Source organism: Bombina bombina, chromosome 6 (assembly GCF_027579735.1).
Source record: "Bombina bombina isolate aBomBom1 chromosome 6, aBomBom1.pri, whole genome shotgun sequence".
NCBI lineage: Eukaryota > Metazoa > Chordata > Amphibia > Anura > Bombinatoridae > Bombina > Bombina bombina.
The window spans coordinates 698,121,049-698,193,137 of record NC_069504.1 but is presented as its reverse complement, the minus strand read 5'-3'; positions in this window follow the sequence as shown (position 1 = coordinate 698,193,137).

Below are 72,089 nucleotides of genomic sequence, written 5' to 3'. Positions count from 1 at the left end.
GATAGACACACACAATGCATATTTTGTGCTGGACCACACCTCTGCATTTGCATGGATCTATCTTAAATCCCCAGCATTTACTGCTTTGAAGTTTGTGCAGTTTGTCATAGCTAAATGTCACTAAATAGTTTCTCTCTGGATTATTTCTATGAGATTTAAGACTTCCTAGGAAGGGAGTCAAAGCTATAAATAGCAGACCATACAAGAGATAAAAAAATCCCTTAAATTGTACACAAGTGATTGATTACTGCATTTTGGCAATCAATCCTTTCCAGCCTTTACATCATATGCAAACTTCATAGTTATTTCAGTCTCTAAAAATAAAGGTAACCATAGAAACAAGTAGCGTTGTTTGTTTGGTTTATAGCTTTTCTATCTAGCTCCTCATTTTAGTGTTGTTTGCACCATCACTTACTGCTGTGATACCATAAGGCTCACTCATGGGATTCTATATCTGCCGACACAACTAACCCTAGTAGGCTCTGCATCACTTTCATTCATATTTATCATTATCTTTGCTTATATTTGTTACCAAATACTGTATATATTTCAGTTATAAAAAAATGAAGTTGAACACCTATAGATCTGTGCTTCTTTGTGTGGTTTACTCCATAACTCTAACAAAATGTTACATGGAATTCCACCCACAGCCAACAATGGGGAAGGAGATTGTAAGCATTGATTAAATGGACACTAAAGTCAAAATGAAACTTTAATAATTCTGGTAGATTTTGCAATTTTAAACAACTTTCCAATATACTTCCATTATCAATCTGTTCTCAGTCTTTTATATTTAAACTTTCTGAGACACCAGCTCCTATTGAGCATGTGCAAGAGTTCACTGTGTATATGAGTCTGCAATAGGCTGATAGCTGTCACATGATACAGTGGGCAGGGACATGAAGCAGTCTGAAACTTGTCTGAAAAAAATCTACTGGTAATTTAAAAATTCAGAGTAAGTTCTATTGCATTGTCTTTTTATTTTGCATTTGTGTCAGTGGTGGTTGTATGGGGTTGCTGAGGGATGCTATGCACCTCCAAAAGCAAATGTAGCACCACCATTGAGCTGCAAAGGGTTCCATATATTATGTGTGCTGTCTGTGTCTTTCAACCTTTTCACCACCTTTGTTAGCTTCCTCAATTAGCCGCCACAAATATTAAAGGGACATAAATCCCAGAATTTTCCTTCATGACTCAGAGCATACCATTTTAAAATGATCTCATTCTTTTATCTAATCTGCTTAGTTCTTTTTGTATTCTTTATTGAATAGCCTACCTAGTTAGGCTCAGGAACTGGGGGCTAGCTGCTGATTGGTGGCTGAACATACATGTGTCATGTCATTGGCTTACCAACATTTTAAGCTACCTCCAAGTAGTGCATTGTTCCTCCTTCAACCAAGGATACCAAGAGAATTAAGCAAGATTGATAAGAGAAGTACAATAGAAAAATGCATGCTCTAACTGAATCATGAAAGAAAAATGTTGGGTTTCCTATTCCTTATGGTTGTGCAATGACATAGGGTCAGATTACAAGTGGCTGCGATCAAAGTAAAATTTTAACGTGGCCGGGTTCGTGAGCGCATTACAAATTAAAAGCAAAAATTTAGCGCGAGTGAACAATCAGGTACACTAACTTCAAGACTTTGGATATTGTGACTGCACTAGCTTCTCCTCCCCATGGACTTCTATGGGGCACGCTACAAAACCCCCCCAAAAAAACCAAACAGTTATCGCTCAATGTCTTTTGATAAAAAAAAATTGAGCTCTTTACGCTAGGTCTCCACTTGCTATAATTATTCTAGTGTAGTTTCCGTTTGCACTCAAGCTCAACCTTTTAATTTAGACTTGTAATGCGTGGTGTCAATATTGCTTGTTGCGCTCCGCACTAACATTAGCACAGTCACTACTAGTAATCTAGTCTATAGTCAGAGATCTGAGACTTAAAGGGACATTCCGGTCAAAATTGAAATGCACATAGATGAATTACATCTTTAAATAGAAACATATTTGCAATATACATGTATCTGTAAAAATGTTTCTAGTAAAAGTTATTACTGTTTAGTGTTAAAGGGACAGTCTGCACTAAATTTGTTATTGTTTAAAGATAGTTAATGCCTTGACTACCCATTCCCCAGCATTGCACAACCGACATTAATATATTAATATATTTTATAAAATTTAAACCTCTAAATTTCTGTCTGTTTCTAAGCCACTGCAGGCAGCATCTTATCACATGCTTTTATTTGCTCTTCACAACAGGAGACTGCTAGTTCATGTGGGCCATATAGATAACATTGTGCTCAAGCCCGAGGAGTTATTTAAGAGTTGGCACAACACAGTACTAAATGCAAGGCAATAGATAATAAATAAAAAGTCATGTGATCAGGGGGCTGTCAGCAGATGCTTAGATACAAGGTAATCACAGAGGTTAAAAACTATATTAATATAACCATGTTAGTTATACAAAACTGAAGAATGTGTAATAAAGGGATTATCTACCTTTTAAAACAATAACAATTCTATTGTAGACTGTCCCTTCAACATTTTTTTCTCTGCACATGCATGTGATGCATATCTAGATAGCTAGTGCACCAACACTGCAGCTGCTCATTACCAAATGGTACAAGCACATTAGACTCTCTTAGCAAGTGTTGTGTTTAAAATGCTGGTGTACAGTGCATATTTAAATACACTTTTGAAACAGCTATTTCTTTTATTAGAAGCATTTTAGCTTATACGTGTATATTACAAATATGCTAGTATTCAAAACTAAAATGCATCCATGTTGATTCTAATTTTGGCTGGAAAGTCCCTTTAAGTCCCTTCACATATACAGTGTAAAATATATGAGTCTTGAAATCTTGTTCTTGAGTAAGATTTTGTTGTTAATATGCAGACTGAACTTATTTCAGTTCTTATGACAGATTTGCATTTTAGACAATCCGTGGTGACTCCTAGGTAACCCCACATGCATGAGCACAATGTAATCTCTATGGCACATGTGAACTATCGCCATCTAGCTGTGAATTTTTTTTTCAAATTGCATTCAGATAAGAGGTGGCCTACCTAGGTTTAGCTTTGAACTAAGAATACCAAGAGAACAAAGCAAATTTGATGATAAAAGTAAATTGGAAAGTAGTTTAAAATGATATACCCTATCTGAATCATGAAACTTTAATTCTGACTACACTGTCCCTTTAATTCACCAGGTAGAACATCCATTGGATTGACGGGACTGGACAGCATTTGCACTGAGCTTTTGTGGACTGAATAGGGATCCTACAGGATTATTTATAGCGATTGCTTGACCAATAAAGGAGCTAGTTTATGTTTGCCCCTGCTTGGACACAACAGAGGAGATAAGATAAGGCATGCTAAATAAGCTATGTCCCTGGTCTGCAAACAACTGAACATTATGATGCAAAATTTTAAATGCATCTTATAAAATTATTTTGGTGCAGATATTTTGCAAGACAGTGAAAATTGTTTTAAATTGTATGTTCTATATCTGAATCATGAAATAAAAATGTTGAGTTTCATGTCCCTTTAAATGGACATATCAACAATTAATTATAATTACAAGACTTTTATGAGTAAGTGCAATAAATCAACATTTAAGCTGGGAAAACAATTTCTGAATACATTAACTCCTTGTTTGCTGCAATTGTTTTTCAATGGGCAACCTCTACTCCTTATTTGGATCATACTCGTTATTGGAGTAGACAACACTATAGCAAAACATGCTTTGCAGAATAATTATTGTATTCCTTTTCCACAGGACTATATAAGCTACATTGCAATTTCACTTTTGTTTGTAAGTCAAAGAATACCATAAAATATTATTTGTTAAATAATACACTAATAATGAGAAGCATTATGAATTATTAATGATAAACATAGGACAAGGGATGGGCGAATGTGTCCAAAGTACAATTCATTTTGTAGAAGGAATAGTCTTGTGGATTCGTTAAACAAATGTTTTTTCTGAGTTTTGAATGATACTTTTGTTTTCAAATGTTCATTATTAGATTGAATATCCTCATTTGAAATTTCAAATGTAACATTCGATTTAACAAATACTATTTAGAAGTTCAAAATTTCTTGTGGTAGGGAATGTAGTAAAATGATACATAATAGATACAAATATATCTATTCCAAGTATTATATTTTGAACATAATGCATAATTTGAATATTACATTTAAAGAAAGCATTACAAATACTGTTACATTAAATGTAATTTGAGAATGTTGTACAAACATTTGAAATTTTAAATGAACGAATGTGTTAAAGTTAATTTTTTAAATGTTACAAAACATTCGCCCCTCCCTACATAGGACTAGTTGAACTTTTATATTTTATAACAAGTCAGAAGTACAAAAACTGACTTTCTATTTTATTATCTACAAATATTATCACTTTCTATCAAGTAAAAGGTACTTAGCAGTGCAGTGTATGAGAGAGAATGTGTAACTCAGAAAGGTTTATTTAAGCCAAAAATAGCACTGTGTGATTGGAAAACAAGTTGTGCGGGAATAGGCTGCTTTGTGTAGGTTTCGTAAAAGAAAACACATAATGAAAATCATGCACAACCCCCCGAGGGAGACTAAAGGAACTGAAATGAAAGCGATACAAATTAGTTCCGTGTCTACAGCTGTGATATGTGTTTTGTACCAGTATCTTATGTTCTCTAGAGATTTAAGAAAAAATAAATTATTGATCATGGTACTAACCAGCTATAGGAACAGATAGTTAATACAGCCACAGATTGGCATCAAGTACATAGACTGATGGATATCTTTGTACTGTCATATTGTTCTTGGAAAATAGAACCAATAACCATAAATCAGGTGACACCCAAGAAACAACCAGCATAAGTCAATACTCTCAAATCTGTCACCCAATCAATGAGCTGCTGTTCACTCCCAGAACCCAATGCACTCACTGGACAGCAGACACCTTTGACAAAACATGGCTTTTAAGTTTCCATTGAGAGACACAAATCTCACCAAAATATTGGCTGTTCTATTCTTATTGCATAAGAGGCAGCTCTGTTTATGGAAATGCAATTTTAAATGTAACTTTCTGGCCTAAGATAAGGTACAAGGGGATATAGGAAAAGTGAAGGTTTGTTATGATAAACTTCCCAGTACTTGGAATGTTATATCATAGTATTTTTCTAAGCTTCAATGAGACATTCTAAATAGCTGTAGGTGCATCATATACATATACACAGTGTGTTACAGAGTGCTTTATATAGTGGGTTTTGGTAATAGGAAGGTTTGGAGATGCAGCTATTTATAGTTAGAAATTAACAAGCTAATCTATTCCGAAAGTGCAAAACAAAGGGAACATTTTCTTAAACGTAGACCCCATGCAGACATCAAATCACAGTTATAAAGCAGTGAAGCCATTTTTCTCTTGTAACCAAAGATAGTTAGTACCTGGAAATACCTATAAATAACCAGTTCTTAATGTCCTTAAAATAATAATAAATAAATTAAGCTTGTTTTGGGGAAACCAACTCCAATTGTTTTTACCTTTTCTAAAGTTTGTTTGGTATGAAAATAAATGAATACGTTTTGCCATTTTAAGTCATGATCAATTTGTATTGTCAGTGACTGTAAATTATATAAGCACATTCTGGCTTTTGTTATAATTTGTAACATGTCACCTTAAAGGGACATTACACACTGGGAGGTTCCTACTTAGGTCGTTCATCTGTAAATGTCCCTAACTGGCCTCAGCAGAGGTGATACGAGAAATCTAGGGAAACACGTTATAAGAATGCTCCCTATAATTTTTTCGAACAGTGGCTAAGGGCTCCATGTACTAAGCCGTCAATTCATCCGTCATTGTAGACGCGGATAAACTCGCCGTTACTCGCCGCGGGCGAAATGGTGTCCGCTGTCGCTATGTACTAATATTCCCCCAATAAATAGACAAGTCTAGCCCGCCGCGAGCAGTTGCGGATTGTTGATAAATTTGACGCCTCGCTCGCCGCGACTAAGCTGATGGTACTTAACTTTCAGTTGAATTGTCTGGCCAATTATTAACACGTGACATGCAAGGTGTCACGAACATCATAGTAGTCGCGGGAATAGAATTTTGCTCCTATAAAAGTTCAACTTATCTAAACAACTTTATTATTGTTCAAAATTTTTTGAAGAGTGATAACAGAGCGTTATTTTTGTAATATTTATTTACAATTTGGATATGGCTTCATCTGGATCTGATAATATATAAATATTAATATAAAAATAATTATAAAGATTGACAACTAACAATACAAATTTAAATAGATTACTCTTTAATTACCGTCGACAAATTGGGCGCAATTTATGTACATGGAAATGAGAGACAAATTAGACGCCAGTTATGCTGTAAGTACAATGCTGATATTACTGCCTTTTATATATGTCTAGACTGGCGTCTAGATTGACTTTCCTATTGTTTTGTACCTTGCCCGCCACCTAAAAGGTGGCGAGGCAAAAATAGCGAGGTGGGAGCGGAAATTGTAGCGAGCGGACAAATAGATTTTTTAGTACATTCGTTTTTTGGCGAGTTGGTGGTCAAATGTGTCTAATTACAGTGAAAAATGGAGCGGTAGCGAGGTTTGGCGGATAAGTACGCTCGCAATTTTAAAGATGCGAGTTTTAACATAATTGACGGCTTTGTACATATCAGTTTGCGAGTTTTGACGCGAGATTTGTTGCGGGTAGCTCGCTGACTGCTTAGTACATGGAGCCCTAAATGTGTGCACACAGGTGTGTAGTCAAACTTGAAAATGTTGTAAAGGTAATAACACACTTAAACAAACTTACACAACACAAAGACATTCCCCCACACTCTCTCACATACTTACATATGCACAGAGGGGCAGAGAGAGGGAGAGAGAACATAGGGGCCCGATGATTGAAAGTGCTGTGAGGCGGCAATATATTTAAAAGGATGTTGAGAATGTCGGCAAAATATTCATAAATGCCAACATTATTCTTTAAAGGCAGCATCACCGAGAGGCGTTTTACTCTACATTGCAATGGGTAGCAATGCTGGCGAAATATTCCAAGCAGCATGGGCACTGACATTGGCGATGTAAAGTAAGGATCCCCTTTAAATATATAGCATTGAGCCTAATAAAATATACCTATGTACTCCTAAACTGACATAAACCACCACAGCAAACTAACCCTACACTAAATTCTAAACCACCTATAGCCCACAGCAATAAACTTCCTGTCACGGATACCAGGCTGCCAAGGCTACCTCCACCCCCCTCCTACCTGAATTATTGTGCTTTGCCCTGTTTTCTGGCCCATTGTGGATTACTGTGTGCTTCATCTTGAAAAGAGCTGATCTCTTGCCGCTTGACTCTTTCCCGGCTGCCAGACTTATGAAAATACTAGCCATCCATGCTACCCAGGAATCCCGCTGAACTTTACCCTAGGTCACTCCAGAGGCCCTTTGTCCCAGAGCTCTGCTCTTTTGGGGATTTGTTGTGCCTTTGGTGGACAAAGGTTGGGATGATTGCCAAGGGGGAGCTCACCCGGAAACCAAGAGTTTTGAACACAACACCTCAATAACTTTGCCTGGCAGTCGCTTTTAAGACTGTGTCATCTGGGGACCGAGGGATTTCCAACGACACCCTGGAAAGGATGCCACTCCCCCTGGATCGGCCCAAAACCACAACCTAGATACTGTGGGGGTCTCTATGTGACTATGGCTCCTAAGGTGGCACCAGCCTGTCTGAAGGGGCGGGAATAGTGGGATCAGATACGGCTCTTATCAAGATGAGAATGTGTGTATAAGCTGTGTGGTTTTCCCAATAAAATCTGTTTGTGTTTCACCTTAAAGGGATAGTACACTGTAAAATTGTTTTTCCATAAATGTATGTTAAATGACTTGTTATACCAACTGCAAAGTATAAAATATTTGAGAAATTGCATTTTCGGGTTTATTTGTGTATCTGAAGTAGCTGGTTTTGTGCGTTGAAACCACAGCCTATTACAATGGGTTGAGCTTCAGGTAATATCAGATCTCATTATGTTATCACTTTTATGTACACAGACTTGCTTCCTTATCTTATATTTGTCTGGAACACCAAAGCTCAATACATAGAGAGAACAATGGAAATCATCATTTTATTACTTAACTATCATGCCCCCCACTGAGGGTGTAATCTCTTCTGCTGGCTGTGTTTACTTAGGCTTGTCAATAGCGTATACGCCAGTATCAAAACTTTCAGTATAGGTTAGGAAACCACAAGCTAAATCAGCTATTTCAAATGCTGAAATATGAGTAAACGAGCTACTTGCAACCAATTTAATAAACTCTAGCAGGTAAAAAGGATCATTGGGAATAATTTAAAGGGGAGAAAGTTTTTGAGTGAACTGTCCCTTTAATACTGGTCTTGTCTGGTTGAAAGGGTGGGGTCTTGCTAAAATCACTTTCTCCACTCTACAGCTACAGGTTCCAGGTACAGGAAGGACCCCTTTGGTGGAGCTACCCAGTTGGGGTAGCCGGAGTCCGTCACAACTGGATGGCAGGGGGTGGGATGCTCCCTTCTACCTGGAACATTCAAACCACCACCAGGCCCACTTTGAATGGAGCAGCAGTACTCTGGGCTTAAAAAAAAAAAAAGTACTCTTAAAGATTTGCTGGAAGTTCATGGACAAGTGGGCAGCAACAAATCCAAGCCATCGATCATCGCCAAGCTAATTGAAGGCAATCGTTCCAGCAATCAGGCTAGTGAGCCAGGCAGCAGACGGGGCGGTGACCAGGCTAGCGAGTCCTCAATGGGGGGGACAGAGATGTCCGAGGTCCAGTGAGAGATCCGGTGGCTACTGGCAATCTATGAGACCACCCCACCACAGAATATTATCACCCAGATAACTGCTGATGCAACCCGCATCAAGATGTTAAAGGTACAGAAAGCTATGGGGGGAGCCGCACCGGCTGAGCAGAGGCCCATTACCCCTCCCTAAGAAGTTACTTCACAAGGCTTTTCGTGCTTTTAAGGATGGAGACGAGGAGATCGTCCGATACTTACAAGTGCATCGCCAGTGCTGACAGAGTTACCCTGCTGATTAGGAAGCTGTCAGGGAGAGCCTTGGATGCCCTCAAAGTTATCCCATTGGAGGACAAAAGGAATTATGACCGGGTGAAAGAATGCATCCTAGCCCGATACGCCATCACACCAGAGGCTCACCAACTGAAGTTCAGAGGGTTGAGAAGGAACGAGGGACAGCCTTTCACTGAGTGGGTGCACCAGTTCACCCGCTCCTTGGACTACTGGTTCACAGGCTGCCAAGTGACCTCCCTGGCCCAAGCCTCCCAGCTCATTCTCCTGGAGCATTTTTATGATCACTCCCCACCGGAGGTACGAGAATGAGTTAGGGACCGGAAACCCGAGACAGTAGATCAAGCTGCCATATCCTGGTGGATCAGTTTTTGGATGCGCAGTTCGACCTGAACCTCGCCCAGCAGGCAGCTCCACTGCAGCTCCGGCTCACCCACCGGTGGCCCACCGGTACCCCCCAGTTCCACCGGCGCAACCCCACTCCTCCGGGCCCAGTCCACCCTGGAAGACGGAAATCAGATGGTACGGGTGCGATCAGATCGGTCATGTCCGATCCAACTGTCCAAGGAACCCACCCCCTGCTCAATGAACAAGAGCACCCGCTGGGAGCTCCAGGGTCGCCGCCCACTGCTTGGAGTCAGAGAGCCCCGCTGACCCCGCCTCTTGGACAGAAGAGGAAATTGGAGTCCTGCATGAGGTGGACCCAGTACAAGCATCAACTTTGCGACAACCACCTACATCAACGCCAGGTCGTATTGATTAACGGACGGCAGGCACAAGGACTAGGGGACCGCGGAGCCACCATTACCCTTGTCCAGCCACACCTGGTCACCAATTCAGACCAGATGAGGAAGCCCATTACAGTTTGTGTGGATGGGGGTAAGGTGCTCCGGATCCCTACAGCACAAGTTCACCTGGATTGGGGTGCCAGCTCTCGTGCTGTAGAAGTAGGGGTCATGACTCACTTGCCATCAGATGCCTTACTAGGAAACGATTTGGGGCACCTCGCCTCCTCCTTCGTATTGGATGACTCAATCAATGCTTGCCCTGTCACCGCATGCCAGCAAGCCAGACTCCAGGCCACCGTACTTGACCTGGGGACCCAGGTAAGCCACTATTCCCTGCCTTCTACCCCACCATTTACCCTGTCCCCTGGACTTCCCCCACCAACTTCGCTCAGGAGATGTTAAGTGACCCGACATTTGCCACCTACCGTGCCCATGCAGGGATGGACCCAGGGGGGCTAGGAGGGGACCATTTTGAGTGGGATAGCGGGCTCCTATACAGGGTTACAGAGGGGGCAGGAGCAGACAGATGCCCAAGTGCCAGTTGGTGGTACCTAGGGTTGCCACCTTTTGCCCCGAAAATTCATTGACACTGTTTAAGTGGGCGTGGAGAGGGTATGGCTTGGGGCATGGCTTCTCGCGGCCTCAAATTCTTTATGAAATCGATTTATGTATATATATATATTATATATATATATATTATATTATATATATATTTTATCATATTATATATATATATATATTATATCATATTATATATATATATATATATATATATATATATTATATCATATTATATATATATATATATATATTATATATATTACATATATATATATAATATATATATTATATATATATATATAATATATATTATATATATACATATATATATATACTATATATATATATATATATATATATATATATATATATATATATATATATATATATATATATATATATATATATATATATATATATAATTTACACATAATTGCCATAGCAAAGTTACCATTTTAGGACATGTCAAATTTCATGTGCTCACTGTACACAGACCCTTCCTCTAAATAATTGTGCATTGTTGTCCTAAACAAGCTCAACACCCAGACTGCCTAAATGATTCCCCCATTACCCTGCTGTTTGGGCTTACAAACTCTGCCTCCTATGGTCCTACCTGGCACCTGACCGCACCAACACCTGCTCTGCCACTATCAGCTGCAGCCTGCAGGATGTGACGACTCAGCTCCTCGACCGGCCTCTGTCTTCCGCCCTCCCACTGTCCCACACTCTATCTCTCCTCTCCTCCAGACTCCACCTACCTGTTTTTTTTGTAACCCTGGGCTAAGTGCTCCTCTGGCCAGCTAGTTTTTTGGAAAGTCTGTGCTCACTGCTGCTTGCTGTGCCAGGGGAGCGCTTAACCGGGGCATTTGAGGCTAGTTCCGGGACATGTAACACAGAGCCTCAGACCGGGACTTTCCAGGTGATACCGGGGCGGGTGGCAACCCTAGTGGCACCACAAAAGTATCGGTGTGACCTGCTGCACATAGGGCATGTCATTCCCCTGACAGGACATCTAGGAATCAGTAGAACCCACCACCAGTACTGTCGGACCTGTGACATTTGCCAGAGAGTAGGCAAAATAGAGGACCACTCCAAAGTCTCCCTGCACCCCCTCCCTATCATCGAGGAACCGTTCAGCAGAGTAGCAGTTGACATTGTTGGCACCTTGCCCCATCCCAATCCCGCAGGGAAAAAGTATATCCTTACAGTAGTAGAATACACCACCTGATACCCAGAGGCAATCCCCCTGGCCAATATGCAGGCAGAAACAGTAGCCGATGTGCTGCACCTGATATTTGCCAGAGAGGGTTTCCCCCAGGAAATTATCTCAGACCAAGGAACCCAGTTTACTGCTGAACTCACCCAGCAGCTATGGAGTCTTTGCGGGATAAAACCCCTGCCAAGCTATCCATACCACCCCCAGACTAACAGGCAGTGTGAGAGGTTTAACGGGACCCTGAAGCAGCTGCTTAGGACATTCTTGGCCTCTCACAAAGATTGGGAAAGATACCTGCCACTCCTCCTGTTCGCTTACAGAGAGGTGCCCCAGGAATCCACTGGGTTCTCCCCCTTTGAGTTAGTATATGGCCGGAGGGTGAGGGGGTCCCTTGACCTACTTAGATCCCACTGGGAAGGGTCAGTTGGGGAGAAAGGATCCTCCATTGTAGGGTATGTCCTAGAGTTTAGGGACCGACTGAAGGACATCGCCGCTCGCGTGCAAGAGAACCTTCAGATCGCCCAAGGTAGGCAGAAGTGGTGGTACGACTGGAATGCTCGTAGCTGCACCTTAGACGTAAGGGAAAAGCAGGTCCTGGCCCTGAAACATACAAAGACTGACAAGCTGCAGGCCAATTAGCAGGGGCCATACCGAGTGATAGAGCAGCTGTGTGACACTACCTACCTGGTAGCCAAATGTTCAGATAACCGGGCCTGCCAGACCTTTCATGTAAACATGTTGAAGGAGTACCAGGAGAGGCCCAAAGAGGTAGCCACCATATGCCCTCCTGCCATGGAGTGCTCAGAGAGTCTCCACATGCCGGAGCTACCTGGGTGGCATAGGGTGCCCGCAGGTGTATGGGACATAAAGTTAGATGAGAGGCTAGGGACTGTGCAGCAGGAGCAATTCAGACAGGTATTATAGAGCCAACAAGACATGTTCTCCACTGATCCTGGGTACACCACAGTAGCGGTGTACCAAGAGGGGACCCCGGGACAGGTGCCCCTGTGGCAGCCAGCGTACCTAGTCCCCGAATCAGTTAGGGAAAGCATGCACAGTGAGCTCAGAGAGATGCTGGACACAGGCGTTATTGAGCTGCCCAACAGTCCCTGGGCATCCCCGGTGGTGATGGTACCCAAATGGGACAACACCACCTGATTTTGCATAGACAACAGTAGGCTTAATGACTTCTACCCCGACCATTAACCCTGTCCCCTGGAATTCCCGCACTGACTTTGCCCAGGAGACGTTGAGTGACCCAACATTGGCCCAATACCGTGCCCGAGCAGGGACGGACCCAGGGGGGCTAGAAGGGGACCATTTTGAGTGGGACAGAGGGATCCTATACAGGGTTACAGAGGGGGCAGGAGCAGGCAGATGCCCAAGCGCCAGTTGTTGGTACCACAAAAGTATTGGTATGATCTGCTGCGCATAGGGCATGTCATTCCCCTGGCAGGACATCTAGGAATCATTAGAACCGGCCACCTACTGACTCAGACCTTTTTCTGGCCAGGGATTATAGGGGAAGTTAGGCAGTACTGTCAGACCTGTGACATTTGCCAGAGAGTAGGCAAAACAGAGGACAACTCCAAAGCATCCCTGCACCCCCTCCGTATCATTGAGGAACCGTTCAGCAGAGTAGCAGTTGACATTGTTGGCACCTTGCCCTGTCCCAATCCCTCAGGGAAATGTATATCCCGACAGTAGTAGACTACGCCACCTGATACCCGGAGACAATCCTCATGGCCAATATCCAGACAGAGACAGTAGCCAATGCGCTGCTCCAGATATTTGCCAGAGAAGATTTCCCCCGGGAAATTATCTCAGACCAAGAAACCCAGTTTACTGCTGAGCTCACCCAGCAGATATGGAGGCTTTGCAGGATAAAACCCCATGCTGAGCTTTCCATACCACCCCCAGACTAACGGGCTGTGCAAGAGGTTTAACGGGACCCTGAAGCAGCTGCTTAGGAAGTTTTTGGCCTCTCACGAAGATTGGGAAAGATACCTGCTGCTCTTCTGCTGCTCTTCCTGTTCGCTTACAGAGAGGTGCCCCAGGAATCCACTGAGTTCTCCCCCTTTGAGTTTGTATATGGTGGGAGGGTGAGGGTGACCTACTTAGATCCCACTGGGAAGGGTAAGTTGGGGAGGAAGAATCCTCCATTGTAGGGTTACATCCTAGAGTTTAGGGACCTACTGAAGGACATCGCTGCTCGCGTGCGAGAGAACCTTCAGATCGCCCAAGGTAGGCAGAAGCGGAGGTACGACTGGAATGCTTGTAGCCGCACCTTAGACTTAAGGGAAAAGAAGGTCCTGGCCCTGAAACCTACCAAGACCTACTAGCTGCAGGCCTCTTAGCAGGGGCCCTACTGAGTGATAGAGCAGCTGTTTGAAACTACCTACCTGGTAGCCAAATGTTCAGATAACACAGGCGTTATTGAGCCACCCAACATTCCCTGGGCATCCCTGGTGGTGCTGGTACCTAAGCGGGACAACACCACCTGATTTTGCGTAGACTACAGTAGCTTTAATTACAGAACCATGACCGATGCTTATTCTATGCCCCTGGTGGATGACCTCCTGGACCGCATTGCCCGGAGTAAATTTCTGATGACCTTAGACCTCTGCAAGGGGTACTGGCAGATTCCCTTGGATCCGGAATCTATTCCGAAGTCAGCATTCCTCCCCCCAGTTGGTCTGTACCAGTTTAAAGTCATGCTGTTCAGGATGAAGAATGCTCAGGTGTCCTTCCAGAGGTTGGTAGATCGTCTCGCCGATGGCCTTCAGAATTATGCTTGTGCATACCTGGATGACATTGCGATCTGCAGCGATACCTGGGAGGACCACTTGGTCCACCAAGGCACTGTTTTGGACCGTATCAAGGCTGCACTGAAGCCAGATAAATGTACTGTAGGGCGATCGGAGGTCCAGAACCTTGGCCACAGAGTAGGCTGCAGGAAGCATCGGCTGAAGCCAGCCAAGATTAAAGCAGTCACAAACTGGCCAACCCCCAAGACCAAAACCCAGGTCTTAGCCTTCCTAGGGACAGCAGGGTACTACCGCAAGTTTGTCCCTAACTATAGTGCCCTGGTGAGTTACCCCGAGCAGTTCTGTGGTCTCCCGAGTGTGAGGCAACCTTCCAAAACCTAAAAACAGCTCTAATTTCTGCCCCTATCCTGGCCACTCCTAACCCATCCAAATATTTTTGCGTCCATACAGATGCCTCTATGTTCGGGTTGGGAGCAGTGCTAAGCCATGTGGATGAGGAGGGCCATGAACACCCCATAGCCTATATTAGCAGGAAGCTACTACCTAAGGAAGTAGGCTACACGGCAATTGACATCTGCTGCAGTGGAGCCTAGCCTTGCAGCCCTTCAATTTTACTATTCAGTACCGGCCGGGACGGAACAATGGGACTGCAGATGGACTCTCTGGGCAAACTGAATTACTGAATTGGAGTAGTCCACCAGACAGCCCCAGGCCAACCCATGTGGATCTAGCCAGGTCTGCCGGACTTTACGCGGGGAGCACTGTCACAGATACCAGGCTGTCAAGGCTACCTCCACTCCCTCCTACCTGAATTACTTTGCTTTGCCCTGTTTCCTGGCCCATTGTGGATTACTGTGTGCCCTAAACTCCCTCCCTCTTGTGTTCTCACTGCTTATACTTCATCTTGAAAAGAGCTGATCTCTTGCCGCTTGTCTCCTTCCCTGCTGGTCGGATTTATGGAACTACTAGCTGGCCGGGCTACCCAGGAATCCCTCTGAACTTTACCCTAGGTCGCTCCAGAGGCCCTTTGTACCAGAGCTCAGCTCTTTTTGGGATTTGTTGTGCCTTTGATGGACATGGGTTGGGGTGATTGCCGAGGGGGAACCAGAGATTTTGGACACCCTCACCTCAATAACTTTGCAAGGCTGCCTCTCCGGTCCCCAGTAACGATGTAATCATGTCGTTTTTTGGACTGTGGCATCTAGGGACTGAGGGCTTTCCAATGACACCCTTGAAGGGCAGGTGCTCTCCCGGGATCACCCCGAAGCCTATACTGCCAGTAGCCCACCAAAATAAACTTCCTAACCTATTATCCTCTATACTGCCAATAGCCTACCGCAACAAATTTCCTAACCTATTAACCCCTAAACCCCAAACACAAACTACCCCTATACTACTTCTACCTAATACTTAACCTCCCACCTCTATGCTAACACTCCTTTTCAAAAAATAACAAAGCCTAAGATGACAGAAAAAAACCCCACTACCAACCCCCCCAAAAACACAGTTATGCCTATACTAAATCTAAGGCCCTCTTTAAAAAATGACTTTTTGTATGGCATTGCCCTAAAGTGACTTAGCTCTTTTTCACATAAAATAAATACAACCCCATTCTACAATAAACATAACCTCCACCATTCCAAAAAAGCCTAATCTGAAAAAATAACCCTATCCTAGAAAAGGATTGACCTGAAAATAGCATTTGGTTGGGTATTGGCCTTAGAAGGGAATTTGGTAGGGCAGTGCTCTAAAGAAATTACAGCTCTTTTGCTGCCCAAACAAAAAGAAAAAAACAATTATTAAAGGGACACTGAACCCACATTTTTTATTTTGTGATTCGGATAGAGCATGCAATTTTAAGCAACTTTCTAATTTACTCCTATTATCAAATTTTCTTCCTTCTCTATGTATCTTTATTTGAAAAGCAAGAATGTAAGTTTAGATGCCAGCCCATTTTTAGTGAACAACCAGGGTTGTTCTTGCTGATTGGTGGATACATTCACAAACCAATAAACAAGGGCTTTCCAGGGTCTAAACAAAAAATTGTCTGGCTCCTTAGCTTAGATGCCTTCTTTTTCAAATAAAGATAGCAAGAGAAAGAAGAAAAATTTATAATAGGAGTAAATTAGAAAGTTGCTTAAAATTGCATGCTCTATCTGAATCACAAAAGAAAAAAATTGGGTTTAGTGTCCCTTTTAAAAAAAAAAAAAAAAAAGACTAATCTAAAATAAAGGTTGCCCTAAATAAAGGGCATTTGGCAGGGCATTGCACTAAAGTGATTTAAGATCTTTAAAAAAAAAAAAAAATCAATAACCCTTACATGACCTTAATATATATTAATTCCCTTACTCATGAACCAACGTCCTCGCCCTTCTTTTTGTATATATACTTTAATAAATCACAACTACTGTAATATTTCATGTTATAGCAAAATGTTGATGTGACTATGTATATATGAACCACATATTGTCCCTTTGCAAAATTGGTTTATGTTCTGATTGACAATTATTCCTATGTACTGTCAAACAATTTATTGCATGTTATGTATAATTTTAAAACCTAATAAAAATAATAACAAAACAAAAAAAAGTCCTATTTAAAAAAAATCCTAAACTAAAAAGCCTAAAAGGGAAAAAACCTAAGCTTAAAAATAAAAAAAGCCCACCCCCAAAAAAATCCTAATGCATTACCAAAAATTGGGAACTCTGCACTAACCCTCCCCTTGCTACATAATAATGTCTATATATGAGTATACATGTGTATTTATGTGTTTTTATGTGTAAATATGTATGTGTAGGGATCATGAGACCTTGGGTGACTGTTTTTATTTTACTTAAGCTATGATTTGTGGCATTTTATCCCCTGCTAAATTTACAGTACTGTAGGCCTAGACTACTTAATAAGAGGATGAGGTCTACAAATTGGAAGGGTCCATTAGATCTTCAGGTGTGTGTTTTTATGGGTTGTTCTCACCATCAGTTAAGTGGGTTTGCATTGGGTGTCCTCTTGGCTTCACATTCATCCTAGTTTTAATGTGTATGAGGTGAACTTGTGTTTGTATTATATGACACGGTACACAACAGGCAAAAAATATAGAGATATTATTTTTAACCAGGCTGGTATCTATAAGAGAAATCAAAACAAGGGTTGGAGATGGCGCCGAAAGGCTATCTGGTGGAGAATAATTGAATTTAAGAAATATCAAAATGTATTTCAGAAAGAAGGGTAAGGAGAAATAAAAATGTCTAAGACCATATATATATAAAAATGTGACTCAAAGTGTAATAAACACTTTCGTGGTAAGAAGGCAATCCACTGATTAAAATAAACAAATTCAATTTATTAATGCAATAAATAGTAAAACTGCTAATACATTTCTGTTAGAATAGTATTTAATACATTTCAATATGTTCATGAAACCATCTGATACTAGTATCTAAAAATTGAGAAGCACTAATCATTAAAATGACAATTTAAATAACAATTTAGTGACCTCTAAATGCTAAAATTGTTTAAAAAGCTACACGTTAAGCTAATTAATTACACAATAAGCTGTTAAGAACCCGGGTTACATAAACCTGTATGAATGATTATAATTGCTAGTTGTTAGATTCAGGTAGGCAATGTGTGCTAGTATCGATGAATAGTCTTTTGATTAAGGAAAACTTGAGCTCAACAATATAGTCCTTATGATACAGTTCAAGCTAAAAACTGAGAGTCTTCACCCCCACTCGTGAGGGTCTTTCAAGTAACAAAGTCAGTTATAGGCACTCACCCGGAGCTCCGGTTTTAGGGGCGGACCTCTTTACTCCGCTCACCTGTAATGTTCCTTTCCCACTCGATAACGCCTTCACATGAATTTAGAAACCAAGTGTTAGGTGTCCCCTTCAGGGGGTAAGTGTCAGTGCAGGCCAAAGCCTGGGGCCTAGTGTACCACCTGAGGCATATGTAGATTACCTGATAAGGGCCCCTTAGAATGACTCAGACCACGCAGCATTATGATCGAAAGCCAATTCTGTTTATTGCACAGTGCAAGCCTTTCTTATAGTGACATACAGGGTTAAGGGGATGACACGTTAGGACCGCGTCATCTTACACAGCTATACAGAGCAATTTACAAGGAAAAACTGGAACATGAGTTTCTCATAACAATATTTACAGAGTCATAACAAACTACCATCTGCAGAGACAACCGAGTGTCTAAAGCCTCTTGTTTACATTATCTTATTCTATCTTACTTCTAGGCATTAGGCCAGGGTACATTGGCAAGGCCGAATAGCTAAAGAAACTCATAACATGCATATAATTCTCACTGCATAATACCCTAGTATAATAAAGTCTATTCATTACAAAATGGCTGCGAGGAACAAGATGGCTGCGAAGAACAAGATGGCTGCCATCAGGTTCATATTACCCCTAACATACCATCCTTTTATTCTAACAGAATAACATAAAAATAGACAGGCATAGAAAATTAGTAAAGCCTTATATTATGGTAACAGAACTCTATAAGAATACTAAAGAGAAAAATATTCGCATGTCGTGATATACTTTTATAGGCTAATTGTCACTGCATATAGGTACAGTCCCTCCAATACCTTCCATCTATCCTCCAGCCTTCCCAAAACTACCGGTCTACCAGCACAGAGACCCAACCAGCCCCCATCTACCCCCAAACAACGCTGCATCATCTATCTCTCCACCTGCATTGCTAGCACCCCCCAATATGTCCAACAGTTCCTTTTCCACAGTAAAGCATGACATAGCAACAGCACAACTGTCTCTAGGTGGCCTCTGAATACTTTAAGAACAGTCTTTGTCCATTTGAGAGCGCTGCACCTTGACACTTTGCTATAATACAGTTCTCCAACAGTTAATTTGCAGTAGGGGTGCTTATCCACGGTTCTTCCGCAGGGAGATACTGGAAATCTGATGGTTTGTTCATGGGGTAGACAAGGCAACCAGTGGATACCCATGGCAAGCAAACACTCGAGTCACAGGGAGTCTAGGAAGCAAACAGAAACAGTACAGGATGAGTACACACCGCAATACAATCACAATTATGTCCCAATAAAACGTCACTTACATCCTATGTCATTTAAAAATCAAACAAAACATTGTTGATATATAATACAACTTAAATACATTGACATTTCTCAGAGAATAATTTACAACTTCTCTATATCACTTTGAACTTCTAAAAAAATAAAAGAACCTTGTGTTGCTTTATTCTGGATGGCTGCTATCTATAATGTTTATAATTCTCCAACCTAAATTCTCTCACACTCCTATATGAGAAAAGCATACAAACAGAACATCATTTAAAACTACAAGCTCTTTTAAAGGTAAACACATCTTTATGGTAAGAATTACTCTCTTTGACAAACATCAGGAATGACCAAATTCACTTTGTAGATACCATACTAATTAATACAAGGGAAAAAATACCTTTGCTTTCATAAACTATAATTATGCTATTCCCTGAAACATTTCTCTGTATATTTACTATAAACTTCTAGCTTAGACGTGTCCTCCTTATGTTCTAAAGGGTGAAGGGTCTAAAATATTATGCTATGTTGCAGCATTTTCCTTAAACCTATTTTCTATACTCAGTGGGCCATTCAATAGAGTACAATACTGCAAAGTTCACAGTTACCTTTATCTAAAAAGTTACTATGTTAAGCACATAAACTACAATGTGCACTAATAACAAATGAAGCATATGATTTCTTAGACCAAATATGATCAATAAAAATAAAACAAATACAAGAAAATACAAAACAAGCAATATAAGGAATGGAGTTAAAACAATACTCCCCTAATTTAATTGTTTGATCCTGTAACAGCATAACAGGACTTCCATATCGAGCGGTAAGGCACAGTCCAGAGAAGGATAGTCTTTATGTCCTGAAGACACACATCAGAGAAAACAGTCATGGATTACCCAGAGTCCAGTTCTGGGGCTGGTACCAGCATGCAAAGCAAAGAATGGATCCAAAGATAGTTCAGCAACTTTTACTGCAGTATGGTGGTTAAAACAAGCTTGACAAAAGGTCTTTCATCTTTATCTTTTCTTTCTTTAAAGGTTTACTTGCTTTCAATCTTTAATCTTTTGAAGAGTGCACTTATGGAATTTTGCCTGTACAGATTTTACCTAAATATGGAAACTCAAAAATAATTCAGTTAGTGTGTTTCAATCTCTGAAGACAGCATACTCTCATCCTGCAAATACAAATATGTTAAGAACAAAATAGAAAAATAAAACATTTTAGGCCTCTGAAATATGAGAGCAAAATAAAACACAGAAAGACAATAAAAAGATCGACAATCCTAGGGACGTAGTGCATCCTGCATAGGGGTAAGACAAGGAAATTTTAGGGCACAGCTGGTGGTTAGACAATAACATTGTACAAGGAGATTCAAAACGTTTTAGGTTCACCTCCTAAAAGCAATCACCCCCATTACATAACGATATTCATCAATACTCATCAATACCCATGTTTGCGTGAAACATCTCATGTGACACGCAAACACAAGATAACAAGAAACTAAACGATATCTCATGCACTCCACTCATGCAGAGACAACTCTCAATAGCAAGCAAAATGAAATACACTTCACAATTCAATATGCTGTCCACAAAAGAGAAAAACATAACAAACAATGAAAACCAATCGTTCTTGTCTTACACAAAACGAAACATTAGCTGCTGACACAAATTTCAAACAACCACAATTAACTTAGAATGCAACACATATTCTGACATTCGCTGAAATGCAACACACTCAGAACATGACAAACAATTAAAAACATCCACTATGTACAAAACTTTAATATCACACAAAGAAAGCAATCACAGCAGATGCCCAAGAAACTTAAGTTGCAGATTGCACAAATAAAATTGTGCTTATTTGGGAAAGATCAGATAACCACAGTAGCCACTGTTAAAGGGACATTCTAGGATAAATGAAAATTAATTATTCAGATAGGACTTTTAATTTTAACCAACCTTCCTAGATTAAACCAAACATAGGTAGGCTTATATGCTAATTTTTTAAACCTTTGAGGACTGCCTCCTATCACAGGCTGTATAAATCTCATTACAACACCAAGAGACAGAATACACGTAAGCCATATAAATAAAACCAAAACTGTGAACAGATAAATTAGCTAGTTATATAAATGCAGTAGAATCAGATAAACTGTGCATCATTTGTTTTAGGGGTGTTTATTTCTAGACACCTTATAGACCACGGCTTAGCTGTTAAGCAGCAATCAAAGTCATTGCAATAATAGTGGTAGACTAGTTAATAACCAAATAACTATATATATTTTAAAGTGTCACTGGAATCACTTCATTAAATAATATCTCATTTATTTATTGAACGCAGTGGGGGTTATTTTAAATAACAAAGAGTTATATCTGTGAGATACAGTTTGACAGCCACAGAAATAAAATTATCATTTTTTAAGCTATATTCTATGGCAGAATATAATATAAATACTTGTTTCTTTGTAGTGAGCAATTTATAGTTATCATTTTTTATAACATAGAACACCAGTACTGCCGCTTTAAATGTACAGTGCAAATTGTTCCAGAGAAACTTCTTTTTTTTAAAGAAAACCAAAACATGCACAGTGTTATCAGTCTTTCTCAAGGATAGCGAGGCAAGCTCAAAGTTTCATTTCTACTTAAAGGAGAAACACTGTTTACTGCTTAAAAATATAAAATTCACACTAAAACTTGATAAATGCTAATTAGTTTAACCACAACAAAATTATTGGATTTAACGTTGTATATAATTTGATATTCCCCATTCTGCAGCTCTCCAGCCAAATATAACAACCGCATATAACACAAAAAAATAAGCTTTCTGAAAAAGAATACTAATACAATTTCCCCTTTAAATTATTCCCAATGATCCTTATAATAAAAAAATGCATACTGACGTTCATTAAATAGCCTAAACAAGCATAAGCAGCATAAGAACGCACTCACAGTGGGATGCAGGCTAATTAAAGGGACATTTCAACCAAACTAAAAATAATCTTTAATTGAAACTGCTAACACAGTGAAATATACTAGTGTTAGGCTTACAGTAAACCTCATCGTCTTTTATGTAAATATTCCCTTAAATTCTCAGATGTTATACCAGTTTTCCTGTATCCCTTTAAATATTTTCACTCCTCTGTTTTTTCTTGTTTTTTTTTTTTTTTCTTTTCTGTCCGCTAGTCTCACGGATCCCTACACTAAAATTGTAGACAACTTATCACTTCAGTTTGCATTACAGAGAGAATTAAGTTATGCTGCAAAAAAAATATCTGCTATCTGAACAGCAAATTTAAAATAAATATATACAAAGAAAGGTCTCTAAAAATATATTTAGCAAAATACTAATACAGGGTTATTGCACTGGTTCTTTAAATAAGAAAATGACAATTTTCTATTGCTCCGTCTACGCACTGAGCTCTGATTTTCCAGACAAATATAAGATAATATGCCACTTGTATAACAAGTCATGGACAATACATTAAATAGCAACACCTTGTTACAGTGAACCGTCCCTTTAAGGACTAACCATTCATCACGCAAATTACATATGTATATCCTAACCATAATTTAGGCTGCTTGTATGATTTACCACACCAATTTCACCTCTGTACTGTAGCATGACCTGCAGATTAATTTACTTGCAACAAAAACGGACGCCCTTTTAGAAAAACTTTCAATTACAGCCTATAAATATATTTCATTGTGTGCACCCACGCCGTGCACAGACCTTACAAATACAACATACGTTAACCCATTAATCATACCAGAAACAATTTCATATTTACCAGAGCGTGACAAAAAATCACACACACCATCGCACTTTCAAAGCCGTTACTTCACTTGCAAAAACAATATCATATCTTTACATGCCGCCACACAATTATCACTTAAAACTAAAACTGCATATGAATACCACATACTTAAAACATGCTGGTGACTTTGAAATACAGTTACATAAAATAACATTACAAAATATCTTCTTAAAACGTCTGATTTCCCAACAGAGAAACATAAGGAAACATTCTTACGATACAGACACAAATTCATTCCATCTCGCATACCAGAGATTCACTCCCTTTTTCCTTTCTCATAAAAACATCTAATTTCTAGCGTACGACATACATATATATATATAAAAAACACCAGATTAACTTTTCACCATTTCCACAATGCATTTTTTCTTTTTTTTCGAAACCCCACAAAATGGCCACTTTTGCAGGGTTTGAGACAATCATTTTCAAATAATACATTCTGTTCCTGGTCCAAAGTAAATCTGTTACACGCATACCACAGTGAGAACCTACAGACCATCACACATTATGCATCTCAATATACAAAATTTCAGTTTTGTTACTGCAAGCAAACAAAAAAAAATCTTACAAACGAAGCTGCTGTAACAGGTTTCTTTTCTTTTTTTTTTTTTTCTTCTGATCTATGTGCGCGCTCAGTGGTGGCCCCCCTTCTTTGCCTGCTACATTCTTTAACACAGAGATTTCTCTATTTATCAAACAGCAGTACTTACTGACCGTGTTTTTTAAAAAAAATATTTCTGTCTTTTGCAGAAACTATTAACTCTTCTTTTCTTTTACCTTATACATGTAATTTTCTCTGTGCATTCTTATCTATAAGCAGTTCCCAATTCTCAACACAATAATAGCCACAATAACATGCACAGCCACTTAATATTTTCTACGCACAGCATCATTTTATATAGCAGCAAAAGCAAGCATCAGATATCAACATGAGCTTCAGGTGGGTAGCAAAACTCTATTATGGGAATGAATATGGGAAACTTCAACACACGTGAGACTTACTCACTTCACTGCCAAGTTGCCCGGGGGACCTTATCTTAAAAGAACCTCCCGTCGACTGGCATACATATATTACTTGCGCGCTTATCACCGACAGGACTCACAATACCTGTCGTGTCCCAGCACAGGACTGATTACCTGTCTGGAGGGGTATCACAACTGCCGGCAGGACTTTAACCTCCGCAAACCTGTGCTTCAACCACAGGAACCCCTTTAACCTTATATCATTATCATCAACACCTATTACCAGACTAAATTTAGGTTCAAATTCACAGAAAGAAAGCATGGTAAAAGCACTCATAGTTACTCCCTGCGAATCCCACTGTCCTGACGCCAAAACTGTTAGGTGTCCCCTTCAGGGGGTAAGTGTCAGTGCAGGCCAAAGCCTGGGGCCTAGTGTACCACCTGAGGCATATGTAGATTACCTGATAAGGGCCCCTTAGAATGACTCAGACCACGCAGCATTATGATCGAAAGCCAATTCTGTTTATTGCACAGTGCAAGCCTTTCTTATAGTGACATACAGGGTTAAGGGGATGACACGTTAGGACCGCGTCATCTTACACAGCTATACAGAGCAATTTACAAGGAAAAACTGGAACATGAGTTTCTCATAACAATATTTACAGAGTCATAACAAACTACCATCTGCAGAGACAACCGAGTGTCTAAAGCCTCTTGTTTACATTATCTTATTCTATCTTACTTCTAGGCATTAGGCCAGGGTACATTGGCAAGGCCGAATAGCTAAAGAAACTCATAACATGCATATAATTCTCACTGCATAATACCCCAGTATAATAAAGTCTATTCATTACAAAATGGCTGCGAGGAAGAAGATGGCTGCGAAGAACAAGATGGCTGCCATCAGGTTCATATTACCCCTAACACCAAGTATTGCTTCAAAGTGTGCACACTTCCTTGAGAAAATGCTCCTACCGCTTTCGCTCAGTACAAACTTGTGTTTGTATTATATGACACGGTACACAACAGGCAAAAAATATAGAGATATTATTTTTAACCAGGCTGGTATCTATAAGAGGAGCTAACAGAATGATATTTATCATGATAACATAGGCCTAGATTTAGAGTTGGGCGGTAGCCGTCAAACCCAACGTTAGAGGCTCCTAACGCTGTTTTTTACCGCCCTCTGGTATTTGGAGCCAGTTATTAAAAGGTCTAACGCTCACTTTACAGCCGCGACTTTTCCATACCGCAGATCCCCTTACATCAATTGCGTATCCTATCTTTTCAATGGGATCTTTGTAACGCTGGTATTTAGAGTCGTGGCTGAAGTCTAACGACAAAACTCAAGCCGCAGAAAAAAGTCAGGAGTTAAGAGCTTTATGGGCTAACGCCGGTTCATAAAGCTCTTAACTACTGTGCTCTAAAGTACAATAACACCCATAAACTACCTATGTACCCCTAAACCGAGGTCCCCCCACATCGCCGCCACTATAGTTACATTTTTTAACCCCTAATCTTCCGCTCCGTACACTGCCACCAACTACGTTATCCCTATGTACCCCTAATCTGCTGCCCCTAACACCGCCGACCCCTATATTATATTTATTAACCCCTAATCTGCCCCCCACAATGTCGCCTTCACCTGCCTACACTTATTAACCCCTAATCTGCCGACCGGACCGCGCCGCTATTATAATAAAGTTATTAACCCCTAATCCGCCTCACTCCCGCCTCAATAACCCTATAATAAATAGTATTAACCCCTAATCTGCCCTCCCTAACATCGCCGACACCTAATTTCAAGCATTAACCCCTAATCTGCCGACCAGAGCTCACCGCTATTCTAATAAATTTTTTAACCCCTAAAGCTAATTCTAACCCTAACCCTAACACCCCCCTAAGTTAAATATAATTTAAATCTAACGAAATAAATTAACTATTATTAAATAAATTATTCCTATTTAAAGCTAAATACTTACCTGTAAAATAAACCCTAATATAGCTACAATATAAATTATAATTATACTGTAGCTATTTTAGGATTTATATTTATTTAACAGGTAACTTTGTAATTATTTTAACCAGGTACAATAGCTATCAAATAGTTAATAACTATTTAATAGTTACCTAGTTAAAATAATTACTAAATTACCTGTAAAATAAATCCTAACCTAAGTTACAATTAAACCTAACACTGCACTATCAATAAATAAATTAAATAAAATACCTCCAATTACCTACAATTAAACCTAACACTACACTATCAATACATTAATTAAATACAATACCTACAAATAACTACAATTAAATAAACTAGCTAAAGTACAAAAAATAAAAAAGAACTAAGTTACAAAAAATAAAAAAATATTTACAAACATTAGAAAAATATTACAATTTTAAACTAATTACACCTACTCTAAGCCCCCTAATAAAATAACAAAGCCCCCCAAAATAAAAAAATGCCCTACCCTATTCTAAATTAAAAAAGTTCAAAGCTCTTTTACCTTACCAGCCCTTAAAAGGACCTTTTGTGGGGCATGTCCCAAAGAATTCAGCTCTTTTGCCTGTAAAAAAAAACATACAATACCCCCCCCCAACATTACAACCCACCACCCACATACCCCTAATCTAACCCAAACCCCCCTTAAATAAACCTAACGCTAAGCCCCTGAAGATCTTCCTACCTTATCTTCACCTCGCCGGGTATCACCGATCGGTCCTGGCTCCGAAATCTTCATCCAACCCAAGCAGGGGCTGGCGATCCATAATCCTGTGGCTGAAGAGGTCCAGAAGAGGCTCCAAAGTCTTCATCCTATCCGGGAAGAAGAGGCGATCCAGACCGGCAACCATCTTGATCCAAGCGGCATCTTCTATCTTCATCCGATGAGGAACGGCTCCATAGATTAGGGGTATGTGGGTGGTGGGTTGTAATGTTGGGGGGGTATTGTATGTTTTTTTTTACAGGCAAAAGAGCTGAATTCTTTGGGGCATGCCCCACAAAAGGTCCTTTTAAGGGCTGGTAAGGTAAAAGAGCTTTGAACTTTTTTAATTTAGAATAGGGTAGGGCATTTTTTTATTTTGGGGGGCATTGTTATTTTATTAGGGGGCTTAGAGTAGGTGTAATTAGTTTAAAATTGTTGTAATATTTTTCCCTAATGTTTGTAAATATTTTTTTATTTTTTGTAACTTAGTTTATTTAATTGTATTTATTTGTAGATATTTTATTTAATTAATTTATTGATAGTGTAGTGTTAGGTTTAATTGTAACTTAGGTTAGGATTTATTTTACAGGTAATTTTGAAATTATTTTAACTATTTTAGCTATTAAATAGTTCTTAACTATTTAATAGCTATTGTACCTGGTTAAAATAAATACAAAGTTACCTGTAAAATAAATATAAATCCTAAAATAGCTATAATATAATTATAATTTATATTGTAGCTATATTAGGGTTTATTTTACAGGTAAGTATTTAGCTTTAAATAGGAATAAGTTATTTAATAAGAGTTAATTTATTTCGTTAGATTTAAATTATATTTAATTTAGGGGGGGGGGTTAGGGTTAGACTTAGCTTTAGGGGTTAATCCATTTATTACAGTAGCGGCGAGATTAGGGTTTAATAATTGAAGTTAGGTGTCGGCGATGTTAGGGAGGGCAGATTAGGGGTTAATACTATTTATTATAGGGTTATTGAGGCGGGAGTTAGGCGGATTAGGGGTTAATAACTTTATTATAGTAGCGGTGCGGTCCGCTCGGCAGATTAGGGGTTAATAAGTGTAGGCAGGTGGAGGCGACGTTGAGGGGGGCAGATTAGGGGATAATACATATAATATAGGGGTTGGCGGTGTTAAGGGCAGCAGATTAGGGGTACATAGGGATAATGTAGGTAGCGGCGGTTTACGGAGCGGCAGATTAGGGGTTAAAAAAAATATGCAGGTGTCAGCGATAGCGGGGGCGGAAGATTAGGGGTTAATAAGTGTAAGGTTAGGGGTTTTTAGACTCGGGGTTCATGTTAGGGTGTTAGGAGCAGACGTAGGAAGTGTTTCCCCATAGAAAACAATGGGGCTGCGTTAGGAGCCAAACGCTGCTTTTTTGCAGGTGTTAGGTTTTTTTTCAGCTCAAATGGCCGCATCCGTAAGCACCGCTGGTATCTAGAGTTGCAGTGGCGTTAAATTATGCTCTACGCTCCCTTTTTGGAGCCTAACGCAGTGAAAACCCAGCCATTCTGTGAACTCTAAATACCAGCTGTATTTAAAAGGTGCGGGGGGAAAAAAGCACGCGTAGCTAACACGCCCCTTTGGCCGCCAAACTCTAAATCTAGCCGTAAGTGTTTAGAACAGATCTAATAGTAAAAAACGCTGTCAATCTCAAATGAGAGGAGGGGTTATGGTAAACAGAATCATCATCAAATAGGAGACCCAATCATATAGAAGAACGTCACTAGAGTCATGATATGTGTTTCCCAATAATAGAGATCGCTACCATATGTCAAAGGACTACCGCTTGATGTATAGTAGTGTACAGGTTTCCTAAGTACAGGTAGGGAGAAGAAAAGAATGTAGCTAAATAATACGTGTAATAATTAGTCATCTGAAATTGTGTTTTAAAGAAAAGTTTCAGTGCGATCGTATCTAAAGCTATATGCCCGATGAGGGCGTGGCCATCACTTAAAAGAGATGCATTAGTATCATTGTTAGCTAGAACTCAGTTGATGCAATGTGTAGGGGATAGAAGTACACCCATTCTGTGAAAGCCCCCACATAACCTACCAATAAGCCGCTAATGTGTAGTAATTAGTAATGATTGGTGCATAGTGAGTACTATATTGAAGTGGTAATAGGGTCGTGTGTAATACGTCATACACGTCACCATTGTTATCGTGCAAAAAATAGTTAATGAAATAATTCTATTGGACAAAAAAAGAACCAATATTGGATCAGGGGGCATAATAGACCTAATACTCACTATGTAATCTGTTGGCGCTCTACAAATACCTGATAATAATAATAATAATACGGAATAATACGGAAAAACAGGCAAAAAGGTGTAGTCAGGACGTCATATACGTCAGCGATTTTCAACCATTTTTTTGCCGCAGCACATTTTTTTACAGTAAAAAATCCTGCGGCACACCACCATCCCAAAATTTTACAAAATCACACATTGTAGCCTAATACAGTTATATATATATATATATATATATATATAAACAATTTAGTCAATTCAATTGACCTTTATTAGCATGGCAGTCACTACAACAGTATTGCCAAAGCTAGAGGCACAATAATAACAATCAAAAGTTCCACGTATTTAGGCTGTTAGTAACCAGTGATGAAAATAAATTCTTAGGTGATATGCAGTAGTTCTATGCAAGTAAAAGTTCCGCTTGTTAGGGCATTAAGCAGTGCACAAGTATTAAAACCAAAATCAGAAACTACTGGTGCCCAAGTGATCCTACTGTTAAAGTTCCTAAGCCTTGGGGGCACCAGTATAAGAGTTTCACAATCAGTGTAGGCTAAGCATAAATATGGGGCCCACAAAAGAGCATCAGGGCGTGGCAATCAGGCAATGATGAGAGTAAACAGAAAAATTACAAAAGTTAAGCCAGGAGGGCAAATTACATAAAATGCTTATGATGGTAAACAGAAAGGTCTCACCCAGTTAAAGCAGATGTCTTCTTCTCTATAATGGAATGATATAATTAATATGCAGGGCAATTCTCCCTGAGCTTGAGAATCCAGGAAGGGGAAGTAAGTGGATCTGTAAAACTGCAACTGTCAGAGTGTGTAGGCCACAATTAATCAAAAGACATCCGCAGACACAGAAAGAAAATGGCGTCCGTTCCCTCCACTTCTGCCCACTTTCCTCTATTCTTCAAGGCGACTATCAACCTGGACTCCGGTAAGTAACACGTACCTTCTGGCCAGTTACCCCGTTCGGAAGCTTGGGAACAAGTGAATGTGGGCTACTAGGCCTCAGAGTAGGCCGCGGTGATATGTGAGCTGTCGACCCTAGGCACTAACAGGCCTTTGCAACAGTGGGGGGGAGAAGAAAAAAGGACTGCAGCTGTTTGCTTGACCTCCGGAGCGGAGCCCCGACTCTCTGGAGTGTTGTATATCTTTTTATTAGATCTCTCAGTAGTTCTTGTGGCTATCGTAGCAGATAGCAGATGCCTTCAAATACATGCGCCGCCACCCAAATGCGCACTGGCTTGACGGGTCTTCTCTTGCTCAGATCTCCTTGATAGGAACTTTTGTAATGCAGCTGAGGTGAGTGAAATCTCCGAAGCGGAGCCCCGACCCTCCGGAGAAGTGTGTGTGAGTTGAGAGAGTCCCTGCGTGTCCCTATGAGTGCGTAGGGTAGCAGCAGCTACCGGCTTCTTTTCCTCTTCAGGAGTGCACTTAAGCAAGAAGGGACCAATTCACGGCTGCACACCTGACAATCTCTCACGGCACACTAGTGTGCTGCGGCAGAGTGGTTGAAAATTACTGATATACGTCATGAAGTGACCAGACAATATGTAATTAAGGTGCTGATAGAGAAACAACAACTATTGGACCAGATAGGACCAATAATAACCAAGGGGGCGTAATATTAACACATAATAAAATGAGTGAAATAATGTAAACAAAATATGTAAATATGTATAAATAGGGATAGTATGCCACAAAAGTGATAAACAATATTGAGTGAACTAGGACCAATACTACAACGGAGGCGTAAAGTAAAACTAATAAAAGTAATAAATGAAGTAGACAATTTTAAAGGGAGTAGAGTATCTACCACTAAGGAAACAGTATAAGGGTATGGTAATTGAAATAAGGTGTAAACAGTCAAAATCCCATAACTTAACTGTGACATAACTAGTAACTATAATAATCAATAAGGATGAGGTATACACTATAAAAAGTAGGCGGTCATAATATAATAACTTGTAACGTGTTTATAAGCAGTGAAAGGCTACCTTTGAATCCAACAAAGATTCCAATATAATATATGGAGTAAATCTAAACTAATATATACATGATAATAAAAGGTGTACTCGTGTGGAGTGACCCTGACAAGAGCTATAATAATGTGCCAATAACAGTTACACCATGATACACCAGTAGCAGTTGCACAGAATAGAGGAGGAAAAATAAATAAAACTGTAGGAAGATAGACATAACTAGAAGGGGTAACTAAAATAAAATTGAGGAGAGGGGGTGGCATAATAGCAATAGGGTTTAGAAGGCAGCCAGATCCATGTTAATATTAAGACCAGAGGGAAACAGGGTTTTCAACTTGTAAATCCAATAGGTTTCCCTCTGTCTCAATCTATTGAATCTGTTATACAGGCGAGAAGGGGGAATACTTTCTAATGGAAAAATATTGAAGGTGTTAAGAGCACCATTTTGGTTTATATTGCAATGTCTGGAGACACTGTGATTTTTGAAGTTATTCTTCATATTTCTAAAATGTTCGTTCCATCTATTTCTAATAAATCTACATGTGCGACCCACGTATTGAATCACACAAAAATTGCAGGTCAACAAATAAACTACATATGTAGATGTGCATGACAAATGTTGGTAAATAGTGTATGTTTTTCTAGTAATATGAGAAGAAAATACATTGCCTCCAGGATTAATTTGTTTGCACATGTTACAATCTTTAAGATAACATTTTGCTACACCTTTCCTTATTGTCGGTCTCTTTTGAATTGGCATACATGTATTGGAATTCTCCATTGGTTTGGTGTAATTTGTTTTGTCCCTATTTTTATGGACCACAACCTTACTAGGTGCCAAATAGTTTTTTTAATATAGGGGCTCTTTTAAAAACACATCTAGGTTCAGGGGTTAATAGTTTGCCTAGTATAGGGTTCCTACATAAATGTCCCCAATGTTTTTTAATGATACGTTTAATCCTCATGTGGTTCACACTGTATTTAGTGATACATGTAGAATTAGCTTGAAAATCGTTATTTGTTTTGTAAGTAACATTTGGTCCAAAATAGGACTTCCAATCATCACTGTTAGCATGTTTATATCCAGCGTCAATCACATGTTTAGGATAGCCATTTTCAAGGAAACGTTTCTTGAGGATAATGCTTTGTTGCTCATAATCAAGCAGGAGGCTGCAATTCCTATATATCCTTTTGAACTGTCCATATGGTATGTTATTTTTCCAGGAGTTATGGTGATTACTCCTATAATTAAGATAACTATTAAATCAATGGCAATCTACAAAGACAAGAGGAGACAGAAGCGCCACATGGCCCAATATTGTTTGGTCCAAATTCAACTAGAGATATAAGGGAGTGAACTCACATTTGTGATAGCACCTCAGTTAGTGCTATGGAGACAGTCTGGGATCTATAACAGTCACCCAGAAGACCAACTGCCGGTTATGATGTAGTATCTGTATCAGAATGACAAAAAGAGACACAGGTGCCTATATTGCCTAGTATTGCCTTAACACAGATGAATCAGTGCATTTGAAAGAAATGGTACTCACAATAGTTGTAGCATTTCCTTTGGTGCTATAGGGGCAGGATGGGATCAATATGGTCACCCACCAGACTTAATCAAGGCCAGCTGGACACAAAAGGAACTCCAGATACACCAATGTTCAGGATAGGGCCAGGATACACCAGTGGTCTAGATGGACCCAAAGATATTTCCCTCTCACCAGAGGGATAGATATGGCAAAAAAGAAGGTAGCAAGTGTTCCAAATATAAAATTGCTTTATTAAAATAATAAAAACAAGGCGACGCGTTTCTCAGCAACAAGCTGATGAAACAGCTTGTTGCTGAGAAACGCGTTGCCTTGTTTTTATTATTTTAATACCTCAATTTATAGTAATTTTACCCCTTCTATCTCTTCTGAGGTATATATATCCATCTTGTCTCCACAAGACTATATTGTCTAAACTACCAGGTTTAGGCCTAGATTTAGAGTTCGGCGGTAGCCGTGAAAACCAGCGTTAGAGGCTCCTAACGCTGGTTTTAGGCTACCACCGGTATTTGGAGTCAGTGATTAAAGGGTCTAACGCTCACTTTTCAGCCGCGACTTTTCCATACCGCAGATCCCCTTACGTAAATTGCGTATCCTATCTTTTCAATGGGATCTTTCTAACTCCGGTATTTAGAGTCGTTTCTGAAGTGAGCGTTAGAGCTCTAACGACAAAACTCCAGCCGCAGGAAAATAGCAGGAGTTAAGAGCTTTCTGGCTAACGCCAGTTCATAAAGCTCTTAACTACTGTACTCTAAAGTACACTAACACCCATAAACTACCTATGTACCCCTAAACCGAGGTCCCCCCACATCGCCGCCACTCTATTAAAATTTTTTAACCCCTAATCTGCCGACCGCCACCTACGTTATACTTATGCACCCCTAATCTGCTGCCCCTAACCCCGCCGACCCCTATATTACATTTATTAACCCCTAATCTGCCCCCCACAACATCGCCGCCAGCTACTTACAATAATTAACCCCTAATCTGCCGACCGCAAAGCGCCGCCACCTACGTTATCCTTATGTACCCCTAATCTGCTGCCCCTAACACCGCCGACCCCTATATTATATTTATTAACCCCTAATCTGCCCCCCTCAACGTCGCCGACACCTGCCTACACTTATTAACCCCTAATCTGCCGAGCGGACCGCACCGCTACTATAATAAAGTTATTAACCCCTAACCCGCCTCACTAACCCTATCATAAATAGTATTAACCCCTAATCTGCCCTCCCTAACATCGCCGACACCTAACTTCAATTATTAACCCCTAATCTGCCTAGCGGACCTCACCGCTATTCTAATAAATGTATTAACCCCTAAAGCTAAGTCTAACCCTAACACTAACACCCCCCTAAGTTAAATATAATTTAAATCTAACGAAATTAATTAACTCTTATTAAATAAATTATTCCTATTTAAAGCTAAATACTTACCTGTAAAATAAATCCTAATATAGCTACAATATAAATTATAATTATATTATAGCTATTTTAGGATTAATATTTATTTTACAGGCAACTTGGTAATTATTTTAACCAGGTACAATAGCTATTAAATAGTTAAGAACTATTTAATAGTTACCTAGTTAAAATAATAACAAAATTACCTGTAAAATAAATCCTAACCTAAGTTATAATTAAACCTAACACTACCCTATCAATAAATTAATTAAATAAACTACCTACAATTACCTACAATTAACCTAACACTACACTATCAATAAATAAATTAAATACAATTGCTACAAATAACTACAATTACAAAAACTAACTAAAGTACATGGCGTCCCTTGAATTACTAACTAAAGGACATGGCGTCCCTTGAATTCCGATTGGCTGATAGGATTCTATCAGCCAATCAGAATTAAGGTAGGAATATTCTGATTGGCTGATGGAATCAGCCAATCAGAATCAAGTTCAATCCGATTGGCTGATCCGATCAGCCAATCAGATTGATCTCGCATTCTATTGGCTGATCGGAACAGCCAATAGAATGCGAGCTCAATCTGATTGGCTGATTGGATCAGCCAATAGGATTGAACTTGATTCTGATTGGCTGATTCCATCAGCCAATCAGAATTTTCCTACCTTAATTCCGATTGGCTGATAGAATCCTATCAGCCAATCGGAATTCAAGGGACGCCATCTTGGATGACGTCCCTTAAAGGAACCGTCATTCGTCATTCAGTCGTCGGGCCGGATGGATGTTCCGCGCTGGAGGTCTTCAGGATCCTGCCGCTTCGCTCCGGATGGAAGACCATAGAAGATGCCGCCTGGATGAAGACTTCAATCGGATGGAAGATCCTCTTCTGCCCCGCTTGGATGAAGACTTTGACCGGATCATGGACCTCTTCAGCCCCCCGCTTGGGCTTGGATCAGGACATCGGAGGAGCTCTTCAGGACGGATCGGTGAACCTGGATGGTGAAGACAAGGTAGGAAGATCTTCAGGGGCTTAGTGTTAGGTTTATTTAAGGGGGGTTTGGGTTAGATTAGGGGTATGTGGGTGGTGGGTTGTAATGTTGGGGGGGGGTATTGTATGTTTTCTTTTACAGGCAAAAGAGCTGATTTTCTTGGGGCATGCCCCGCAAAGGGCCCTGTTCAGGGCTGGTAAGGTAAAAGAGCTTTTACATTTATTAATTTAGAATAGGGTAGGGATTTTTTTATTTTGGGGGTCTTTGTTATTTTATTAGGGGGCTTAGAGTAGGTGTAATTAGTTTAAAATTGTTGTAATATTTTTCTTATGTTTGTAAATATTTTTTTATTTTTTGTAACTTAGTTTTTTTTTTTTTTTTTGTACTTTAGTTAGTTTATGTAATTGTAGTTATTTGTAGCAATTGTATTTAATTTATTTATTGATAGTGTAGTGTTAGGTTAATTGTAGGTAATTGTAGGTAGTTTATTTAATTAATTTATTGATAGGGTAGTGTTAGGTTTAATTATAACTTAGGTTAGGATTTATTTTACAGGTAATTTTGTTATTATTTTAACTAGGTAACTATTAAATAGTTCTTAACTATTTAATAGCTATTGTACCTGGTTAAAATAATTACCAAGTTGCCTGTAAAATAAATATAAATCCTAAAATAGCTATAATATAATTATAATTTATATTGTAGCTATATTAGGATTTATTTTACAGGTAAGTATTTAGCTTTAAATAGGAATAATTTATTTAATAAGAGTTAATTAATTTCGTTAGATTTAAATTATATTTAACTTAGGGGGGTGTTAGTGTTAGGGTTAGACTTAGCTTTAGGGGTTAATACATTTATTAGAATAGCGGTGAGGTCCGCTCGGCAGATTAGGGGTTAATAATTGAAGTTAGGTGTCGGCGATGTTAGGGAGGGCAGATTAGGGGTTAATACTATTTATGATAGGGTTAGTGAGGCAGATTAGGGGTTAATTACTTTATTATAGTAGCGCTCAGGTCCGCTCGGCAGATTAGGGGTTAATAAATGTAGGTAGGTGTCGGCGACGTTGTGGGGGGCAGGTTAGGGGTTAATAAATATAATATAGGGGTTGGCGGTGTTAGGGGCAGCAGATTAGGGGTACATAGGGATAACGTAGGTTGCGGCGGTGTACGGAGCGGCAGATTAGGGGTTAATAATAATATGCAGGGGTCAGCGATAGCGGGGGCGTCAGATTAGGGGTTAATAAGTGTAAGGTTAGGGGTGTTTAGACTCGGGGTTCATGTTAGAGTGTTAGGTGCAGACGTAGGAAGTGTTTCCCCATAGGAAACAATGGGGCTGCGTTAGGAGCTGAACGCTGCTTTTTTGCAGGTGTTAGGTTTTTTTTTCAGCTCAAACAGCCCCATTGTTTCCTATGGGGGAATCGTGCACGAGCACGTTTTTGAGGCTGGCCGCGTCCGTAAGCAACTCTGGTATCGAGAGTTGCATTTGCGGTAAAAATGCTCTACGCTCCTTTTTTGGAGCCTAACGCAGCATTTGTTTGAACTCTCGATACCAGAGTTAATTTTATGGTGCGGCCAGAAAAAAGTCCGCGGAGCGTTAACAGCCCTTCTACCGCCAAACTCCAAATCTAGGCCTTAGTGAGTAATCCATAATAGGGCGCCCCCTCCCTTGTTGCTATTAAATCAACGGACTTAAAGTGAGTAGTGGTAATTATTCTGTTATCTGGAGAAAAAGACAAACATAGATCCAAGAAAACAATGGAATTCTCCTCTATACAGCTTGAAAAAGCTAAATCCATATCATTAGAATCGAGGTGTGTAACAAAAAATTCAGCAGAACTGATGTCACCCTTCCATAAAAATAACAGGTCATCAATGTATCTACCATAGCAGACCAGGTTTGTCCGGTAAGCTGAGCTATTGGTGTAGGATTCTTCAAATGAGCCCATAAAAAGATTAGCAAAACTCTGGGCGAACCTGGTCCCCATGGCAGTACCTTTTAATTGTAAATAATATTCATCTTGGAAAACAAAATAATTATGTTGTACTATAAATGCAATCAATTGTAAAATAAATTCTTTCTGTAAATCAGGAATGTAAAAATCACCTGCCAAATATTTAGAAATAGCTTGAAGACCCCAATTATGTTGTATATTTGACTATAAGGCGTGTACATCACACGAGATCCAAAAACAAATCCTCATGGACCACATAGTTGTCCAATTTGTTAATTAAGTCAGGGGAATCTTTAATATATGTGTCTAGTGTAAGTACATACCGCTGTAAAAAACAATCCACATACGCTGACATGTTGGCAGTTAGACTACCAATCCCCGCGATAATGGGTCTACCAGGGGGGCATTGAGCATTCTTATGCACCTTTGGTAGGTGATAATAAGAAGCACAATTTGGTTTCACTGATATTAGATAATCTCTCTCAGCCTTTGATATAATTCCCTCCTTAAACCCAAAATTCATAAAGCCTGAAAGTATTTTAAGATATCTATCCATGGGGTCTGATGAAAACTTTTTGTAGTAATCCTTATCACTAAGTATTTTATAGGCCTCTGTTAGATAATCAGGTAGGTCCTGTAAAATGATCCCACCCCCCTTATCCGCTTGACGTATCACTAAATTAGGATTCTTTTTTAGGCATTTTAATGCATCCCTTTCTTTAGCATTAAGATTAAATTTATTGTGATGTGAATGTTTAGGAAGTTTTTCCAAATCTTCTAATATGTATTCTTTAAATAAATCTAAATGTGTATTGTTATTAAGGGTAGGGAAAAAATTGGATTTAGGTTTCAAGTGGGTATGGACATAATCATCCAATAGGTGATCTGTTAAACTTTCTGGCTAGTGATAAATTATATAAGAGGGTAGTCTAGAATCCATATCATCAGTTAAAATAGGGCACATATCAGATTTCAATCTCTTTTCTGCTAAATACTTTTGGAGAGAGAGTTTGCGTACAAATCTATTGACATCTACATATAATTCAAACATATTGTGGGAGTTAGAGGGACTAAAAGAAAGGCCTTTGCTCAAAATTTTGATTTCATCTTCCGATAATATGTGGGAAGATAAATTAAAGATCCCATTTGCTAGTCTCTGTAATCTATTCTTTTTGAGAGTTGATTTTCATCCTCTATTTCCCCGTCTTCATGGGCCCTTTTCCCTCTTTGGTTGGAAATGTTTGTAACGAGGGTTTCTAAGAATTCCGCTATTTTTGGCTTGTGAAACCTGGGTTTTGGGCGCCTGTCTAAAAAAGGTTGATTATCTAAATTGACATTTTCGCCTCTACAAGGTTCAGTACTAGAGGATGTATATGGTTGGTTAAATAACTGTTCATCTGACCTAGATTTTAGTAGAGCAGCAGAAGGTGGGCCCTGATTTGGGGGATTATAATCAAAATGTTGACGTTTGTCATTGTGTGGATGGTAGTTGAACATCTGATTTGGATAATTAATATTTGGTGTATGATTTTGGGTAGTATGATTATTAGAGTTAGATCTATGCCCAGAATTATAATAAGACCTGGGAGCATAATGCTGCTTATGTCTAGGGGTATGATTTTCCTCATGTCTAGTTGATCTTCTCTTAAAATCTTGTATCTGTTATTAGATATGTATCTATTATGACTATTATTAAAGTTATCATTGGAGGTGGGATAGTATGTCTGTCCTTTTGATGAATTGTTGTTATAATATTCATTGTGGGGATGGTAAATAGGTTTATTATTTCTAGGATAATGTTCAATTCTATCTTTCTGGTGTCCATTAGGATTATACCTAGAAGTAAAATTATTATTATTCCTCAGGGGGTGCTCTTTCTTCTCAAAATGATAGTTAGAATGATGGTTACGGTAACCAAGGTTGGGGTAATTTTTGTGAGGTTTAGTCACTAATACCCATTCTTGTGTGTCATCAGGTGGCATTCCCTCTGTAGCTAAGTTACTTGCAGTATTTTGCTCTAGATTGGTCATATTGTTATGCCCCTGTTGTATCTTTCTTTCTTTCATATATGTATAGACTATACCTTGTGAGTAGTCATCATTGTCCCTTGCAAGTTTCTTATTTTTAAGGTTAATAATATCTTGTTCATATTTATCTATTCTATCTAATACCAGTTTGTTCAGATTCTCATGTTTTTCATTAGTCTTAACAGTATGTAATTGTTTTTGAATTTTTTCAATTTCATTACTAGCATCAATAACTAATGGGATATTAGAATGTTGATGAGTTTAAAGGAACACTCATTTAGTGCAACCTCCCATTAAGACAAGAGTGGAGCATTATCTTTGAAGGAACAGTTCTTAACCCCTTAATGACCGGAACATTTTTCAATTTTCTTACCCTTAATGACAATGGCTATTTTTACATTTCTGTGGTGTTTGTGTTCAGCTGTAATTTTCCTCTTACTCTTTTACTGTACCCACACATATTATATACCGTTTTTCTCGCCATTAAATGGACTTTCTAAATATACCATTATTTTCATTATATCTTATAATTTACTATAAAATTTTTTATCAAATATGATGAAAAAATGAAAAAAAAAAACACTTTTTCTAACTTTGACCCCCAAAATCTGTTACACATCTACAACCACCAAAAAACACCCATGCTAAATAGTTTCTAAATTTTGTCCTGAGTTTAGAAATACCCAATGTTTACATGTTCTTTTGCTTTTTTGCAAGTTATAGGGCAATAAATACAAGTAGCACTTTGCTATTTCCAAACCACTTTTTTTTCAAAATTAGCGCTAGTTACATTGGAACACTGATATCTGTCAGGAATACCTGAATATCCATTGACATGTATATATTTTGTTTTAGAAGACATCCCAAAGTATTGATCTAGGCCCATTTTGGTATATTTCATGCCACTGTTTCACCGCCAAATTCGATCAAATTAAAAAAAATGTTCACTTTTTCACACATTTTGTCACAAACTTTAGGTTCCCCACTGAAATTATTTACAAACAGCAATTATGGCACAAATGGTTGTAAATGCTTCTCTGGGATCACCTTTGTTCAGAAATAGCAGACTTATATGGCTTTGGGGTTGCTTATTGGTAATTAGAAGGCCGCTAAATGCCGCTGCGCACCACACGTGTTTTATGCCCAGCAGTGAAGGAGTTAATTAGGGAGCATGTAGGGAGCTTGTAGGGTTAATTTTAGCTTTAGTTTAGTGTAGTAGACAACCCCAAGTATTGATCTAGGCCAATTTTGGTATATTTCATGCCACCATTTCACCGCCAAATGCGAGCAAATAAAAAAAACCTTTACATTTTTCACAATTTTAGGTTTCTCACTGAAATTATTTACAAACAGTTTGTGCAATTATGGCACAAATGGTTGTAAAAGCTTCTCTGGGATCCCCTTTGTTCAGAAATAGCAGACATATATGGCTTTGGCGTTGCTTTTTGTTAATTAGAAGGCCGCTAAATGCTGCTGCGCACAACACGTGAATTATGCCCAGCAGTGAAGGAGTTAATTAGGTAGCTTGTAGGGCGCTGGCAGGATTAATTTTAGCTTTAGTGTAGAGATCAGCCTCCCACCTGACACATCCCACCCCCTGATCCCTCCCAAACAGCTCTCTTCCCTCCCCCGCCCCACAATTGTCCCCGCCATCTTAAGTACTGGCAGAAAGTCTGCCAGTACTAAATAAAAGGAGTTTTTTTTATTTATTTTTTTAAAAAAAATGTATTCAGCTGTAATGGAGCCCTGCCTTAGCCCCCAACCTCCCTGATCCCCCACCAAACAGCTCTATAACCCTCCGTGCTACTTAATTGCCGCCATCTTGGGTACTGGCAGCTGTCTGCCAGTACCTAATTTGCCCCCCAAAACAGTATTTTCAAACTTTTCTGTAGTGTAGCAGCCCCCCTCAATACCCCCACAACCCCCCCCCCAATACCCCCAACCCCCCCTCCCCAGATCCTTTTATATATATTTTTTTTTTTAATGTTTTGAACTTTTTTTATTTTTAACTTTTTATTTTGAACTTTTTTCCATTGGTGTCAGTGGCTAATGTGCGCTCGCGCCCCCGTGCACAAGCCCCCCCCCCCGTGCACACGCGCGTGCGCTGCCGCCTCCTTTCTATAATCCCCCTGGAAAACAGCACCATTGTTACCGGTGCAGAGAGGGCCACAGAGTGGCTCTCTCTGCATCGGAGGCTTGTTAAAAGGTATTGCAGGATGCCTACATATCGAGGCATCACTGCAATACCCTGAGAGCTGCTGGAAGCGATTGCGATCGCTTCCAGCACTCTGTAAGACAACTGACGTACCAGGTACGTCTATTGTCATTAACAGTTAGTTTTTGCTTGACGTACCTGGTACGTCAGTTGTCATTAAGGGGTTAAACATACGCAGACCTCTTGGTATTTGTTTCATATTTACATATTTCTTGAGAGTATCAAGATCCCACCAGTGTCTGAACTCATTTTTGAGCTACTCCTCCAATCTAAAAAACATTGTCTGAATGGGTATTTCAGTAAGATTTTCATTCATAGCATCCATAGCAATATTATTTGACCTACTTGACCCCAAAAGGAGTCTTTTGTTATTACGTTCACTAATAGATAACATATTGGCTGCTCTCTTAGGGAAGGGGCAAGAACAATGAAGATATGACAAGATACACAACAGCACAGCAGGCCAAAAATATAGAGATATTATTTTTAACCAGGCTGGTATCTATAAGAGGCGCCAACAGTGAGCAATAAATATATAAAGTAGTGGAATATATGTAAAAATATATATATGAGTAATGGTATGATATACCTTAAACCGGTGTACAGCTAATTATTTACAGGTGTAGAATATAGTCTGTACTAATAAGAGATATAATAACTGAAATGTCAAGAGAACCGATTGTAAATATATAACAAAATATGGAGTATAAAATATATAGCAATATGTTACATTTCTATTAGGGATACCATATGTTACATAAACATCAGATAACATAACAATTCATATAAAGCAATTTATGTATAAAGGAGAACAACAGTCCAAAAGTATTAGTAATAAAAAATAGTGTCCTGATAAAAGACTTATCCAGGAAGAGTCCACGGCTACAGGCAGCTCCTCTAATGTGTCATGCCACAACAATATAGATAGATCTAAAATACAAAAAATAGAGGGCGCCACATAGTGCAGATCAGCAGGTATCAAAATGATGTAGGTACAGGTGAAAACCTACTCATGTGATATGAAGCATAATAGCGCAGTGCAGGCAGACCGGAACCAAAGAGTCGTCCGGCAGACTCCTAGACACACTTGGATCTGAAGATATCCTCGTCCCACCAAGAGGGAGTCCAGAGATATTCCTTATTAATACAGGGAAGGTTGAGCCACAGTCAGAATTTTGTTGTACCTCTATGACTAATTCTGGTGCCATTTCTTTCTTTGGGAATAAGGCCAGTGAAATATTCTCAGAGAGTGACAGCCATCATGCATATTAATGATTCATAGTAAATATTTGCCATTTTTTCCACAATTAATTCCGTCTGTTAAAATCTATTAAAATTTCCATGTAAAGTGTATAGCATGTCCTTTTGAGGAGTTTTAAAATATAAGGCAGATCCAGTGTTCTGAAAACCATTAAACATTATATTTATCATGTGGTTTTCCAGTGCCTTTACACTGTAATTTATCTGTGCTATTCCAATACAGACCACATATTTTGAACACATTTCTTAAGGATTTTACTAGTTCACTCTATTTCTGACAGAACATAATAGAAGACACATACAATATAACAGGTAATCAATTTACTAAAACTAAGTTGATATGACATTATTCATTTTTATTGTATCTGTGTCAGTTTTAAATAAAGTATTGACAAAAAATATTTTAGATTCAAATAGTTTAACAGAATGTTGTAAGATAAGAGTTAGCTTACTTTTATAAAACACAATTATAGTATCTCATTTTTCCTATATTTCTTTTACTGGCTTATAAACATATAATTTATGGATAGGATTTTGTCTGTTACACTTGGGAAGTGCAGCAAAAAAGAAAAGACATAATATAGGTTTGTGAAAGAGGGTAATTATGAATAACATCCTTATCCTCTTAGGAAGGAAATTGGTCCTGCTGAAGAAGAGTAGTTATTTAGTCAGACATACCAGCACAACTGACAGCAGTTAATAGTGACTCATAAAGACTGTGCTCCTTCACAGATTAAGAGCCTTTTATCAGCTTGACAGGTGTGAGTGTGTGTCTGTGTTAAATAAATGACATAAGATATCTTGTGTTTGACCCTTACTGTAAAATCCCTGACTAATACAAATTTCTCCTTCATTTTTGGCTATCCTCTCTGATTCATTTTCTTAACTGATTTTTGGTTTTAAAAATGTTGCTTCCACCGACAATCTGATCTATAAATAGATTTTTTTGTTCTCCTTCCATTACATTAGTTCCTTCTAGACTGGTACATAAATCATAAAGTAAAAATAAAATATATTGTCTATAGAACAATATTTGACAGGCATTAAAATCATAGATGAAAAGTAATGTATTTAGTTTCAGAAATAATGTGAGTTACTAATTGGTAGTGTCATGTTCAGAATGATGCATGAAATTTGACATAAAGATACATACGAGCACACACATACTACACCTACACACTACACACATGCACACACCAACGCACACACCAATACGCACGCACAAACACCCACACATTCCCATAATCACACACTTAATTGGACTCACACACAAATGCAAACAGCCACACATAGACACACACACAAGCACTTACTTACACATACACCACACACAAACACCCACCCACACCCACACATATAATCATATACACATACTAACAAATGCAAACATCCACATGCACACACATATAAATACACAAACATCCACACATGCATATAGCCCCACATACGTCCCACACATGAACGAAATCTCATATAGACATACACACATACACACACACATGCATGCACACACACACATAGGTCTCTCCAAAGGTGGCCTCTAACTTAATTTTTTAAAATACTGTCTTCAAATTCAAAAACTTGGGGGAACACATCCTACGCAAACAACCTCAGATTTTTGAACTATGGAGGATTTTCATTCCATTGCTATAACCATTTCCAGGATTGCTGAACACTGAGATGATCTGGAGAACTTTTTGAGGCTGTGACATTGTGGGAACCCTCCGGGTTTCTGTCATTACAAATTGTCTGGAGTGCACTATATACAGAGGAACTATTATTACAGTACCATCGGGCATAGATATATAGTACTTATCATCAAATCTACTGTTATTTTAATAGAAATCTGTGCTCTGCAAAATGAATACCAAGAGGCCTTCACAGAGTCCCTTAAAGTGGCACTCCATTCCTCTCTTATGTATACGTACAGAGAATATTCTGATTGACCCTGCTGGCGAGTGTTACAATATTGGATATGTCTCAGGGCACAGGAACTCACCACTCACTATGCTTCCAGATATTCAATCAAAAAAGGCTGCTAGATTAACCCTGCTGGAGCTTCAACATCTTCATAATGGTACAAGCCTTGCACTTACAAATATGAATGAGCTGGAGATCATTTCTCCGAGGAGTACCGCAGGGAGCCTGAGAGTAAGGAAGCCTTCCAAATCTGACTTGCAGACAGAGGGGGACTTGGAGCATGTAGTGCTTACAGAAATATAACTGCTGGAGGCACAAAAGTGGAGGCTGTGCTCTTTACTGATACTTGAAGCCCGAGTATACATCTTAGTATGAATGGTGTTTGTTCAAGCGCATGTAACTTTAAAGCAGGGATGCTTTGCCACCAGCACTTTTGCCTAAAGGATCCGTTTTTGAATAATTGTGTGTACAGCCATAAAGGAGTGGGTTAGCAGGTAAATTGGGAGTTTGGCACCATGGACTGTCAATGCATACTGTATTTTAATACCGCAAGGCTCTGTCCTCTGTCCCCTTCTCTTCTCAATCTATAATCCTTATTAGGCTCCTTAATAAAGTCCCACGGGTTGCATTATCATTTGTAGGTCGATGACACCCAAATCTACCTCTCTGCACCAGAACTATTCCCTTGCTTGCTAACCCATGTAACTAACTGTCTCTCTCATATCTCATCTTGGATGTCCTCTCACTACCTCAAGCTAAATCTCTCCAAAACTGAGCTCCTTATTTTCTCCCATTCTTTCAAAATCTCCAACCCCCCATTTCTCTGTAACTGTTGATAACTCCATCATTACCCCAACCCCACATGCCCGATGTCTTGGGGTTACACTTGACCCAGATCTTTCTTTCACTCCTCAAATTTAGTCCTTGGCTAAAGCCTGCTGCTTCCACCTTAAAATAATTTCTAAAATTAGACATTTTCTTACACAAGACCAAACTAAGATGTTAAACCACTCTCTCATCCTTTCCCGCCTCGACTACTGCAACTTAATCCTCTCTGGTCTCCCTAGCTGCCACCTAGCTCCTTTACAATCCATAATCAATGCCTCAGACAGGCTCATTTTCCTTACACGCCGCTGTTCATCTGCTGCACCTCTCTGCCAATCCCTTCACTGGCTTCCTCTTGCCTCCAGGATTAAACACAAAATTATCACTCTGACACACAAAGCCCTCAACTGCACTGCTCCACCCTACATCTCAGACCTCTTCTCCAGATACTCTCCCTCCCAATCCCTTCGCTCCGCTCATGATTTCCTACTCACCTCCTCTCTTGTTACTCCTCACATTCCCGTTTACAAGATTTCTCCAGACTGGATCCCATATTATGGAATTCTCTGCCTCGCTCCACAAGATTCTCCCTTAGTTTTAAAAGCTTCAAGTGCTCCTTGAAGACTCTACTATTCAGGGACCCATACAACCTACACTAACCTTCCTATCTCCACTGCAATCCCCTTAAACCCCATAGCATGTAAGCCTGCGAGCCCAGCTGTTTGTAGTTGTAGTCTAGTTCACATTCATAAGAGCCGACTACAACAGTGCAACTCTCGGCAGCGCCATGTACCACTTGACCCCTGTAAATGTTTTTTGTATACCACCTATATTCATAGCGCTGCGGAATAGCGCTCTACAAATACCTGATAATAATAATAACAGAGAGAGAAGCGCACTCTCAGGAATGAATGATCAGCTCAATAACTTGTTAGCCTGTTCTATGGCGATTTACCACCTGGGTGCAGCATTTTTTTTAGCCCAGTAATGCCTTTCACAGAGTTGAACTTTCCTGTAGTATATCAGTCTGATCCTGTCTATTAAGGTCAGTCCAGCGCTGAAATACCAGGAAATTTCTCTCTGAACAAGGAACACAGCAACCACAGATGATCGTTTTGGCCTTTATTGGGCCTCGTCAGTGAGGTGCAGCCATATTCCTCTAAGCACACTGAGCAAGAAGTCCACGTCTGGACTTAACAAATTATTGAGCTTTTGTTCATTCCTGAAAGAGCGCTTTTCGTTCTGTTAATAATTATTTTAATCCAGATCCACTTCTATCTCTACTTAATCATTTTCTCTTTTCTTGTTTTTTTTGTTTTTTTTGGATAGACGCTTCTAAACGTTTCTGATGATGTTCTGTTGAACTAATGTTCATTATAAAGAAAGCGCTTCAGAGAGACTACTAACTATATTACTCAACATTATATGAATCTGTGATCCTGTTTTGTTTGTGTTTATTATTATTACCACTGCACTAATAATTATTAGGATACTGTAAGGCCAATTGACCCCATTCTTCTCTTAACCCTTATAGATTGCAACAAATATGGTCAGATATGATGACAGCTTACTTGATATCCCCTGCTGGGCTATTACATAATATTACTACCAATGTATTCAATAGTTGCTCAGTTATCGGTGGTCGGAACAGCAGAGGTTTGTTTACTTTTTCTTTTCTACAGGTTCCTCTTATGGTTTGAGGAGTTGCCTATAGATCATTGATATACAATACCTGTTAGGAATTCAGATCTCTGATACCAGACTCAAGTATTTATAATTTTTGCTAATACCTATTAAGTTCATGGTTCCCCCTTTGTCTTCCATTAGACATGTAATCCCACATATCCATAATGTATATCTGATCCCTTGATATAGAGGGCAAATTATCATATATTTTAACATCTGGCTTATAACCATTACAATTCGCTTTCAATAAATATATAATGAGTCTTGTTAGCTTAAATGTTTGATGCCCAAACTTTAAGTAATATTCCCCTCTCTTGTAGCCTCGTAATATTGTCACTGGCTATCTACATGAACACAAAATTTTACTAAATGTGTTTCAAACAAAACAGTTTTGCTTGTTCATTGTTTATATGTTTCAAGTGCATTCGTTTTTCACATTGTTATTTTAAGCCCAGCGTTACATGTTAATACTAGATTTATTATGGTTACTCTCGCTGAATTCAGGGGTTGATGAGCCTTACTAATGCGTTGCTGGTGGTACAATACCATATTTTATACTTTCAGTTAGAAAATTGTATCCCCTGTTGCAAACAATGGGGCAGATTACAAGTTTTGTGGTACGGCTTTACTGCTTAAATAATGGACTTTGAGTGCGTAATGATCAGCTCACAAGTATTACAAGTTGTGCATTATGGCTTTAACAGGATCGTTATGGCTTATACCGCAAAGATCCTTTCCACAATCAAAGACCAGTAGTTCAAATCAGCCAATAGGATTTAAGCAGCTCTCATTCCTATTGGCTGATTTTAATTTTTCAACCAATAGGAATGCAACGGTACCCCTATATAAAAGGGGTACCTTGCATTGAATCCTCAGTGTGTGGCAGACGATCACATGAAGAGGACCTCCACGTCGAACCGATGAACCTCCGACTGGACCTCCGCCTGGACCTCCATCTCCGCGCATCGACTGCTCCGCCTCCACAGGGATGAAGAAGATGCCGGTCCTGTGATGGATGAAGATGGAGCTGCCTGGATGAAGATGCTTCACCGCAGGGATGAAGATCTTTCGCTGGACTTCAGCAACTTTTAGTACCGATTTTGGGGTTAGTGTTAATTAGTTTTTGTTTTTTTTAGGTGTTTTTTTTTTTTTAGATTAGGGCTTTTTTTAGTTTAATGGCCCTTTAAACCCCTTAAGGACCACAGCACTTTTCCATTTTCTGACCATTTGGGACCATGGTTATTTTTACATTTCCGCGGTGTTTGTGTTTAGCTGTAATTTTTCTCTTACTCATTTACTGTACCCACACATATTATATACTGTTTTTCTTGCCATTAAATGGACTTTCTAAAGATATCATTATTTTCATTATATCTTATAAATTACTATAGAAAATGATAAAATATGAGGAAAAAATGGAAAAAAACACACTTTTTCTAACTTTGACCCCCAAAATCTGTTACACATCTACAACCAACAAAAACACCCATGCTAAATAGTTTCTAAATTTTGCCCTGAGTTTAGAAATACCTAATGTTTACATGTTCTTTGCTATTTTTTTGCAAGTTATAGGGCAATAAATACAAGTAGCACTTTGCTATTTCCAAACCACTTTTTTTTCAAAATTAGAGATAGTTACATTGGAACACTGAAAATCTGTCAGGAATCCCTGAATATCTTTTGACATGTATATATTTTTTTGTTTTAGAAGTCAATCCAAAGTATTGATCTAGGCCCATTTTGGTATATTTCATGCCACCATTTCACCACCAAATGCGATCAAATAAAAAAAAAACGTTCACTTTTACACAATTTTAGGTTTCTCACTGAAATTATTTACAAACAGCATGTGCAATTATGGCACAAATGGTTGTAAAATCTTCTCTGGGATCCCCTTTGTTCAGAAATAGCAGACATATATGGCTTTGGCGTTGCTTTTTGGTAATTAAATATCATCTAAATGCCGCTGCGCACCACACGTGTATTATGCCCAACAGTGAAGGGATTAATTAGGGAGCTTGTAGGGTTAATTTTAGCTTCATTTAAGTGTAGTAGACAACCTAAAGTATTGATCTAGGCCCATTTTGGTATATTTCATGCCACCACTTCACTGCCAAATGCGATCAAATAAAAAAAATCGTTCACTTTTTCACAAACTTTTTTACAAACTTTTGGTTTCTCACTGAAATTATTTACAAACAGCTTGTGCAATTATGGTACAAATGGATGTAAATGCTTCTCTGGGATCCCCTTTGTTCAGAAATGACAGACATATATGGCTTTGGCGTTACTTTTTGGCAATTAGAAGGCCGCTAAATGTCGCTGCACACCACACTTGTATTATGTCCCGCAGTGAAGGGGTTAATTATGTAGCTTGTAGGGAGCTTGCAGGGTTAATTTTAGCTTTAGTGTAGAGATCAGCCTCCCACCTGACACATCACACCCCCTGATCCCTCCCAAACAGCACTCTTTCCTCCCCCACCCCACAATTGTCCCCGCCATCTTAAGTACTGGCAGAAAGTCTGCCAGTACTAAAATAAAAGGTATTTTTTTTATTATTTAAAAAACAAACAAAAAAAAACATATTCTGCTGTGTAGGATCCCCCCTTAGCCCCCAACCTCCCTGATCCCCCCCAAACAGCTCTGTAACTTTCCCCCTCTACCTTATTGTGTGCCATCTTGGGTACTGGCAGCTGTAATTTTTTTTATATTTTTCTGTAGTGTAGCTTCCCCCCTCAAAAACCAACCCCCACCCCTCCCAGATCCCTTAGATCACAATTCCATCCCTCCTCTCTCCCCTCTAACACACAACCCTCATCAATGGCCGCCCACCCGCCACATCGGCTCCCACCCACCAACCATCACGGCCATCGATTTCCAATGCAGAGAGGGTCAAAGAGTGGCTCTCTCTGCATTCGAATTACTAAAAAATGTAATTGCATGATGCCTCAATATCGAAGCATCACTGCAATAACATGAAAGCGGCTGGATCAGGATCGCTTCCACTGCTTTCAAACACCAACGACGTACAGGTACTTAAGGGGTTAAGGGCAGTAAAAGAGCTGAATGCCCTTTTAAGAGCAATGCCCATACAAATGCCCTTTTCAGGGCAATAGGTAGATTAGGGTTTTTTTAGTTAGTTTTTTTTTTATTTTGTGGGTTGGCGGGGTGGGGTTTCTAATGTTAGGGGGTGTTTGTTGTAATTTTTTTTAGCAAAAGAGCTGTTAACTTTAGGACAATGCCCTACAAAAGGCCTTTTTAAGGGCTATTGGTATTTTATTATAGATTAGGGTTTTTTTTGGGGTGTTTTTTTTTTAAACTGGGTATTAGAATAGGAATAATTTTGATAATTTTGGATAACTTCGTTTGTTATTTTTTGTAATGGGCTTTCTTTTATTTTTGGGGTTTTTTTTTTTTTTTTAGATTAGGCATTTTTTTTTTTTAATGGGCCGAAAAAAAGCTGAATGCCCATACAAATTCCCTTTTCGGGGCAATGAGTAAATTAGTTTTTTTTTTTTTTGTGGGTTTGGGGGGTGGGGGTTTGTAATGTTAGGGGGTGTTTGTTTTTATTTTTTTTCAAAAGAGCTGTTAACTTTAGGTCAATGCTCTACAAAAGGCCCTTTTAAGGGACCTTGGTAGTTTATTATAGATTAGGTTTTTTTTATTTTGGGGTGTTTTTTTTTTTTTTTTTAAACGGGGGATTAGAATTGCAATCATTTTTATTTTTTTGGATAATTTTGTTTGTTATTTTTTGTAATGGTAATTTTTTTATTTTTTGTAATTTTAGTGTGTATTATTTTTTGTAATTGTAGTTTTAATTTTTTAGTAATCTTAGTTTTTTTATTTAAAGTAATGTTAGTGTATTTATTTTTAAATAGGTAGTTAATAATTGTAACTTTAATTTAGGTCTATTTCAATTATGTTAAAGTTAGGGGGTGTTAGGTTTAGGGGTTAATAGTTTCATTTCGGTGTTGCAATGTGGGGGCCGGCGGTTTAGGGGTTAATAGGTTTAGTTAGTGTTAGCGATGTTTGAGAACTGCGGCTTAAGGGTTAATAGGTTTAGTTTGTGTCAGCGATGTTGGTAAACTGCAGTTTAGGGGTTAATAGGTTTAGTTAGTGTTGGAGATGTTTGGGAACAGCGGTTTAGGGGTTAATAGGTTTAGTTAGTGTTGCCATTTCGGGGGGTGGCGGTTTAGGGGTTAATAGCTTTATTTAGTGTCAGCGATGTGGGTGGTTGCGGCGGTTTTAGATAATTTTGTTTCGGCAGTCGCTGGCATATTAGATATGTTAAGTTAAATTGTTTTTTTCGGATTGTTAGTTTTTTCGGATCCATTCTTTATTTATATGCATTATTCTATTCGAAACTTCAGAATAGAATAATGCATATGAATAAAGAATGGATGCGAAAAAATTAACGGATCCGAAAAAACGATTTAACTTAACATAACTAATTTGTCAAAACAAATTTTTTTGGAAACTTAACTAAACTAATTTGTCAAAATAAAATAATTTATTTGACTAATAAAAACGAAACAAAACAAAATTTTTAGCTTTGCACATGTCTACACAAACTAAAAAAAACTAAAATTATGAAAAAAGAACAAAACCTAACATTACACAAAATAATAAACAAAATTATCCAAAATAAAAACATTAAACCTAATTTTATACCCCTATAAAAACAAAAAAGCCACCCCAAAATAAAAACACCCCCTAATCTAACACTAAACTACTAATAGCCCTTAAAAGGGCCTTTTGTAGGGCATTACCCTAAGTTTAACAGGTCTTGTATTTAAAAAAAATATATATACTAAGTCCTCCCTAACAGTACAACCCCCAAAATAAAAATAAAAAACTATAAAAAAATAATAATCTACCCATTGCCCCTAGAGGGGAATTTGTATGGACATTGGACAATCAGCTATTTTAGTGCCCATTAAAAAAATAAAAAGCCTTAATCTAAAAAAAACAAAAAAAAACCTAACACAAACCCCAAAATAGGTACTCACCATTCCTGAAGTCTGACGGTGAAGGTCTTCTTCCAAGCAGGTCCATCTTCAATCTTCATCTAGGGGTCTCAGAGCTGAGGCGCCGCAGAGCGGAGACGTATCTTTGATCATCCACAGCACACTGAAGATTGAATGCAAAGTACCCCTTTTATATTGGGGTACCTTGCATTCCTATTGGCTGTTCAAATCAGCCAATGCCCATACAAATGCCCCTTTAGGGGCAATGGGTAGATTTTTTTTTTCATAGTTAGGTTTTTTTAATTTTGGGGGTTGGGTGGGTGGGGGTTTGTACTGTTAGTGGAACTTATTTTTTTTAAGTAAAAGAGCTGTTAAACTTTTAAAGATTATTAGTAGTTTAGTATTAGATTAGGGGGTGTTTATTATGGGGTGGCTTTTTGTTTTTTTAGGAGTATTAGATTAGGTTTAATTTTTTTGGATAATTTTGTTTATTATTTTCTGTAATCTTAGCTTTTTGTTATTTTTCATAGTTTTAGAGTTTGTTATTTTGTGTAAAGTAAGGTTTTGCTATTTTGTTTAATTTTAGATTTTGTTATTTTTTGTAATGTTAGTTTTTTTTTTTTTTATTGTGTTAGGATTTTTTAATTTTATAATTTAGGTTTTTATTTTTGATATCTTTTATTGTTTTTAAATAGTAATGTTAGGTTTATTTATAGTTTAAGCTTAGTTTTTTTTTATTTCACAGGTAAGCTTTTATTTATTTTAAAGTAGTTATATTGCAACTTTAATTTAAAGTCGCGGTGCCAGGGGACGTCAGCAAGGGGTCAATAGGTTTATTTAGTGAAGGCGATGTGGGGGGCCGGCGGTTTAGGGGTTAATAGCTTTATTTGGTGTTGGCGATGTGGGGAGGCAGCGGTTAAGGAGTTAATAGCTTTATTTAGTGTTGGCGATATTGGGGCCTGCGATTTAGGGGTTAATAGGTTTATTTAGTGTTGGTGATGTGGGGGGCAGATGGTTTAGGCGTTATTAGGTTTATTTTAGTAGTAGCAAAGTGGGGGTGGTGGTTTAGGGGTTAAAAGCTTTATTTAGTGTTGGAGATGTGGGGGCGGCGGTTTAGGAGTTAATAGCTTTATTTAGTGTTGACAATGTTGGGGGCCGGCGGTTTAGGGGTTAAAAGACTAGGGGTTTATGTTAGGGTGTTAGGATGAAGATGGAAGAGGCCCGCCGGATGAAGACTTCTCCGACTCTAGATGGATCCTTCAAGCGGGACTTCAAGAACTGTAAGTGGATCGTCGGGGGTTAGTGTTAGGTTTTTTAAGTTTTTTTGGGTGGGCAGTGCCCATACAAATGCCCTTTTCAGGGCAATGGGGAGCTTATGTTATTTTAGATAGTTTTTTTATTTGGGGGGGGTTGGTTGGTTGGGTGGTGGGTTTAACTTTTGGGGGGGTTGTATTTGTTTATTGGTAGTTTATTGTAGGCTAGGGTTTTTTATTTTGGGGGGGGCTTCTTTATTTTGATAGGGCTATTAGATTAGGTGTAATTCCTTTTTGTTTTTAATAATGTGTTGGGTTTTTTTTGCGTAATTTAGTGTTATTTTATTTTTTGTAATTTAGCGTTTCATTTTTTTTGTAATTTAGTAATTTGTAATAATGTTTAATAGTATATTTAAATAATTTGAGTAGGTTTAGGGTTTTTAATATGTAATTTAGTTAATTTAATTGGTAGTTTAATTTAATTGTAGGATAATAGTTAGGGTAGGTTAATTAATAGTTTAAAATTAGTTTATTTTAATTCTACAGGTATGTTTAAATTTATTTGAAGATAGGGTTGTTGTAATTTTAATTTAAAGTTAGCGGGTTGTTAGGTTTAGGGGTTAATAGCTTAATTTAGTTTATGGCGATGTCGAGGGCTGACGGTTTAGGGGTTAATAGGTTTCGTTAGTGGTAGTAATGTGGGAGGCCAGGGGTTTAGGGGTTAATAAGTTTATTTTTTTTTTTTTAATATTTCTTTATTAAGTGAAACACATTTATAATAATACAATCCAAATTCAGCAACTTGTTCATTTTAAGGCGTACATTGCCTATTATTTTCCAATAGGACAAAACATATATAAACATCCAAAGAAAATTAAACATCATTTTGTTTTCAAATTTGTCTTACATTTTTCCTGTATTGTTTTTTCTGTTAACCCAAATGTGTTCCTCACATTTTCCAATTATATACAACAAAATAAACATAAATAAGAAAAAAGAAGAAGAAAAGAAAGTAAGAAGAAGTGGGAGAGGAGAAAAAAAAAAAAAAAAAAAAAAAAAAAAAAGGGAAAAAGGGGGGCAAACCCTCCCCCCCCTTCATCCCCTCGTCCTACTCTATCCTCTTAACCCTATCTTACTAGTACTTCATGACTTGGAGAACTAAATTTCTCTACTTAAAGAATACCAATTCGCTGGAAATATGTCTAGCGTAGCTAGTTCTGCGAACGTCTCAGAACTTAAAAAGGGGTACAAAATTTGTTTCTGGATCTGTAATGTATATGTTTTAATTATAGGTAACCATCCTAATATAAATCTTTTTACTTTATGCTCCTTAACATTCTTCATATGAAATGATTCAAATACAATATGGTTTTGAATTTCCTTTATTATCCTAGCCAATGAGGGTGCCACTATAGATTTCCAGTTTTTTACGATCAAATGTCTTACCAGTAGTATAAGTATATTTAAAATTTTAACTTGTATTCCTAGATCCGGATTATACCTTTTTAAAAACATAACTGTTTCCATGTCTATAGATATATTTGAATTATAAAGTTTATTGATCCAGTAAACTAGCTTCTCCCACCCTTGCTTCATTTTAGGACAGAGATAAAACATATGACATATGTCCGCTTTCGCAAAGTTACAACGCGGGCAGCTAAAACTTTGTGCTGGATACATTTTCGTCAATCGGGCTGGGGTTAAATAAAAATTATTAATAAGTTTATAATGGGATTCTTTCCAGCTCATAGGTATAGTTAACTTCCTTGTAGTCAGAAGACTTGTATTTATTTTTGTTAACTCTAGATTAGGAAAATTATATTTCCAGTTATCATGTATTTTATTCAAGGAAATAAGGCTTTGTTTAGCAAGTAAGATATCATATAACAAAGAGATAGATGTAGAGCCCACCACATATTGATGTATATATCCTTTAATTTCAGTCCATTCCTTAAATTGATCCCTATCCCTTCTCATATCTTCTATAAAATGTCTGACTTGTAAATAACCAAAAAAACTAGTTCTAGGTATTTCAAATTGTGATACTAGGGTTTCAAAGGAGACAACACACCAGTCATTCGTTAATACCTGATTAATATACTTCACTCCTTTGTCTGCCCATTTTCTAAATATAGCTTGATTGATTCCAGGTGTAAAACTAGGATTGCCCCTTATAGGAAGAAAATCAGAATAATATGGATCCATATCTAATATGCCACACAGTTTATACCAAGCTATGATGATATTCTTAATGGAGATTAAACAATCTATATTCCTCGGAAGTACTTTCAATGGACAATGTAAAATCGCTTTCAAAGAAAAAGGATATACAAAAAAACTCTCGATATCATTTGATGAAACCTTATTTATATCTGTCAACCACTCAATTGCTATTTTAGCTAAAAAAGCAATATTATAAAGGTGAATGTCTGGTAGGGCAAAACCTGCCATTTTATATGGTTGCATCATCTTTTTTAACGCTATTCTTGGTTTCTTATCTTTCCAAATAAAATTAGAAAAAGCAGCGTTAATTCTCTGTCGATCATAAGTCTTAATCAAAAGCGGTAAATTTTGGAGTGAATATACTAGTCTAGGGAAGACAATAGTCTTAATTAGATTTACTCGGGCTGAAATTGACAGGGGCAAAGATACCCATAACTTTAAATCCGCAATAATTTTTTGGGTCAAAGGACAAAAGTTCTCTATGTACCACTTATTAGGATTGGCACTAAGTTTAATACCTAAGTAATTAAGGGTTTCAGTGGTTCTAAACGGGATTTGTTGCAGACTAATATTAGTTTTATTTAACCACATAATTTCACTCTTATTACAGTTAATATTATATCCGGAAAATGATGCGAAAAACTGTAAAGTGTCTACTATTAATGGAATTGACTGTGTAGTGTTCTGCAGAAAAATCAATAAATCATCAGCGTACAGTAATATTTTTAATTTACTCGTGCCTAGCTTTACTCCTACTATTATATCCCTAAGCCATATTGCAAGAGGCTCCACAGCTAAATTAAACAAGAGTGGCGATAGGGGGCAACCCTGTCTCGTGCCTCTACCCATTATAATTTTAGATGAAAGGGAGCCGTTCACCAACAGATAGGAAATAGGGTTCTTATACAGATTACGAATAAAACCCAGAAATTGATTTTGGAGTCCGAATTTTGAAACTGAGCTAAATAAATATTCCCAATTGATCGAATCAAATGCCTTTTCGGCATCCAGTGTAAGAATTGCTAGATCCTGCATTAGTTGGGAATTCGCTGTACCTTTTATAGACCATATATAATCCACATATGTAACAAGCTTTCGAATATTTTTCGAAGAATTCCTATTTATCATGAAGCCAGTTTGATCTGGATGAATAAGATCGGTGAGACAATGAGCCAGTCTACTAGCAATTATAGAGGTTAGTATTTTGTAATCGGAATTTAATACTGATATGGGCCTATATGAGGCGGGATCTTCCGGATCTTTCCCTTTTTTATATATTAAAGATATATTTGCAGCAGAAAAATAATTTGAGATGGGCTTATTTGAAATAAAATAATTATTGTAAAGTTTTTGTAAAGTAGGGACAATGTCCTCCATTAAGATTTTCAAATACTCTGCTGGGAAGCCATCTGGCCCTGCTGCTTTATTTAGTTTCGCGTTTCTTATTGCCTCCGTCACTTCTTCCAATGATATAGGGGCATTTAATAGATTTAAATTTTCCTGATTTATTTTCGGGGTTTGAATTTTAGCCCAAAACTCTTCAAGATTTACTGCATCACTTTTCTTCTCGCAATATAAATTCTGATAATAGTCATGAAAAACCCTCATAATCTCTGTGTTATCCGTACATCTCGTCTCTCTCTCCTTAACTGCCAATATATAATTTTTTTTTTTCCTATTCCGAACTATCATGGATAAGTATTTAGCTGAGCACCCATGAAAAGCCCTGAAATGCATATTGAGTCTAATGTCTTCCTCCTGCGCTCTTTGTTTTAGTAATATGTCCCTTTCCTGTCTAGCCTTGATATATTTTCCCCAGTTTTCCTCACTATGATTATTAAAAAATCTCCTGTAAGCATTCCTAACACTATTCATCATTTGCTTTTCAATCAAGCTTGCTTTTTTCTTTCTAGCATATACATAAGCGCCAATCTCTCCTCTCAAGACCGCCTTAGAGGCTTCCCAAAAATTTTCAATCGAATTATATTGCGCTATATTTAATGTACAATAGTCTTTCCACTTCTGTCTTAACCAATTATTAAACCTAAGATTATTATATAGATATCTAGGGAAATAGAAGGTATTTACTTTGTCTTTAGCTTTCACCAATGTGTCAAAATACAGCGATATAATAGCATGGTCGGAGATCATTATATCATTTATAGACGCCTGAGCTTTAATAATAGAGAGGGATTCCGAGATTAGAATATAATCTATTCGTGAAAACGTTTTAAAGGACTTGGATTCACACGTAAATTTAATTTTATCTGGATTCTTCGCCCTCCAAATATCAGTTAATTTCAGGTAGATACACAGCTTTTTAAAATATTTAGCCTGTCTATTATATCGGGCTAGATGATCTACATTCATTCTTTCTAGGTCCGGATATAAACACATATTAAAGTCTCCAGCTACAATGAGGTTATATTTAATATATGGGAATAATTTGGCCTTCATCTTATCCCAGAAAGAGGGAGAGAATCCATTAGGGCCATATATATTACATAAGATTAATTTTGTATTTTTCATTTGGACTTGTACAATAATATATCTAGCCTCCACATCTATCTCAATGCATGAGACACTATATATCAGGTCTTTATTGAATAAAATCGCCACTCCACTTTTTCTACCTAGACAGGGCGCTCCTATAACTTCCCCCACCCATTTTGATTTCAACTTGACTATTTCCTTGTCTTTTAAGTGGGTTTCTTGGAGAAAGACAATACTTGGTGATGATTTACCTAGCGTTTTTATAATCAATTTACGTTTGGCCGGGGAAGAGATACCCCCCACGTTCCAGGACAGTATCTTAAAGTTTTTACAAAACTCTGTCATAACCTCCAATTAAAATCCTGATTTACCTAGTAGAAGGGGGGGGGGGGGGGGGAAAGGGAAGAAAAAAAAAGCAAAGAGAGAGAGAAAAAAAAAAAAAAAAAAAAAAAAAAAAAAGACATACAATAAAATCCATATCACCTTACAACTCATAGTAGCCTAGTTTTATTACAATTGAGATCTCTCTCTAGTTCTGTAGGGAATCAAGATTAGCTATAAACTCTTTAGCTTCCGTTATAGAGTTTAGGTTTTTCTTCGTACCATCCTTTTCTACAATAATTCTGGCTGGATAAACCATATGTGCTTTTACACCTCTCTCTATCAATTGGGAACAGTAGGGGGCCATATTTCTCCTCTTTGAGGAAGTCTCATTCGAAAAATCTTGAAATATAAAGACTCTTTTATTAGCAATATTAAATGTATCCATTTTCCTATATAACTTAAGCAGCTCGACTTTGTCTTGAAACCTCAAAACCTTAAATATGCAGACTCTAATTCTTGGAGAACCGTCCTCGTTATATTTCCTTGGACCTACCCTATGTGCTCTTTCTATCTGTAAAGGTAGTTTAGAGGGGGAAAATCCCAGTAGCTGGGGTAAAGTATTAGATGCAAAATTCAGCATATTTTCGAACTCTGCTGTCTCCGGGAGACCTACTATTCTTAAATTATTCCGCCTGGAGCGATCCTCAATATCCTCCAGACGGGCTTGTAAATTTCTTATCTGAGTTTCTTGTTTAACTAAAATACTGTCGTGATTATTTACCAAGTCTTCCACATCTGAAATTCTATTCTCTGCTTCTGTAAGCCTTGCAGAGAATTGCTTTACTTCAGTAGTAAGCATATCTAAATTTGTCGAGATATTAGAAAGGTCTTGTTTAATTGCCTCGAATTGAGGTGTAAAGAGCAAATTTATTTGGGCAATCAATATTTGTGGATCATTTAAAGGTTCATTAGTAGTCTCAAGGCTAGCCTCTGGCATTTTAGTACCTTTCTTTTCTCTTGTTTTGGTAGGCATTATTGGAGAACTTTGTCTGCCTTGTGCAATAAACCTTTCCATTGAAAGGTATAAGGTGATAACAAATGATTGGGTGATAGTGAGGTGTTTATTAGATTACTGGGCAGTGGTGGATGGCCTTGAATATATGTGCCTAAGTGCGTATTGAGTGAGTCTTCCTGGATGGTTAAAAAAGTGAAGAGAGAGAAAAAAAAAAAAAAAAAAAAAAAAAAGAAAAAAGGGGACCAGTGAAGTGAGTGTGGAGAAGGGAAAAAAAAGAAAAAAACGTGTAGGTGTATGTAATAAATGCAGACCAAATGAATTTCCTTACACAAGAAGAAAATCAATGCTTACAACCTTTAAATATCGGGGACTAAGCCTGAGACTCAGAATTTCCCAAGTTCAAAATTGCTATTTTTCCCTCTTCTTTAGAATAAAATTTAAAGCTATTACCAAGACTAACTTGTGTTATTTTCTTTCACACGGATTCAACTAAAGTTAATATTATTTATCAGAGCAGATTCAGGTCTTATTATACAATGGTTAATGTTATTTGTTGATACAACTTCCACTCTTATGATGCAAAGGCTAATTTATTAACCCAGATTCAATTCTTATTATACAAGGGCTAGTATTATTTATTCACACCTATTCCGCTCTTATTGAACAAGAGCTAATATTTTTTATCAATACAGCGTCAAGACTTATTATGCAAGAGCTAATGTTATTTTTCTTACAGATATTCAACTCTTATGGTGTCACAGCAACTGTTGTTTGTTAACTCAGGTTCCACTCTAGTTAAACCGTGACTAGTATTATTTATCAGTACAGATTCAATTCTTATTAAGCAAAGGCTAGTGTTACTTATTGACAAAAATTCAACTCTTATATTTCTTACAATACAAAGGCTATACTTATTTGTTGCCAAAAAATTCAATTCTTATAATACAAGCCTAGAGTTATTTGCTAACACAGTTTTAGCTCTTATTATGCAGAGCCAGGGAAAAAAAATGCCAAAACCAATTTCTATCAAAATTCAAATATCTACTCGGACAAATTTATCCACTTTAAATGTTCAAATGGTATACATCACTGCTACCAGGCGCCTCGCCTGTATATTGCTTCATTTAGCGGAATTAAGTCCTCCTCTTTAGACATATATAATACCCGTGTCAAGGTCACTGTACCACATTTTTTTCTTTTTTAGCGTTTATATCCCCGGGCAGTCATAAAAGGCAATAGTAAAATATCCCGTTTATGGAAAGGGAAAAGAATAAGTACAGTGTTTAATACTTGCGCTCCAACAAAGCTCGGCAGATTATCTTCAGCGGGCAGTCGTTCTCCCTTATTTCTCCAACAGGTTACAGGTTACCTTTTGCCCCGGCGTACCTCAGCATGACACTATGGGATCAATTTTGGCATGGGACGACTCAATTATCACCTGTGCCTGGATGCTCCCGCTTCCAGCTATAGCACTGTTGTTTCTGAAACTGAGTACTTTCTGTCAGGTTAGATCGTGAGGCTCGGATCCCTCCGAGCGTCAGCGGCTCCTTCCTTCCATGCAAACGACTCAGTATTGATGTGCTCACAGCCTCTAAGCGTCAAACAGCTCTTTACTTCCACGGACCAGCCTCACTGTTATCAATAGGCCCCGTCTTGCACCTGTAGCCGGGTGATGGGTCTGGCACTTTATCCGTCTCAGGTCACCTGGTGCTCCGTCCACGACTCGCCCCACCTGGGGGATGTGTATTCAGTGAATACGTCCTCTATAGTTTTTGCGGCAGGTTTTCCACCAGGGGAACAACTGTTACTGGGTAGTCTTGTAAACGAAGATTTTAGGCAAGCAATGTTCGTTCTCACTGGTTATTGCCCGCTCTCTCTGGCCATCTTTCTTCCAATCCTAGGCCAATTGTTACGATGCGGTATAGCCGCTGGCCATAAACGGCCGTGTAGGTTTCTCTAGCTCCGGTGCGAATAAAAGCACCCTGTATCGCCACTATATTTAGAACCCGGACAAGCAGCACACTTCTGCGGGCTATGTGGCTATGAGCTAAGGGTTAGTTTTTTTCCCTCATGCGTTCACCTGAACGCCGACCTGGAGCGGTTGTATCCTAGCTCCACCCCTTCCGGAAACCCTCGTTAATAAGTTTATTTAGTGGCGGTGGTGTTGAGGAGCGGCTGAATAGGGGTGTTTAGACTCAGTGTTTATGTTAGGGTGTTAGGTGTAAACGTTACTTGTTTTCAACCATAGAAATCAATGGGATATCTGGCAGCATTGAACATAAGCTTTCAGACTCTCATTGATTTCTATGGCATCCGCGGCCTCCAGGGTGGCGGATTGAAAACCAGGTACGCAGGGCCGGAATAGCCGTGAACGTACCTGTTAAAAGTTTGATAACTGGGAAAAGGTGTCAAATAGAGCCGAATGTGTATTCGGAACATCTGTAATGACGTAAGCATCAGTCTGTGTCGGATTGAGACCGGTGGATCGTATGTTACGTCACAAATTTCAACATTTGCCGGTCTGTAGGCATTGATAATTAGGTCGGATCAATATTGCAACAATTATGCTGTGGAATTCCGCCGTATTTGTGGTTGAGGCTTTGATAAATATCCCCCTATGGCTATACCGCAAAACTTGTAATCTCGGTTAATGTTAATAGCATAAAGCCTATTATAATATTAAAAATCTGAGGTTTATGTGATGCGATCCATTAGCTGTCTCCTTTATTTTCTTTTGCTGTTTATTGTTATACTTGCTCTTGAATGGTATGAGGTCCACAAGTGGCCTCCTGAGTCGATAATAAGGCTTAGATTTTAACTGGCATGTCTTTCTTATGCTGTTTTCTTTCAATTATTATCGATACTCCTTCTGCACAATTGACAGCAATTAGAGATTTCTTTTTTTATTTATTCTTAAATTATCTAATGGGGGAACATGCTAAGCTGAACGACATAGGGAACTGTAATTGTGTTCTTCTGCAATGCACTGTTTATATGCCAAAAACTCAATAAGAAATAAGTAGATTAAAAAAATTCAAAACATTAAAAAAAATCATGTTAAATGTTCTCCATCATTTGTAGCAGAGACAGATTTCAGTAAATGCATGCTCAGTGTCATCATTGCAACAAAAAAGCAAAGGGAAAACAAACACAATTAGATAGTGGAAGAAATATATAACGTGCTTTGAAAACTTCTAATGAAACCCATTTTGCTAGATCCATAGATGCTTGTGAGGTTAGTGAAAGGCCTCGCCACAAAGGCAAAATCACGACTGAAAATTCATTGAGCCCAGTTTCACATATATTTCCCACAGATGTGTTAGTTTCCATGACATAGAGGGCCAGATTACGAGTGGCTCACTAACAGTTACGCGCGAGGGATATCGGGCTGTTTGCATGACGGATGTAGTGCTCGTATATGTTGAAAGTAAATGCAAACTTGTAAGCGCTATCACGATTTACGCTAGAATGGTTAACCATTTTGCGAAACAAAAAAGTGTCACAAAACATTAAAAAAATACATTAAAAAGTAAAGTTACACTCAGAATAACACTAATAAAAATTATTAAAAAAATATTGTACAAAAAAGTTTTAGGTCTAAAAGATACGAGGCTTCAGGTGTTAGAAAAAAAATTGCAGGCAAAGGGCTTTAACAAGAGATACATACATACACATGTCTAAATATATATATATGTATGTATATATATATATATACATATATATATATATATATATATATATATATATATACAGTATATACACACAGTACTGTGCAAAAGTTTTAGGCCATAATTAGATTTGTTGTTTTAGCAATGGTATAATGACCATATATAATTCTTTTTCAGTCTCTTTATTAGAATACAACCAGAAAATCTGGGATATTTGTATGCCAGTCAACACAGTAGATTTGTATAATCAACAAATGCATGATAACAAGACAATACAATAGCATTTACTCTGAATTTCAAAGTTATGTACAGTATATTTCCACCCCCCCTGTACCATGTGATAGCAATCAGCCAATCACAAATGCATATACGTATAGTTATCTTGCACATGCTCAGTAGGAGCTGGTGACTCAAAAACGGTAAATATTAAAGACTGTGCATATTTTTTTTTAATGGAAGTAAATTGGAAAGTTGTTTAAAATTACATGCTGTATCTGAATCATGAAAATTTAATTTGTCTTTAGTGTCCCTTAAACAGAAAAAAAAAAAAAACCTGCTTCTATAGGCAAGTATTTAGTGTGACCTCCCCTTACACTTGAGCAATAGCAGGAACCTGGCTCTTGTAAACCTAAATGGAATGGAACCCTAATTAATGTCATTGCTAACACCTGCATTTGTCCTCCTATTTCATATCAAAATGACTGCTGTGAAATAGGTCTATTACACCTTGTTTGTGCAAGACATGCTTGAGCAGTACATACACATGTGGTATTAGTTTAATTAATTGTAAGCTTGCTAATAACACCAACTTTCAATCACATCATTCCATTAAAAATGCCAAAGATCACAGAATTTGACAGATATAAAATCATAATTTTGCATCAGCAAGGCCACTCTCAAAGGGAAATCGGCAAACAAACTGGATATTTAAGATGTGATATTCAAGCTGTTATAAAGAAATTTGAAGAATCAGGAGAGGTCAAGGACAAAAAAATTTCAAAATTTGATGAGAAGTTTCTCAGAGTTTCTTCTTTGAGAGACCGGAAGAAGTCCAGTAAGGACCTGGCTCAGCATCTGGCAGCTTCATCGGGATGCCAATTTGACCCTTCTACAGTCTGAAAAAGCTTGATCAGGAATGGTCTTTGAGAAAGGGTAGGAGCCAAGAAACCCCTTTTTTGGAAGGGGAACAGGGTGAAAAGGCTAAGATTGGAATGAAGATCAGTGGAAAAGAGTATTATTGACTGATGAATACAAGTTGGACATTTTTGGGTCCAATTATTGACAATATGTGAGAAGAAGAGTTGGAGAGAGATGGAAGAATAATTGCTTGCATCCTTCAGTAAAACATGGTGGAGGGTCTGTTCTGGTTTTAGGCTGCATTTCTGCCAGTGGTGTTGGCGATATTGTCCAAATTGATGGGACCATGAATGCTGAAAAGTATAGAAAGGTTTTAATTCATCATGCCATTACTTCTGGAAAGTACCTGATTGGGAATGGTTTTATTTTTGAGCATGAAAATGATCCCAAGCATACTGTTAATGGAGACAAACTGCTGATAAAACTCCACAGGGTCCAGACCTGAATATTATAGAGGCAGTATAGGATCACCTGGACAGCGAAATAAATAAAAGACAACCTAAATCTAAAGAAGAACTCTGGGAAGTACTGAAAGAAGCCTGGTATAATAATAATGATTACTTCAGAAAATATCAGGACAGTCTCCCCAAAAGAGTTCAAGATGTACTTATTGCCAAGGGCGGTCACACTAAATACTTATTTTTACCCGAAGAAGCCATTTTGTTCTGTGATTTTTATATCTTGTGTACATATTTCCTGTATTTTCTTTATTGTATCTTAATAAAGAGACTGAAAAATAAATATGCATGGTCATTAAAACTTTGCTAAAACAACAAATCTAATGGTTGCTTAAGACTTTGGCACAGTACTGTATATATATATATATATATATATATATATATATATATGTGTGTGTATTTATATGTGTGTACATATGTATTTATGTATTTATATTTGTATTTATGTATGTATGTACAGACATATATACACATATAAACACATAAATACATATGCATATATATATATATATATATATATATATATATATATATATATATATATATATATATATAAGGGCATTGGAACACTGAAAACATGTAAAATCATATTTATGCAATATTCATATTTAATAATTTTCTGCACATCTCACAATATGGGCTATGTTTTTATAAATAGATATTCCAATATAATTATTTATTTAAATATATACAGTATATTGCCTGGGGTTAACTGCCTGGGACTCTGGGGATGCTACAGCTACCTGTGTGTGCTATTGAGCACCCAGGGCTGTGCATGTTGCAGGGTCACAGGGTGTGTACCCAGTCCAGTCTGAGATTGCAGTCCCCTTCCGTGTTTTGTATATGTCTAGGGAGATTACATAAGTCTATGCACCATTGACTTGTTCCCAGTTTATTTGATTGAGAGCTTGCATTGTTTGGCTGTTTTGGGAGAGACCTTAACGTGGTGCCTGGGCTTGTCCCATTTGACCAGATGCAGTAACTAACTCTTCCATTTTTGCTTTTAATCTTAGCTGAGAGCTTGTGAGTGCTGGACTTTCTCTGTGTGTTGTGTTAATTTGTTTTGTAATTTACCCTATGGGCCTTGCACCCAGACTTGGACTCTGGGAATGGTACAGCTACCTGTGAGTGCTATTTAGCACCCAGGGATGTGTACCTAGTCCAGTCTGAGAGTGCAGTCCCCTTCTGTGTTTTGTATATAGATAGATGGACAGATAGATATTTTACTAAAAAAACATTTGATATATAAATAGAACATATTCTTTTATGTGAAGAACATTGGTATGTGAAATATTCATATTTTCCTGTCAGGTTAGCACAATTGAGAATATACTTCTGGGTTTGTGTACAAGTAGAGTGTTAGAATTTTTTCCACTTTTTTCCTCTATTGACTACTATGAGAGAAAATGTTAACACAATCATGATATTCTAACTTTGACTTTTTTGTGCACATCTTGTTAGAATGGCAACTTGTAATGTGTAATAAGAGAGATACTGATGCGTGCAAAAAGCTTACTTCTAGCTGAGTTAGAAAGCGAGTGAGAGCTTAAAATACTGCTCCGAGGGGGGGCGAAGCCAACTCTAGTAATGGCAAGATGCATCTCAGTGGAGCTCTGGAGCTAAGCTTTGAATTTTTGGTCAATTCTCAAGTAAAATTGCATCCTACATGGGGTAACCGATATAGCAGCAAATAGATGACCTCCTTGAAGCTTCAGGTGGCTCCATGAACTGAGAATTGATCTATAAACCTAACCAGAGCCGGATAAGAAAGCCACGCGGTGGATTGCTACATAGAGATGGGAGCTATTATACGATCCTAGCCTGCCAGCTCCTCAGCCTTAGAAGTCAGCCCTGTGAGAACAGTAGATGGTGTGCCAAGGGCTACCGCATAACCCCCCCCCCCCCCGGCAAAGGGGATAAGGAGTACTGTGTTACTCTATAATCTGAAAGCACAGTGGGAGTTGCCACACGCACTATTGACTGAGTGTGCAACGTCCATCATAGGCATATACATCCTCAGCGGCTTTGACATCCCCACCAATCATGGACTTATCAACTCAGATCCTAGCTGAACTTAGTTCTATACTGGATAGACATCAAGCAAATCTTATTAATACCATAAGAGCCATCTCCAGCAGCCCTACTAATGCAGAACTTAATAAGGCCACAAGAATCAGGTCACAAGTTAACCCACCTTCAATGTCAAGAACCTGCAGGAGATCGTAAGGTGACATGCGTCACTGGTATTATTGTCATGACATATGTCTCTGACTGGATGAGACCAAATAAGAGATGCCATCTGACTAGTAACCACACGACTCATACTATACAACCTGAGTCCTCCATTAATACTAAGTGGGACTAAGCTCTCCCTGGTCTGGTACAAAGTGATGTTTGTGTCTGCTGTTCCTCTGGGGAAATATCTGCTGGCCACTGCAACGTGGGATCCAGGACTGGTGACTGCCGTAATATTGTACAAGCTGATACTGCCTCTCTCTTTGTAGTCCTGATAAATATTTTCAATGGGACCTTTCTGATATAGTGTTTGCAGGATCAGGTCTGGGGGGTTGCGGGATGTTAGGGATGTATAATACTGCTGTTCAGAGGGGTCTGATTCTATGGACACTTCAGGGGTAGTTAAACTTAGAAGGTCACAATAGACTTTTGAAGACCATTAAAAATCTAAGAAATGTCTACATATATATATGCTCTATTTTGTTACAAATATATTTACTTTATGCACCCAGAAAGTGTACTACTATTATCTTATAATCACCTAGGGAAGTTCTTTACTCTATGTACTTGTTTATAATAACATACAATGGATGATAACACCGTATATGAATGTCAGATTTAGAGCTAATATAGGCAAATAGCCCAGAAGCATTGCTAAATGTATAGGATACCTATCATTAGACATGGCTAATCCTACTGTCAGAAATAACAGCTATTATTACAGTCTCATATTTCTTTATGTTTATGCTAACAGTCTGATATATATTCTTTACCAGAGCCCTGGTGTTTTATAGAAAATATTGTTTGCTATCTGAGCCTACATGTCATTACTAATAACCTTATATGGGCAGGTGGCTATCGAGCTGCCAGGGGCCGGGGTGGCGGGATATTCTTTTACCCTATATGCTAAACTAGTGGAGGTTTACTATGTGGGTTCTTACCTTTCCTAAAAAGCTCTAAGAATATTAACCATCTATATATAAGACCCAATTAGCTAACTGTCCTTATAATAGCCATTTGTCTATATAGGAGGCTATTTAGAAGTAAACCCTATACTGTATAAAATAGTTATGACCTGTATATTACATTTACTACTGTTCCATAAATTAAATCCCAGTTAGTTATATCTACTCTCTTCCATATCAGACTACCCCACCTATCCTCCTTTGAAACAGTTGAGTTGAGACATTTTGCATATATTTAGTTGTATAGTGTTTAATCCCCTAAATATCAGAACCTAACTTCCCTTGATATGTGGCTGTTATCCTTATCTCAAATTGGCACCCACGTATAGTTATCAGCAGAAAAGTGTCTCCCACACATCTTATTACAACCTTCTAGAGTTAGGAATAGTTCAGTTATTTAATATGTTTTGATGTTTAGCAATTGCTAGATATATCCTATATTTCCTCTAAAGTCCAAGGGGCCGAATTATCAAGCTCCGAATGGAGCTTAATACCCCTGCTTATAGCAGTTATAAAGCAGCTGTTTAAAGACCGCTACTCTCCATAACTTGTCTGCCTGCTCTGAGGCTGCGGACATCAATCCGCCCGATCCTATATGAATCGGGCTGATTGACACCCACTGCTAGTGGCCGAGAATCTGCAGAGGGTGGCATTGCACAAGTAGTTCACTAGCTATGCTACATCATATCATGTCTGTCCACACTTTAATAAATAAGCCCCCAAAGATCCAAGAGCGACCATCTGTATCATTTGCGTTCCTCCATATGCAAGTTAGCTTTTCATGGGTTCATGAGTAACCCTTCGTTAAAAGGAAGGAATTAATAATCTTAAAAAAGAGGTTCCAATTTACTATTATTGCTTATGTGCTTGTTCCTTTTATACTATAACAACATTTAGCTACCATTATAGGAATGGTATATGTATATCTTCTATTGTTAAAATTCAGCACTGTTTGATGTGTTACTCACTGTCATTGTATAATACATACCTGTATTTTATAACAACCTCAATAAAAATGTAAAATAAAAAAAATAAAAAATACTGCTCCACTTGTAATTTGGCCCAGAATGTTTCAGCAACACTATCATCAGTCATGCAGAATTCTTAAAGGGACACTGAACCCAAAATGTTTCTTCCATGATTCAGATAGAGCATGACATTTTAATCAACTTTCTAATTTAATCCTATTATCAAATTTTATTAATTCTCTAGGTATCTTTATTTGAAATGCAAGAATGTAAGTTTAGATGCCGGCCCATTTTTGGTGAACAACCTGGGTTGTTCTTGCTGATTGGTGGATAATTTCATCCACCAATAAAAAAAGTGCTGTCCAGAGTACTGAACCAAAAAAAGCTTTGATACCTTCTTTTTCAAATAAAGATAGCAGGAGAATGAAGAAAAATTAATAATAGGAATAAATTAGAAAGTTGCTTAAAATTGCATGCTCTATCTGAATCACAAAATAAAACATTTGGGTTCAGTGTCCCTTTAAAGGCTTTATTCCCCTTTCTTGACTCGCTGTTGTTTTTTTCCATTGTAAACCTGCCAACATTGCCTTTTCTTTCTTCTTTACCGTTTTTCATTATTGCTTTTGTTGGTGTAGACTAGTTTTTTTTATTGTTTGTTCTGTAATGTTTTGAAGGTGCTTTCATGATAGCAGAATTCTTCAAAGTGTAGCTTGTTGTATATGCCAAGAGGTGAACACTAACAAGATACGTGTTGCTCTATTGACTATAATGATGTGTCAATAGCTACTTGTGAACAGTTTTCAAGCTGCGATGTTGAGGCAAACTTTTTATACGAGATATTAGGTTCGCAAATGAGTTTTATTGAATGTGGCTCAGTGAATGCTACATGTATTGAATCATAGTACCAAGCTTCATCCTTATATTAGAGATATGAAGAGATTGCATGAAATGCTGCATTATACTAGCACATTTCTTTCACTTTTCAGCCTTTGTAGATGACGCCTGGGATCAGCTGAATCATATAATACTTTTTAGATGGCTACATTAAATCTGCAACAGAGAAATTATAATCAATGTTGGCAGCTAAAGCAAAAGTAATAATTATAATGATACCATAAAACAAATGAAACAATTTCTGATGAGAGACAGACCTTTAAATACTCTGACAAATAAATGACATTGAAAAAACATCTGCTTACGAATTGGATATTTTTTTTACCTTTGGCAAACTTGCTGCTGTATTTTTGTTCTTGAAATTTCCTGCTTTTCAGTGGCAAGATTAGTAAAACAAATGACACCTCCTTCAGCAGAAAACTGACATTATGTTTTGTTTTTGCGTTACAGTTTTAAAGGACCAGTAAATACAATAGATTTTCGCAAACAACAATTGCATGATAAAAAGACAATGCGATAGCACAAAGGGGCCCATTTACCCATGTCTGATGGACATGATGCACTGTAGCATCCACCAGACATCGCTAAATGCAGACAGCATACGCTGTTGGTATTTAACATTGCACAAGCAGATCTAGTAAACTGCTTGTGCAATGCCGCCCCCTGCAGATTCGCGCAGGGGGTGCCAATCAACCCGATTGTAAAGGATTGGGCGGATTGCAGACCCCAGCCTCCGAGGATGCATATGAGTTAAAGGGCCATGATACCCAAATGTTGAAACACTTGAAAGTGATGCAGCATAGCTGTAAAAATCTGAAAATATCACTTGAACATCTCTATGTAAAAATGTCGTAAGTATTCACACCCCATTGTAAAGGACTTTAAGCAGCAAATCAGTATACCTGTCTTGGGGCAGGCAAGGGAGTGATCTTCATACACACTAATGTTATTTCCATATTCAATTTAAGGAAGTTTACTATGAAATCTCATGAGAGTTAAAGGGCCATAATACCCAAATGTTTAAACACTTGAAAGTGATGCAGTATAGCTGTAAAAAGCTGACTAGAAAATATCACCTGAACATCTCTATGTAAAAAAGAAAGATATTTTACCTCAAAAGTTTCTCAGTAGCCACATCCCATTGTAAAGGACTTCTAAGCAACAAATCAGTATCTCTGTCCCGGGATAGTGGAAGGAGCGAGCTTACGTGCACTCTCATCTTATTTCCCTATTCAGCTTAAGGAAGTTTACAATGAAATCTCATGAGAGTTAAGTCAAATCTCATGAGATCACAGTAAAAGAGTTCATGACCTAAGTACTGTTGATGCTGATTGGCTGCTGTTCAGTTCTTCCTTTTTTTTTTACCTGCAGCTGAGTATAACTTTTTACACAGAACTTACTCTGCTGAGCTGAGGAGATTGTGAGATAAAATATCTTCCTTTTTTACATAGAGTTGCTCAGGTGATATTTTCCTGTCAGCATTTTACAGTTATACTGCATCAGTTTCAAGTGATTTAGCATATGAGTATTATGTCCCTTTAAGTGAAATCTCATGAGATCACAGTAAAAGAGTTTATGACCTCAGCACTGTTGATGCTGATTGACTGCAGTTCATTTCTTCCTTTTTTTTTTACCTACATCTGGACAGCAGCTGAAGTATAACTTTTTACACAGCCCTTAGTCAGGTGAGCTAAGGAAGTTTTGAGGTAAAATATCTTCCTTTTTTACATACAGATGTTCAGGTGATATTTTCCTGTCAGCTTTTTACACTTATGCTGCATTACTTTCAAGTGATTTAGAAAATGAGTATTATGTCCCTTTAAGGAGCAGCGGTCTTAGGATTGCTGCTTCTTATCTCCTGTTTCCGGTGAGTCTGAAGGCTTGCACGGAAACAGGGGGAGCAGGGGCCATTCAACCCTTAATAATTCGGCCCCTTAGTCTAAACTTCAAATGAATAGTTTTTTTTTCTCACAAATTTCAAAGTTATGTCTATTTCTACTCCTCGTGTATCATGTGACAGCCATCAGCCAATCACAAATGCATATACATATATTCTGTGAATTCTTGCACATGCTCAGTAGGAGCTGGTGACTCAAAGGGGCCGATTTATCAAGCTTCGTAAGGAGCTGTATGCAGCTGTTTCCGGGCGAGCCTTCAGGCTCGCCGGAAACAGGAGTTAAGAAGCGGTGGTCTTAAGACTGAACTCGTCCGCAACCTCTGAGGCGGCGGACAGCAATCCGCCCGATCGCATACGATTGGGATGATTGACACCCCAGCTAGCGACCGGTTGGCCATGAATGTGCAGGGGGTGGCATTGTGCAATTATATATGCCGACAGCGTATGGTGTTGGCATTTATCGATGTGCGGCAGACATGTTCACTACAGCGGATCATGTCCATTCGCACTTTGATAAATCGTCCCCAAAAGGTGTAAATATAGAAAG